Below are 72,089 nucleotides of genomic sequence, written 5' to 3' on the forward strand. Positions count from 1 at the left end.
GCAAAGAACTAATTGAAAATATTGTTACCAGCATCCTCCAAAAGCAAGAACTTATTTATAGCAGAAAACTCCATCACTACTTTTGTAAGAAAAGAGCAGTGAGAAGGATTTGAATTAGCTTTACTTACTTAAGTGACTCTTTAATTATATTGGTCAATTTATTTCAGTTTGGTACATTTACAGATTTCAGAGATGCCAGTATCACTTTTAGTGACTGTGTATATTTATGCACATACTTGTGGACACCACCACCCAAATAGAACAATAACAACAACAACAACAACAACAACAACAAACAACAACAACAACAAAAATGAAATATAAACAACAAAAAACTAGACATACTTCCACACACCAATTGAGCAAGCTTAGAACTGTGTTCGGCATCTACAAACAGCTCAAAATAATTATAATGAAATAAAATTTAAAAAATAATGATTTGTATCAGTCACCTAGGTATTAATTTATGAAAGATAATCCAGACAGATCTCTCTGAATGTTCAATCTATTGGCCATCATGTTGTTCCTGGCCCAAGACCTCTTGTTCATATCAGAGTCTCCTGCAGACACTAAGACCAGCACAGTTACACAGGAGATTGCCTGGATATTGTCTTCAGGTTTTACTGATGTGTCTTTGAATTTGAACACTTGGATATAGTTGAGCTCTTTCATCAACTAGCCTACAATGCTGGGATACCTGTTCTTTGTTATATTATAGATTTTTACATAATGAAAGAGCCTGAAAAGAAACATGGGAAAATTATTTTTTAAAAATTTAATGAAAACTGCCAGGTTCCAGTCCAATCTATGAACTGCTACTGACTGTAGTAATTATTTAATCACTAATGCACACAGCAAATGAGGTTTGGTCACCTTTGTGGTCCTTTTCAGTGCCTTCAGAGTGAATCTAGATGTTCCACAGTTCTGAGAGTGCACTGGGTGGCTAGGGTTAGTTTCCTACATCCACAAGCCTAGACATGGGTGCCTAATAACCATTCAATGCTCACGCCAACCAGATAAGACAGTGGAAAAGAATGCAATGGGCAAGTGATGATTCCTCTCCATCCATCAAGCAGTTCCACAACTCCAGGGTAAAGTTCCTGTTGCCCCTTTGTAAGTTGCAGCACCAGCATAAATCTTGCTTAACTACCAAGAAGCCCAATACCTTTTTCTAGACCAAGGGACACACTGAATCCTACTATCAACAGCCTTTTTGAAAGCCTCTTAGAAAGAATACTATTCTGTATAGTCTTGTACTATTCCCACCCTTAAAGCATGACCTCCATTCTGAGTCTCCAGCTGCCACAATCACAACTTTGCCTCCTCTTCAGCTATAAATAATACCCATAACTCCCTAACCTATCAGTTTATTCTGCCTGACAGCTTAAGTTTAAATCTACCCCTCTTAGTCCTAGAAATATAAGAGTTCATTGTCATAAAAGACATGCAACTCATAATTTCAAGAGAGCTTAGAATTTCCATTAGTCTAAAGATACTATTATACTAAGTCATTTTAATGTTTTTCTAGTTAATGGCTGTATAAGGGAATGTGAGCATCAACCGCTTCAAAAAATCCTATTTCTAATTGTTTTCTTCTGTCCATTATCATGAGAAATTATTAGTGTATGTGTTGTTGTTGTTGCTGTTGTGTTGTATGTGCACCATATGTACCTACATACAATAAGAGAACCTTTGAGTTTTGAGGCAGGGTCTCTCACTGGTTTCTGATTCTTTAAGTAGGACATAAAATTTGGCCATTGAGTTACGGAAACCTGTCTATGTCTGCCTCTTTTTTCCACAATGCCAGCATTGTAAATTTGAGCCACCCTGAATGACATTTATAAATTGGACACTGTTCCTTGATTTCCTGAAAGGAGATACATTACCAAATGAAATATTTTTCTCAGCCTTCATTATAAAATGTTTATTTCATGGTATAGAACAAAAATTTTATCCCTAAAATTTTAAGGTCACTCAAAAAGTAAACGAGCTTAAAACTTATGTCAAAACATAAAAAAATAATAGTGATATAGTTGGATGAATTAAAAATATTAAGTTTAAGTTCATAGTGATGAGATAGATATTGATGTTTGTTCAGAATTTTAGACTCACCAAGATAGGAAAGATATTTTCTTCAAGTTTGTCAAATACAAATAGCCAAATTACTATGAATGTAACATTTATATAATTCCTGATTATTTTGTGATTCTTTTTGCTGTATGTAGTTTATTTTATTTATATGTAATAATAGAAATGTATATGTAAAAAATAAATATAATAAAAAAGAAAAAGTAATATTTGTGATATTTTGACCAACTTTTGAATTTCAGCTTCCAGTGAAATAGTGTTTAAATTCACTTTTTATCTAATTTATTTAACAGGGTCTCTCAGATTGGGGCCAATCTACAATGTAACCATTACTATTCTCCAAGAGATAAAGGCCTGATAGTATTTACGCTACTGTGCATAGTAGCTCAGAAAAGTTATTCAAGTTATTCAACTCAAAATGGGTTTGGAGAATTCAGTTTACTATGAAAAATTTGCTATCCGTAAGTTTTTCCATACTTAACTAGAAAGCTGCTATTCTGCCCCGTGGTGAAATGACTTGAATGCCTTTGCCCAACAGACAGCCCCTTAACTTTTAGAACTGTAAGGAGTAAAATAAAAGACTTCTATGTCTCCAAGTATCAATGTATGGTATCCTAACATCAAATTATCCTCTTGGGTAAGGGATGTAACTTAGTGCTACTAGGCTTTCTAGTGTATATGAGGCTTACTTTTGATTTTTCATTACCCCTAAAACTCCACAAATTCAACCACAACAGATTCTGATATGACTGTCTATGGAGATAATCTTTTGCATATGGTGTGAAGGTGTGTCTTTGTCCTTCCTCACCAGCAGCAGGCACCTCTGATTGCTTGAATAAAGATCCAGTGGCCAATAGCTAGGCAGGAGAGGATAGATGAGAATTCTGGGAGTCAAATGCAGTTTCCTAGCAGGGGTTGGGATGAGGGAAGTGGGAAACCATTGAGATGCCCAGTGTGCAGGCAGGACTACCCTTAGAGCCATTGCTGTGCCTCAAAGTCAGCTACCAGGCTCATGAGTGGAGGCTGTGAGTAAAGAGTGAGGAGTGGACCTGCTGCCTCAAGCACTTCACAGCAGCTGCTGCTGCACTGCCAGCCAAGCCCTGCAAGAGAAAGGATAACTTTCACAGAAGGGTTTTGAACGATCAATTTAAAAGTACACAATAATTCATTGTTTTTGAGTTAAAGGCTAAATAGAAACAACATTGAAACATGTCCAAGATTTTTTATTCATGTCACTAATCAATCAAATGGTAAAAATTAATATATCACACATTGTTACTCTGTATTCCCACCTGACACATAAATATGAGAACAAGAGTTAGAGACATTAAACTTCATCCTGTTTATGAATGAATATAAATGATTTTATTTTATCATGAAAAGGCCAATTATTCAAAATAAATCTACAACGGCAACAATTTCTACCTATAAACAATTATCTAGTTATACATCATTTAAACTTTGGAGAATATCAAGCACATATGTTTCATTCAATTAGTGAATTTTACTAATGTCTTTAAAAAGAGATATGACAATTTTAGCAGGGGGGCTTTTAATATATTTTATTTTTAACATGTATTGTGTTGTCTATAAACTTTACAAACATAAGCTCACGCATTATATTTCTGTAAACTACAAGTATAGAATCAAGATCAAGATGTCAACAATACTGGGTTCTGATAATGTCTTATCTTAGGTAGGACGTGGTTAAATGCTGGTGACATCATGTGGCTCAAAGATGAGAGAGTGGTTTCCTTGTTGTCTTTTACAAATATACTTGTTTATAAATACTACATGTTTTGTTAAAAATAAGGAACAAAAACATCTTCTGCTCACTGGAGCCTACTCCGTTGTCACAGGTCTCCAGCTTGTGTGCGTGATAGCCACACTTTTGGTTTCCCTCCCAACATCCTCTCCTATCCAGTTCTGCCTCTATTTTCTCTTCCACTGTCTATTCTACTTCCCTTTCTGAGAAAGATCCACAGAGGGCCTCCCTTAGGCCCTCCTTATTACTTACCTTCTTTGGGTCTGTGAATTGTAGTATGGCTCTCCAGTAATATTTAGCTAATATCTGCTTCTAAGTGAGTACATACTGTGTGTATCTATCTGGGCCTGGGTTACCTCACTCAGGATGATTGTTTCTAGTTCCATCCATTTGTGTGTGTGTGTGTGTGTGTGTGTGTGTGTGTGTGTGTGTGACAGAGAGAGAGAGAAATAGAGACAGAAAGAGAGAGACAGAGACAGAGACAGAGACAGACAGACAGAGAGAGACAGAGAACGAGACTGAGATTATTGGTATGTGAGTGGAGATGTTCCTAAAGACCAGAGACATCAACCTTCCTGGATGTACAGTTTCAAGTGGTTTTAAACTGCCCATCCTGGGTGATTGGAACTACCTGCTCATTTCTTTTAAAAGCACTGCACTCTCTTAAACACTGAGCTGTCTCTCCAGTCCCTAATGTAGATGGCCTTTGCCTAACAGAAAAGCACAGATAGTTAATTCCAATTTCCTTTTGTTAAAATCCCTAGCTATGCAGTCCCATGACTGTCTTTTCCTGATTGCAAGCATTTTCCTGAGCCAACTTCTTCATCACAACTGTTAAACAGCCTTTTTCATGTTATTGCCTAAGGATCTTAAAAAAAAAGTCACAACTGTTTCTTTGTTATTGTCTAAAAACCAAGAAAGGTATATTTGAGAATTAAGCATAATCCTGCTAAACAACCTTTCATTTTACTTAATCCCACAATCCAGAAAGCTTTTGACTTGGTTGTGTTCTTTGTTCCTATTTCTTTCAAATACAACTTTCCATAACTCTCAGGGTCTGTATTTCTTCAGCTGTGAGGTCATCTCTATTAAAAAACAACAGAGATAAGGAGGTTTAAACTTCTAAGATTTTAAAGATTAATAACATTTTTAATTTTTCAAGGACTTTAAAATTTATGTGTCTGAGTGTAAGATGTGAAGTAGAGTGCACTTCGCAGCTCTTTCATGTAGAGCACCTAAATGTCATAGCAAGATGATGTCCAAATCTTTGAAGTCTTTATTAGGAATTTTGGCTTCCTAGTCTTTGAAAATGGTAAAAATAGACCAAAAGAAATCTATCATTTTTGTTCTTTCTATTTTATGTTTTAAAATACACATTAGACTTTTGAAAATTAGATATTTATAAATTGGGCTTTTTTATATAAGCTGACAGTTTAGTAATATATAAGTGTCTTTCTTTATTTCCTATTATCATATTTAATTCAAATTCTATTTTGTAAAATTTTTGACAGATATTTTAATTTCTAACCTATGTATGTCTTTAAATTTATTTTTGACAGATTATTTTATTCCCAAATTGTATATTTGTTTAAATTTATTTTATCTATTCAATTATTTAAAGATTTGTTATGCTGGGGATTGACTCAAGGCCTTGGTTTTGCTAACTAATCCCCTAATACAGTTTCACATTGTGAGCTTAAGTCTTAAGATTTATTTATTTGTTTATTTGTTTGTATTGATGAAAGGTATTAAAAGTTGGTTTTACTCATCTGAGACTTTGGTTAATTTTTGTTTATATACCATTGATACAATTTGATTCCATGTGGCAATGTGTAGTTACTTTTGTAGTTCCCACTTTTTCTGTTTTGTTTTTTCTCAACTGAGTACTGTAGTTAAAGACTGTCAGTCTCCTCTGTTATTAGAGCTTTTAAAGTTTATTCATATATTTATAGACTTCTATTAATGCTTTTATTACCATTGTGTTATTTGAAAAAGTATTTTAGCATTTCACATGTAGTATATGGTTTTTTGAGCAACACATTCATGACAGTTATTATTACTGTTTACAAGACGAATGCCTTCATCTACTGTTCCCTTCTGTTTTTACAGACATTACCTATTTAAATCTAATAAAATACACTGTGTGCCACTGTATCCATTAGGTTTCTCAAAGAACAGAACTCATCAGCATAAGTTTCTTTTGGTAACTTACATGCTGTGATGTGAAGAGGTGCGATGTGCCTCGCCTTAACATGGCACAGGCTTCCGCCTTCCGCCATCCCGACGGCGAGCGCTCTCTAAGAAAAACAAGTCCTTATATGGCAAAAGGCTGTGCAAGGGTAACTGGTGATCTGATGGCGTGCAGTCCTGCTCTGACGTGGACCTATGAGGAGGTGGCACCTGGCATGAGCTGATTGGCCCTTGAGTTGTACTTAAGCTTGGCCCTTCCCTTCTTTGGGGCCATTCCCACTGAGCTTAATCCTGGGTAAAGATCTCAAGAAGAAGTCTTGTTGTTGGTGTCTTATTTCCGCTGGACGGTGCGGAGCCGACACTGTGATATTGCCTAGTGCCTAGATAACAATGGTTATCTCTTGACAGAAAGGCCAAGAATCTAGTTGCTTAGTCCATAAGACTGGATGGGAAGCTAATAAAGTAGCATTGAATTGCCTCAGCAGCAGGAGAAATGACAGACTTACCAGTGAGAATGAAGAAGGCAGTAGAAAAACAAAAAGCTTCTTCTTCCGTATTACAAATTTAAGATGGCTCTTCCCACCTCCAGTGTGCCAGTCAAGAAAATCCCTCTTGATATGCCTAGCTCCTTGGCCTTTACTTGATATCAGCAATGATTAGGGGGAAAGGTAATGGACTTAGCAACTACAAGTCCTCCCTGTCATCAATACTTTTAAAGAAATGAACTGCAGACTTGCCTATAGGCAAATTTTATGAATACAATTTCTCAGTTGGTGTGAATTTTTAAAAATGACTCTTGGGGCACCAAATGACATAAATCTAGCCAAAATGCATGACTATATTGGCAACACAAGTTAGAATTGAAAGAAAAAAAAAGGAGGAATTGGGTAGGGAACCATTTTCTTTCTATTGACACTAACAAATCTAAAGAGAGCTGTATGGAAGAAGCTGAAGCTGTGAACTCTGTTCCCTGTGAGTCCTAATCTTGTAAGTGAATGTAAAGAGATGAGTCCATCTATATAGGTGAAATTGCAGAGTCTATGGAATAGGACAATGGATGTATATCAGGTTCAGACAGATGAATGGGAAAACAAACAATTTTAATTAAATAGACAGTATAAGTAATGACACTAGGCTAAGCTAAAACTCCAGTGACATTTCTGGGTTTATTGTTTTGTTTTTTCTGTTTTCCTTTGAGAACACATGTGTAGTGAGAATTTACGTCAATTGCAGCCCATCACCATCCCATTACTAAGAATCCACTTTTTGTGGTATACAAGGGAGTCAGTTATGCACTTTTCTTTGTCTGGATTGTCTGCCATACCTTAGGCCATGTAATATACTTGATATGATTTTAATATATCTATATCTCCCACCAGTGTCAATTCATTCAGAAAAATTATAGAATAGCACCCTTCTATGCCTGTAATAAGATATTTTCAGTCTTTGTTTTCAGACAGGTGGTGCTGTCTCCGTACTCACCCAGGTGCACACTCATCTTCAATCCAAACAATATGGTCAAAGTTGATTTTTAACTGGACTCTCTCTGGGCAATGTACAGTTATATTACATAATATTGAGTAACTTATAGTTTAACTTCATCATAGCACTGAAATCACTAATATGAACATTCACTATGAATTGTTAAATCTGGCTTCCTTTTGCAAGAGACTGGAACACAAGCCTTGAACATAAATGTTACTTTTTTTTATTATGATAGTCTTTGAATATACCTTTCTAAAGAAAGTTTGAAAAAATCTGATGTCAAGATTTGAGTGTGAGCAGAAAACATTGTTTTGGTCAATTATAATAAAAAATAATGTTGCTATATTTTAATATTCCTTATAATAGAAGAAAATGAAAATTAAACTGATAAGCCACTTTTCATCACCTCTAGTTTTCCCAGGTTCAAACGTAGTCATTCATTTATTAATTGATTGGCAGATTAGTTTGTCTGCATTGTGTGCTTTAACTCTTCTTAATTTTATTCACTGAAAATATACCTAGCCATGAAAACCTACATAAAAGTATTATACAGACAGAGTAGGTTGTAATCGTTTGTGTATATTTGTTGGTGTTAAGGGAACAACAGAGTTACTGCTCTTCTGAAAGGATAGGTATGAATAGGAGAAAAAGAAAGAGAGCTAGACCTAGAAAGTTTTTTTAAGGTACATCAAAAGAAGGTACTTGATAAAATGTACTATTTTTTTTATAAATTTATTTTAAAGCTTTCATTCTTTAATTCTTTTTTATCCTTTCTGTTATGTGAGTTTGGGGTGAAAGAATGATATCTGAATTGTATCTCTAGCCCTGGGAAGAGACATGACTTTCTGAGCTGCCAGGAAGGTAACACATCACTGTATGACAAGAATCTTCTGTTAAAGAGCAAGTTATGACATTGCCCCATCCCCAAATGTTAATCCAAATAGACCTGTCAATCATCTAGACAGAAATATTCCCTCAGGAAACCTGCCTGTCACAGATAAGTTTAAGAAATAATATAAAATCTGTATATAGGTGTAGGTTAGTTCAATGGTTATTAATGGTCCTTTGCCCATTCTTATCCATTAAAAGCATTTTATTATTAATTATTTATTTATTCATTTTTCATCTCAATCATAGCCTTCTCCTTCCTCTTCTCTGAGTCCCTCTCTGTAAACCCTCTTCTGCTCCTCAGAAAAGGGAAATTCCACCCCCTCCCATTTAACCACCCACAGCACAAAATTGCATCAGGATTAAGCATTTCCTCTTTCACAGTGTCCTGGAAAATCAACCCCACCAGGGGGAAGTGAAGGGAAAGCATGCAACAGATTCCATGTCAAAGACACTTAAAGAAATGCTCAATGTCTTTAATTATCAGGGAAATGCAAATTAATTTGTTTCAGAGAGTCCATCTTACACACTTCAGAATGTCTAAGATCAAAACTCAAGTAACAGCACATGCTGGTGAGCATGTGAAGAATGAGGAACACTCATCAATTGCTGGTGTGAGTGCACACTTTTACAACCACCTTAGAAAACATGTAGCACTTTCTCAGAAAATTGAGAGTAACTCTACTTCAAGACCCAGACTTATATCTCCTGGCCATATACGCAAAAAATGCTCCACCATAAAATTATTATGTAAACCCTAGTATTTAAGTATTCTCAACTCCCATATTCTGAGAATGTTTCATTTTGTAATGGTCACTTTGGTCATTGTGTAACAGTGCCTCATGCTGTTCTATAATAAACTCTATCTCTCATACTTCTCTGGTCTTCTAAATTTATTTACTAGAAATCACAAGGGCATGTAAGCCAATGGGAGCTCAAAACAAAATCTTGATGAAAACTATTTAAAAACAGTTGGATCATAAAGTGTATCTGTAATTTAGCATGTTTCACTTGCTAAAGAAAATTGTACAATTAAAAATGTATTAATAAATTCTATTTATCTCCCATAAATATTGAATAATAATAGGCCAGAGGTATCTATGTGAGCTAGTATTCTATCTGGCATAATTCTATTGTCATAATATTATCATCAATTTTTGAAGTATATCTATTTTTCTGGATATGACATGGTCATTGCATCTTAGAACAATAATAATCTTTGTCATTACCATGAAAGTGAAATGAGCAAAATACGGCGTTGATGGCTAGAACTCTGTTAATACCTATGGTTTGTCAATACTCCCTAGCAGAAGGAGAAGGTGGAAGGAAAAACATCTCACATATGAATCTTTCAACTAGTTCTTCCTGCTTCCCACGTGCATATGGTCTTGTGTAGTTCAAGAACACATACCTGCTAGAAAGGTAACAATAATGAGGGTCTTTCAGAAACAGATGCTTTCAATCAACCACAGTTCTGTTCATTTCCCAGCACTTCTACACATACGAGCATTCTCAATACACTTCTGGCGTGTAGTTTCTGTACGTGCTTGAACAAATAGACACATGCTCATGTCTGAACAGAAACACTGTCACTATGTTGTACAATACATTAAAAACAATTATTTATTTTTAATAAATAAGTCAATAACACTGAATAGGTTCAGTGACAAGAATTGAAATCCATTGAGCCCTAAGAAAGACTGAATAATATAGAAATATATAGGGAAGATAGAACAAAAAGCAGATTAGTGAATCCACTCCTCAACTTAATGCCTTAATTGTCACTCACAAGGTTATTTTATTTTTTTTTTTGGTTTTATTTATTTTTTTTTTTTTTTGGTTTTTTGAGACAAGGTTTCTCTGTGTAGCCTTGGCGTCCTAGACTCGCTTTGTAGACCAGGCTGGCCTCGAACTCACAGCGATCCGCCTGCCTCTGCCTCCCGAGTGCTGGGATTAAAGGCATGCACCACCACGCCCGGCCTCACAAGGTTATTTTAATTCACTGATATTGAATTCTGTATATAGATGCAAAATAAGTTTAATTTTAGATACAATGGTATAGAATTCAAATGTAAGATTATTTGTCACACACATTATATATATTTCTACTCTGATATGAGGTACTATACCAATATAACTCAATTATAATACAAGGTTTACTTTCAATGCCTTGAAAGTGCTATATTAGGCTGTTTAGGATAAACAAGTTACACAATTTAATTGTTAGTTGATCAAATAATGGTCACATCAATTACTAGTCTGTTTTTATCACAAGAATATACATCTTAGATGCAACAAATAAATATGATTATATAGAAAGATAAGGTAAAATAGTTATGAAAGTTCTTCAAGAACCTCAGACACCCACAGAATATGGCGTTAAAGATATTTTTATTATTTTAAAGATTCATTGACAATAAGACAAGTTTACTCCTACCAACACCCAGCCTACCTCAAAGAAGATCATGAACATCAAAGAACCTCCTTATGGAGATGGCTTCAAATGTGTTAAACAAGCCATAGGGCAAAATGTCCTCATTTCTACCACAGCCAGAATTTTGTCTAAAAAAGGGCAAACTTGGATGGAGGCAGAGTTGTTGGACAAACTCTTGTCAAAACAGGATAAGCAAGTCCTCAGTAGTTCCTGCCTCATAAATATTTCTGTCAGATGTATTGGGCCAAAAGGCTGAAGATGATGCTCAAACATTATAGAGAGTTTTGTGTGACTGCTCAGGTAGCAAACTGTCTCTGTCATCCTCTCTTTTGAGAAGCTTCTATACTCAGCCAAACAAAATTATTCCTTCTCAAGTTTCTGATGAGGTTGAAAACCAGATAGGTTAGTTTTATAATTAAGCTTAGTTGTTTAGGAGTTAAGATATGTTTAGGTCTAGATAGACGTTTTAATTTCAAATGAAAAAGATATGATGAAAATGAAAAAGATTTTTTTCTCAATAAAAATAAATAAATAAAATAATGCAAAAGTTTTTTAAAGTTAGAGAGAATCTCACTAGGTTCAAAAGTTTATGCTTTATTTTAGATCGTCCTGAAAGTAACATTAAGTCATAATTATAAGAAATATAGTTAAAGTGAAAATGTGTCAGATACTATGTTAATATTTAAATAGATCATAATCTAGGGCTGAAATTATTCAGAAAGGGTCAGTAAAGTGGCTTAGCACCTATGGGTACTTGTTTGAAGGCCTGGTATTCTGACTACAATCCCTGTATACCACAATACAGTGGGAGAAGTCCAAATTAAGAACATTGAACTCTGACCACCACATGCGTGCTGTAGTATACACAAATGTGCACACACAAATACAGTATTTTAAAGTGAACAACAAAAACCAGTTATTAATTATTCACTGGCTAATTGATTCAGCTAATTTTTTAAAAGGAAGCATGGTACATAGAAGGAAATGATAATATAATGAGTAAATAGAGCAATTAGCAAGTAGAATAAGACAAATCTAAACAATTGTAGCTTTGGAGGAATATGAGGGGGAAATGTAAATGAATGAGGCTTGTGGACATATTTAGCAATTTTTATTAACTTTTACATATACATTTATATTATTGCATATATATACAATAAACTGCCTACATCAAGAATAATATCAAAACAATCAGGAATTATATAAATGTTACATTCATGGTGTTTCAGCTTTTTGTATTTGCTAGCCTTGAAGAAAACATCTTTCCTATCATGGTGAATCTAGAATTCTGAATGAAAATAAATATCTATTATATCTTATCATTATCAACTTAAAACATCTATCTAGATCAAAAAAAATCTTAACTCTGGTCCAATATATCTGACAGACATATTTGTGATGCAGGAACTATTGAAAGCTTGCTAACTCTATCTTGGCAGACGTTGGCAGTCGACTCTTTTGCGAGGGAGGTTCTAGATTGTATAAAATAGGCAGAAAGTCCAAACATGAGCATATATTGTCATTTTATAGGGTAGGACTTTGAATGAGTAAAAAGAATTGAATTAGAGGTAGAATTCCTCTAGCTGCAGTGTGCTCTATTGCTTTTCTTCCCATTCCCCATGCCTTACCTGCCATGATTGACTGAAACCTCAGAATGCAAATCCAAATATACATCTTCTTCCTTAAATTACTCTTGTCAAAGTAATGAGAAATGAAAATACTTCATAAATATTGTAGCAAGGAGTGGAAAAACTCTAGCGATAAAGGTGACCCATTGATCAGCAAGTGTTTGGAAAAGCTTTACTGAAAAAGTGCAGCAATGTTTAGAAATTTGGGTTAGAAAAACAATAGGAATCTGTAAGACAAAGTGTAACAAGACATTCTCATGGGACTTTGAAGGACCAAGATGTGAAGAGAAACATGGACAGTGGAGCCCTGGTTTATGAGGAGTATGTAGGGAGCAAGGAAATGAGCTAGAAGTCATGCATTCACAGATTCCTGTCATACTCTGAACACTCAAGTGTTCAGAGTGTGTTCTAAACACTCAAGTAATGGTGAACTTAAAAATAATGATCTGACAATTTCAAAGCAGTATTTCATCCATATTGTGCCATAGTTACTTCTCAGGCTCATTAAAAGATGAAAAGTGAGCCACACACCTCCAGGCACACACACACCTGCAAGAAGACACCAACTACGAAGGGCTACACTTTAGCATTTTTATGACACTTTTCTGGACCCTCTTCAATAGCTTACTATCTGAATGACTGAACTCTCTTTCTTTCTTTGTTTCTTCCTTTCTCTTTATTTCTTTCTTTGCTTCTTTCTTTCTTTTTTATAGGGTACAAGAATGCGTGAGTGAACATGGGAGGAACAGGAAACAAGTATGATTGGGGTACATTGTTCAAAATTCATAAATAATCAATAAAAATATTATTTTGAGATGCATTATTCATGAAAGAATTTTTAAATTTAAAAATGTTGCCTCTAGAGTCAATGCTCATATTCCTAACAACAAATAAAACTTGATAATTAAAAAAATAAACAGAGAAGGTTCATTAAGGACTAACAAGTGTGTGACCTCTGCATTGAGTTTCATTAGTTCTCTTGACTCTTAATCCTGAACAATGCTATTTCATAAAACAATAGATAACTTTATCTACAATGGAGATTCTTTAAGTCAAGAAAAGTAAAGTTGATGATACATACACACTTTTAAAATTTTATTCAATTTCTAAAGCTTATTATAAATTATATCCTTTGAATAATATAATGTCCCAACTATAGAATCATATAGCTTGTCAAAATATTAATGCATAAAAGTCCATCTCCTTCTCTACAATCAAGCATGATTTGATCTAAAATACTAATCCCATCTTATGTATATAATATACTTCATAGCTGCTCATTCTGACATGCTTTGAAATTCTGATCTGCAGTAGAATTTTTTTTTTTTTCTGAGAGGAAATCACTGAAGTGGGTGGGAGTTTGTCCGAGAACTATTCAGTAATTGTCTGGCACCTTTAACTGTCTCTCCTTGATAATGACAATTTTAATTCTCATTATAATTTTATATTATAAACCATGTCTTAACTTCCCAATTTATTATATTTATAAACTGTTGAATGGAGATTATATATTGAATAAATAATATGGCAGTGTGATTAATCTTGAATAAAACTGCAAAAAATCATAGTAGTTTTATTTATTTATCAAGAAGATAGACAGAAAATAAATATCCTGCTACTAAAGCTACTACATTGGGAATTGTGGCACCAAAATCAATTGAAACTCCTTTTTGTAAATATTACTGAATTTCCTAAGAAGTCTATGAATAAACTTTCAGGAAACAGGGATGAAGCACATTAGAATAAAATAAATAAGCAATAAGATATTAGATACTGTCAGTGCATATTGGAAAGCAGTATTCACATCCTTAATTTGTGTAAGAAACTTCTCCAAATTAATAAGGAAAGATCAAATTAAAAATAAGTGAATAGGAATTTTACAAAATTCACAAACAAGCTGGTATTTTAATTGAGGAATAAAAAGTTGCCTAGCATGCATAGATAAGAGAAAAAATTCAGAACAAAAATGGTGAAACTGTCCTTGCCCACCACGTTCTACATGACTTCAGCATTTATAAGACTTGAGAATAAAGGCAGGACAAAGACACATGCACACAAAGAAAATCTGGGATAGAGTTGACTGGGATCACTGATGGAAATGCCATATCACCCCAGAAGCGCTCTGAGTTTATTATATAGAATTGAACTGGGAGTTGTGGCTATAGATATGGCTAAACAAAGAGGCAGGTTTATTACATGTTGCTACATAAAGTTTAAATCATGACAATAGGATAATTTTTTCCTGGGGGAAGTTTTCAATCTATAAACAAGGTGGGGGAAGAAAAAGCTACCATGGATATTTTCTTCACATAACTTTCAATATTCTGACTGAGACTAGAGAAAGGCTTTGCCATCCCTATGAGACTGACCTAGGGGAAGGCTTTGTCACTTTCATGGCACCAAGTTATTGGTACTTGATATGAAATTACTTGAGACAAACTAATACATTTTAACTCAGGGCTACACTGATGCCCTACAATATTTCCAAATTGTCATTTGACTATTAGTAAAGTGTACAATAAGATCACTGTACAGGTGAAAATAGGGTACCATTACATATCTTTCAGTGAGAAAAGCTAGAGCAAAAATTATGTCATACTGATTGTAATTACATAATTTATGGACTGAATACCAAAGTATACACAGTACTTAAGAAAATAAGCAAAAGGTTGATATTTCCAAAATATTAACCACTGCTTCCTGAGACTCAGAGATTAATTTACTACACATATATTCAAGAGAAAATCACACATGAAAATTTCAGATTAGAAAAAAACAACTTCTGTGGCGCCAAATCTGTGATTGTCATAGAAAGTAGTATACAGTACTTGATTCTTGGGTGAAATAAGTAAATGATTAAAAAATAGTGATAAAGCTTACTTGGCCATGGTGAATAATATTTCTGATGTGTTCTTGGATTTGATTTGCGAGTAGTTTATTGAATAATTTTGCATCAAGGTTGATGAGGGATATTGGTCTGAAAGTCTCTTTCTTTGTTGGGTCTTTGTGTGGTTTAGGTATCAAGGTGCCTATGGTCTTATAGAATGAGTTTGGTAATGTTCCTTCTATTTATATTTTGTGGAATGGTTTGAATAGAATTGGTATTACCTCTTCTTTGAAGGTCTGGTAGAATTCTGCACTAAATCCATCTGTTCTTGGCAACACATCAGGTTCTCATGGATTTGGAAGACTTTAGTAAAGATTGACACAGTGAGAATTCCAGGAGAAAAGACACAGAGAACTTTGAATTATCTTTGTTAATAGACTGACACCAGTCAACACTGGAAAGTCTCTTTCGCCTCAGAAGTATAAGATGTTCAGAATGCCTTTGCTGTTAAGCCCCCTCAAATGTAAGGCTGTATCACAGAACTGACTGGAGTGAAAAGGGCTGTATGTCTAACCTGGGACAGGATATATCAGGTATCTAGAATTTAGACAGCAAGTCATTAAAAAATGTGATGAAATATTTATTTTCACGGTATCCATAAATGATTAGAGAGTCTGAAAAAGTAAAAACAAACAAATTTAAAAATGAAAACAAAAACAAAACCCCCAAAACCAAATTATCAACTATTCTACTGAGTACAAAACATAAACATAAGACACTTACCATATAATTTATTTTATGTAATGTTTAAATAAACAATAGATCCACACTTTTAGGATAGAGTCATTGAATTAAGGTTTAAAAAATAGAAACAATAGAATGAATAAGTATTACAAATGATTTTTTATCAGATTGGGTTATATTTTATCATCTATATAGTCTAACCATGGCTGTATGCATACTCAAGAGGCTAAAAACTTAGTGACTGCTCTGTCCACAAGGTTGGATGTCCCAAAATCCCAATGTCACACTGAAGGCCTAGAGGTCTCCTGGAGTGGAGCTGGTATTTAATCCATATTGGAAGGCTAAAGAAGCTGATGTCTGATGGCCAAATCAATAAAATAAATAAAAAATAAATAGATGGCTTACCAGCAATATGAAAAGAAGCAGCTCTGCTTTTCTCTTAGGTTTATTTATATATGAATTGTGGCTGTGAGTTATGGACCACTCTTGGGGAAGTATTTATCCTTAGTTAATCCTTTCTGGAAACACCTTTACATATACCTATGGAAGCATTCATGTTGTTTCTAGACCAATCAAGAAGATAATCAAAATTAATCATCACAGTGTCTATTGGCAAATTATAGGAAAAAGCAGAGGTGTAAGGAAAAGCTTTTACTTCATTTTGTACACACACATATTATATGTGTGTAGGGATACCAGAAGACAGGAACACGTTCACCAATTCCTCTTACTAAATCAATGAACTCCAGAAACAGCAAGAGAACCTTTATGAGAAAGTCAAGTGAAGAACGATACAGGACATCTGACGTATACATTGGGCCTTCCCAAAAGAAACACATATGTGCATACACTTACATGACTATATATCTGTATCACACACATAAAAAGAAAAATCAGTATAGTTTTAAATCTGAGGTCTAAGTAGCAAGCACTTTTGTTCAGACTATATAAATAAATTGATCTATGAATGTATTTCTAATATGTGTGTGCACACACAAACATGAATTTACATATACAATAAAAGGCAAAAAAAAAAAAGAAATACATGAAGAATTTTAGATCTCAGTTGTGGTCAGTTGAATTCATATCATAATTATATCATCATGCCATTTTATGTCAATTCAGGTGGCAATATTAGAATACTAATTGTTGTAGAGTATGAGAGAAACTGAGACCATATTAATATTTCTGTAGGTTGTAGAAGTTTCCCAACCATGTTGAAAAATTAAGCTATATTATACTATACTATATTATATTATATTATATTAATGTGATCCCCATTTCTGTATTTAAAGAATTTAAACTATGTTCACTTATAAGGTAATACACACAAACATTAGTTTTCTCCTTCTACCTTGCAGGTACCAGGGATGCAACTCATGTCCTCAGGCTTCTACATTTTGTGTTGATGAGTGAGTTCATATTTGTATTTTTGTATTTTAGAATGATGGCTTATGTGGCAGACATGCAAAAAGATATACAGATACTGATAAGCAGAGGGGAGACTAATACATTGAAAGAAGTTAAAGAAATAGGAATAATACAATATTCTTCCAGGAAAAAAAAGTAACTAATAAGCATTTGTTTTCTGGAATAATAAGAGTTTTTGTATGCAGCCCTATACCTAAATTATGCATTTAACTCCTGCTTTTGTAAAATGAGAAACACCTGTTTTGATTATTATAACTAAATTATACTGAAAATTTTTGACAAGAAATAACAACTAGCTACACGGTTCTTTAAGGAGCCTCATTAATTATGCTCTAATAAATTCATATATTCAAAACAATTAATCAGAAAACTCCTAGTTACATTAAAATTTTAATTATTCAGTTTTAATAAAAGTGAATTTTTTTGTTTGACAATAAACTTGGAGAGATGTAAACAGACTATATGACAGAAACCACACAATTTGATCCCCAGCCGTGTATCAGATCATCTTCAGGGGCCTATCCTTCATTTCTTATTTCATTCTCTATAATCATGAATCTTCTAGCTGAACTCAGCCTTCCTTGCTCATCTCATACATTTGCAACAGCTGCCAATATCTGGATGCACTCTCTACCAGAAACCTGCTGATTATCCAAACCTGGGAATCAGGGTAGGCAACGTTTAGTCTCGTTTTTTTTTTTTTTTTTTTTTTTTTGCCCTTTATTTCCAATTCTCCAATCTCATTCCCAGCTTACAGGAAGACCAGAGGAACTTGTCCTTCCTCTCAGATTCTACTACTTATTGAATTGGCAAAGTTCCTAGATGTGCACCACCCATCATTCATGAGGTCCCTTTTAGCTACCACCCCTTCTAGCTCAAACCCAATCCTTTGAGTCAGCACTCAATACATGGAGAAACATTTTACCTTTGGCTTCTTTAGATGACACATTGCAGGTTTTAAAAGTTGTCTCTACCATCTAACCCATAACTACCATGCATTTCTAAGATCCAGAGATAGCAACAGAAACCACAGACTGGAAGCTCACTGAACAAAGACAAGACAAGATATCACCACACATAGCCAAAACAAGATGCCTATATGCCTGTAGTGAAAACAAAATAAAACAAAGCAAATAAACTTCTACCAGAACCCAGAAAGCTCCTATACTATGCCCAGGAAAGTGCAATACAGTTGAAGTCCATGACAAGGATTTCAAGCTAGCTGCTATAAATGTGGTCAAGGACCTTGAAGAGACTCAGGAATAAATTCATTAATGAAGTCCATGAAAAAACAAAGAAAAAGTGGAAATGAATGGTTAAAAAAAGTTTGAGACATGAAAATAAAAACAGAATGACTAAAGAAAATAAAACATTATGTGTACATGGAAATACAAAACTTAGGAAGTCAAACAAAAGCTTTAGAGTTAAGCCTCAGCAAGTGTACAGGAGATGGAAGAGAGAATATCAGGCACTGAAGGCAGAAAAAAGAAATGGATGCCTCAGTCAAAGAAAATGCTTAATCGAAAAGAGAAGGATAGCAATAAGAAAGAAAAAGAAAGGGAAGAAGAAGAAGAAGAGGATGAAGAAGAAGAGGAAGAGGAGGAGGAGGAGGAAGAGGAGGAACAATACCTGAGATGCTATTGAAAAAGACAAAATATACTAATAATAAACAAATAAAGCAAAGAGAAAATACCAGGTCAAAGGTACAGAAACTACTGTCAAAAAAATTATAGAAGAAAACTTAACTAAGTTTTAAAAGAAGAACCTATCAAGACACAAGTTGCATACAGAAACCCAAATAGGCTGGACTAAAAAACAAAATCATCCCCCACCATGTAATAATCAAGTACTCAATATACAGAACAAAGGACAAGGAAAGAATATTAAAAGTTTCATTTGAAAAAGACCAAATAACATAGAGTCAGACCTATTAGAATAACACATGAATTCTTAATAGAGACTCAGGAATGACATGAGTGGATGCCCTACAGAATCTAGGAGGCCACAGATGGCCTTTCTATCACAGTACATGCAAAAAGGATAACTCCAAAATGTTAAACATAGTTTAAGCATACCGATCTACAAGTTTAACCCTGCATAAGGTACTAGAAGGGAAACACCAACCCGAGAAGTTTAGCCATACTGGTAAAGCACAAGGAATAAACAGTCACTGACTATCAAATCAAGGTGGGAGGGGAAGAAGCACAGCTAAACTACAATTTGGCAGGAGTCAACAAATACTGCTCACTCACAGCCCTCAACATCAACTGTTTTATTCTCACCAGAAAAAGATAAGGACAAACAGATTGGATTAAAAAATAAGATTCACAGTTCTGCTGCATGCAAGAAACATGAGAAAAACAACCTTACTATCAAGGATAGACATCACCAAAGGATTAAAAATTGGAAAAAAAATATCTCAAGCAACTGAACACAAGCAGCAAAACAAACTTCAGACCAAAACGAGTCAAATAAGATAAAGAAGGACAATACATACGCATCAAAAGAAAAATCTGTCAAGTGGATCTTGCAAATGCAAGTATTTTCCCGCCAAACACAAAGATACATGAGCTCATAAGTAAGATGCTATTATAGTACAAACCACATAGGTCCTCACACAGTAAGAGTGGGTAACTTAAATACCCGAGCCTCACTAATAGATAATTTATCCAGAAAAAAATAAACAAAGAAATGCTGAGGCTAAAAGACAAATGTCCCTAACAGATGTCTATAGAACATTTCACCCAAACACACAAAACAACATACCGTTTTTCCTTACTTCTTCAAAGTTAGGTAGGCATTCGGACACTATAGTCTCAATGGTACAAGAAAATGTATATAACACCATGTGTCCTCTCTGACCACCATGGAATAATGCTGAATATTAACAATTACAGAAATAGCAGAAAGCTTGCAAACTCATGGATATTTGACAACTCTCATCTGAGAGAAAAACAGATCAAGAAAGAAATGAAGATAGAAATTAGAACCTTTTTGGAGTGGATTGAAAATCAAAACATATTATACCCCTCTTATGGGGAACAATTGAAAGCTATATTAGTAGACCAGTTCATAGCACTGTGTGCCTATATAAAAATGTTGGAGACATGTCCAGTGCTTTTCTCACCCATCATTAAAAAAAATTCATCCGGCAGCAGATGGGAAAAAATGTCAGACATTGTGGAAGGACTAACAGACATTGGGACACTCAGACCTAAATGATATGTCTTTAACCCTAGGGCTCAGGAAGGAGACAGAAAGACTGTAAGAGGTAGAGGGGAAAGAGGCCACCAAAAAACAAACAAACAAACAAACAAACAACAAACAAAAAAAAACAAAAAAACCCAAAAAAACCCAAGACTCTTTAAACGAATAGAAATAAAGTTCATATGAACGCATAGAAACTGAAGCAACAAGCACTAGTCTGTACCAGGTGGGCCCCTAGAGCTGAAAGGTGAAACATTCTCCTATCCCCAAGCCAGATTCAATTGCCAATTGCTAAACACTTGCAAATGAAAATTGCTTTTTTTCAAGGTAGTTTCAATAGGTGAAAAAACTACTATTAATAGTAGACAGCATGCCCAACAGTAGATGGCCCTCAATGAATGAACTCCATGACACATTTGAGGTTCCTTGTCTCACAATGTCATGTCAAGGGCTCTGTGTTTCATTTCTTTTCTTTTTTCCTTTTTCTTTATTTTATGTTTCATTTGTTTCTTTTAATGTTTCTTTTTCTTTTCTTTATATAATCCATTCTTCTCTTTTTACCATATATGCTTTAGCATATGTATTATGTCTTCTATCTTAATGTTTTTTAACGGGATTCCTGAGCATGTGAACAAGTGGGTTTCTATTTCTATTTTGTTATTGGAATATTTTCTTTCTGTTTATTTGTCCATTACTGAATTATCATTTTTATTTTACTTTATTCTATTATTTTATTTTTAATTTTCTTTTAATATCCTATGGAGGCTTGTTTTGTTTTTCTAATGAGAAACAAAACACAGTAGATGCTGATGTGAGATGAGGTGAGAACTGAGGTGAGCAGACAGAGGTAAAACTTTCAATGGGATTTATTACATGAAATCTGTTTTTAATAAAAAGAAAATTGTTGAGACCTTATATTAATAACAGCATATCTGAAAGCTCTAGAACAAAAGAAATAAGTCTCAATATGAGTATAAAGCTAATAATAATTAAACTCAAAATTGAAAACAATAAAATAGAAACAAAAACAAATCAACAAATCAATGATACAGAGTTGGTTCTTTGAGAAAATTGGTAAGATTATTATACCCTTAACAAAACTAACTAAAATACAGGGGAAAAATAATCCAATTAACAAATTTAAAGATAAATAAGGGAGCATAGCCACAGACACTGAAGACATTCACAGAATCATAAGAACATATGTTAAAAAAATCTGTATTCCACCAAATTGGAAAACCTGAAATAAATCTATAATTTGCCTGACATATATCACCTACTAAAGTTAAATAAAGATGATATTTTCAAATGGAACAAACTTTTAATTTATGGTGAAATAGAAGCAATAATTAAATCTGCCTAAGAGAAAAAGAAAAAGAAAAGAATAGGCTCAGGGACAGATGTGTTTTGTGTAATCTTGACAGATCTTCAAAGAATTACTGTCAATACACATCAAATTATTCCATAAAATAGAAATAAAAGAAATATTGTCCAATACTTTTCATGAGGCCACAGTTATCCTCGTAACATAAGCCATATAAAGACCCAACAAATAGAATTACAGATCAACTTTCCTTAGCATCACAGATGCAGGTCTTCTCAATTAAATACTTACAAATAGAATACAAGAACATGCAAAAAAGATAAACCACTATGATCACTTAGGCTTCATCCCAGAGATGCAGGGATTGTGCAGTATGCATAAATCAATAAATAGCCACAATAAATCAGTAAATGCCCGAGAAGTAGGCTGGAATATTAAAGCCATGTGATGATCTAATTAGATGTAGAAAAAATGTTTGACAAGTTTAACACCCTTCCTAATAAAAATTCTGGAGGATAATGATACAAGGGAGATACTGCAACAAAATAAAAGCAGTTCAGAGCAAGCACATAAGGACACACACAGCCAACATCAACCCAAGCAGAAAAAAATCGAAAGCATTTTCATTAAAATCAGGAATGTGTCAAGGTTATTCCTTCACCCCATTCCTTTCAAAATAGTACTTTAATTCTTAGCTAGAACTCTAAGACAAACAATAGAGATCAAGAGAATGCAAACAGAAAACAGGAATAAAATTTCTTTATTTGTGGATGATAGACTTGTATACATCAGTAATCCAAAAAGCTCCAGAAGAAAATCCAACTGCTGACAAACCTTTAACAAAGTAACAGCACACAATTTAACACACACACACACACACACACACACACACACACACACACAAATACACACAAACCCACATACTAGCATTTTGCATAACACAAATATCAAACAGATTGAGGAACAAATCATGCTAAGGAAAAGTTTTACAATACATTCAAAAATTATCTTGGGGTAATTCAGCAGAGCAAGGAAGTGAAGGATGTGTGTAACACAAACTTTAAGAAACTTAAGAAAGAAATTGAAGAGGTCAGAAGACAGAAAAATCTCCAATGCTTATGGATTGCCAGATAAATATAGTGAAAATCACTATTCTCCCAAAATAATATATAGATTCAATGAATTTTTCATTAATCGTCCAACACAATTCTTCACAGAACTTTAAAGGACTATGTCATAGCTTCATATGGAAACACAAGAAACTCAGGATAGCTTAAAAATATCCTGACTAATAATGAAACTGCTGGATGTATAACTATTCCTAAGCCCTAATTTTTTCATGGAGCTGTAGTAATAAAACCAAAAATATCTACTTTGCTATTCTCCCATGCTCAGGACGCTAGATGAGAGAAGCACGGGAGAATAGCAAAGTAGAAGGATCCAGAGGGTCCTAGAAACCTACAAGTATAACATTATGATAGGCAGATTTGGGCACAGGGGTCCTGCTCAAACTAAGGCACCAGCCAAGGACAATACCGGCGGTAAATTTTAAACCCCTACCCAGATCTAGCCAATGGACAGAACATTCTCCACAGTTGAGTGGAGAGTGGGGTATGACTTTCTTACATACTCTGGTGCCTCACATTTGACCATGTCCCCTGGAGGAGGAGACCTGGTGGCACTCAGAGGAAGGACAGCAGGTTACCAAGAAGAGACCTGATACCCTATGAGCATATACAAGGGGAGGAGGTCCCCCTCAGGCACAGTAATAGGGGAGGGGATAAGGGGAAAATGGGAGGGAGGGAAGAATGGGAGGATACAAGGGATGGGATAACCATTGAGATGTAACAAGAATAAATTAATAAAAAATTTTTAAAAACCAAAAATATCACAGTTGGGGTAGGGGAAACTGTAATCACAATATATTGTATAAAAATATATTTTTTCAGTAAAAAGGAAACCCCACTGTTGTGATAGTCAAATAGTCATTTCCAATAATATGGAAATATGTAAGATAAACACAATGAGATGCAGAAAATATAAAATACATATTCTGATATTTACCAAGTATTTTTAAACAAGTCACATAATTTTCTCAAGTTTTTCATTTGTTTGTTAATGCTCAAATTTTTTTCATGTACATATTAATCAACTTTACTTCACTTTCTTCATCCTATGATAAAGGTCAGTTAATAAGACAACCAAAGATGACAGTACTAGTTCATTACATTGCAAGCCATAGAGGATGTTACCACTGTTGTAAATGACTTTTCAAATAGAGGAATGCTCTACAAAAAGAAGAGTAGGTTCATTTAAACTGGCTAAAGAAGTTAAAATTTAAAAATAAAAGTAATCAATGAAATGATGTCTAATGATATTCTGCTATACTCATAGATTGGCACCTAGTCCAATTGTCATCCTCCAGCAATTGATGAAAAAAGATACAGAGACCCACAGCCAAGATGTTAGCAGAAGTGGCCAGGGAAGGATTTTAGGAGACAGAGTAGTCAAGGACACCACAAGAAAATACACAGAATCAACTAACCTTGGCTCATAGGGGGTCACAGAGAATGAACTCCCAACCAGGACCCTGCATGGGACTGACCTAGGCCCACTGCATATGTGTTACAGTGATAGAGCTTGGTCTGTTTGTCAGATTCCCAGCACTGGGAGCAAGATCTGTCTCTGACTCTTTTGACTGAGTACCAGTTTTTCTTTCTGGTTCTCGGGGACCTCACTAAGAATGATTTTGTTTTTTGTTCTTTGTTTTTTAATTTGTTTGTTTTCTTTTTCCTAATTTCATCCCTTTGACTGCAAATTTCATGATCTTATTTTATTAACAGTCAAGTAGTATTCCATTATGTAAATGTACCACATTTCTTTATCCAGTTTCCAGTTGAGGGACATCTAGGTGGTGTGCAGATTCTAGATATTATAAATAAAGATGCTATAAGCATAGTTGTTCAATAGTCCTTGTGGTATGATGAAGCTTCCGTTGTGCTTATCCTCAGGAGTGGTATAGCTGGGTCTTGAGGTAGGTCAGTTCCCACTTTTCTAAGAAACCGCCATGGACTTCCAAGGTAGCTGTACAAATCTTTACTCCTACCATCAATGGAGGAATATTCCCTTTACTCTTTATCCTTGCAGCATGAGCTGTCATCTTCTGTTATTGATCTTAGCCATTTTGAGAATTGTAAGAAAGAATCTCAGAGTCATTTTGATTTGCATTTCCATAGTGACTAAAAATGTTGTACAATTCTTTAAGTGTTTCTCAATAATTTGAAATTCCTCTGTGTAGAATTCTTGGTTTTGAGCTGTACCACAAAATTTAATTGAATTATTTGATTTTGTTTTGTTTGAGGTCTATATATATCGTAAAACTTAGCCCTCTGTCAGATGGGGGGTTGGTGAAGATCTTTTTCCAGTCTGGTGGCTGTCATTTTTGTCCTACTGATGGTGTCCTTTGCCTTACAGAAGCTTTTCAGTTTCATGAGTGCTCATTGTTGATCTTGGAGCCTGAGCTGTTAATGTACTGTTCAGGAAATGCCAGGTTCTTCCCCACTCTCTCCTCTATTAGATCCAGTGTATCAGGATTTATATTGAGATTTTGATGCACTTGGGCTTAATTTTATGCAGAGTAATAGATATGGATCTATTTACATTTCCCTCTATAAGCCAGCATTTAGTCAGCTCCATTTGTTAAATATGCTTTCTCTTGTCCACTGTATAATTTTGGCCTCTTTGACAAAAATCATGTACTCAGAAGAATCTGAATTTATGTTTGGGTCTTTGATTATATTCCATTGATCACCCTGTAATATTTTATCTCAATGCCATATGGTTTTCATTATTATAGCTCTGTAGTAGAGACTGAAATCAGGAATGGTAATAACTCTGGAAGTTCTTTTATTGTAAAGAATTGTTTTAATTATCCTGTTTTTTTCCCACAAGAGTTGAATATTGTTTTGGAACTTCTCTAAGAAATAGTGTTGGAATTATGAAGGGCATTGTGCTGATTCCATAGATTGCTTTTGGTAAGATAGCCATTTTTGCTATGTTAATCCTTCTGATCCATAGCATGTGAGACCTTTCTATCTTCTGATACATTATGCAGTTTACTTAAAAAAAAAAAAAGACTTATTATTCTTGTCATTCAGGTTTTTCACTTGCTTTTTTAGACTTTAACAAAGATATTTTAAATTATGTGCTTTTATTGTAAAGAATGTTGTTTTCCCAATTTTTTCTCAGACTGCTTATCATTTATAAATAAGAGAGGTAGTAATTTTAGCTAATCTTGTATCCAGCCATTTCTCTAAAGCTGTTTATTAGCTTTGAGAGTACCCTAATAGATTTTCTTTTTTGGTTTCTTCCGTATACTATCATATCATTTGAAAACATTGATACTTTGACATCTTCCTTTTCAATTTGCATCCCCTTGCTCTCCTTCAATTGTCTTATTGCTCTAGCTAGAACTTTTAAGTACTATGTTGAATAGATATGGAGTGAATGATCAGCCATGTTTCGTTCCTGATTTTCATAGAAATGATTTCAATTTCTCTCACTTTAATTCTATGTCGGCTTTTGCTTGCTGATCATTCTTTATTATGCATATTTATGTCCCTTGTACCCCTGATCTCTCCAAGACTTTTATGAGGAAGAAATATCAAATTATGTCTATGGTTTTTTCAGCATTCAATCAGATGATAATATTATTTCTTTGTCTACTACGTTGTTTACTTAATGGGTTGCACTGGCAAACTTTCCTGTGTTGAACCATCCCTGCATCACTGGGATGAAGCATACTTGAACATGGTAAATGATCTTTTGATGTGTTACTGTACTCAGTTTTAGAGTATTTTACTGAGTAATGTGTGTTAGCGTTCATGAGGGAAATTGGTCTGTAATTCTCTTTCTTTGTTTAATCTTCATGCTTTCGCATATAAGGTGACTGTGGCCACATAAAATAAATTTTTTCTATTCCTTCTATTTGCATTTTGTGAAATAATTCTGGTGAGTATTGGTATTAACTCTTTTTTCAAAAAGTCTGGTATATTTCTGCACTAAAACTATCTGGCCAGGGAGTATTTATTTGTTTGGTTTGGTTTTGTTTTTATTTATTATTTTTTCTTTTTTTCTCCTTTATTAATTTATTTTTGTTACATCTCAATGGTTATCCCATCCCTTGTATCCTCCCATTCTTCCCTCCCTCCCATTTTCCCCTTATTCCCCTCCCCTATGACTGTTCCTGAGGGGGATTACCTCCCCTTGTATATGTTCATAGGGTATCAAGTCTCTTCTTGGTAACCTACTGTCCTTCCTCTGAGTGCCACCAGGTCTCCCACTCCAGGGGACATGGTCAAAGGTGAGGCACCAGAGTATGTGAGAAAGTCATATCCCACTCTCCACTCTACTGTGGAGAATGTTCTGACCATTGGCTAGATCTGGGTGGGGGTTTAAGGTTTAACCCCTGTATTATCCTTGGCTGTGCCTTAGTTTGAGCAGGACCCCTGTGCCCAAATCTGCCTATCATAATGTTCTACTTGAAGGCTTCTAGGACCCTGTGGATTCTTCTACTTTGCCATTCTCCCATGATTCTCTCATCTAGAGTCCCACTAGAATGTCCTTCATTCTGTCACAGTTTCCTGGTAAATGAAGGCTTTCGTGGGACATGCCCCTTGGGCTAATATGCAGATATAAGTGACTAAATACCATTTGAGTCTTTCTGCTTCTGGGTTAACTCACTCATTATGATCATGTCTAGCTGAATCCATTTATCCACAAATTTCGGGAATTCCTTGTTTTTAATAGCTGAATAGTATTCCATAGTGTATATGTACCATAGTTTCTTTATCTATTCTTCTTTTGAGGGACACTTAGGCTGTTTCCATGTTCTGGCTATTATGAATAAGGCTGCTATGAACATGGTTGAGCAAATTTTCTTGCTGTGTGCTGGAGAATCTTCTGGGTATATTCCAAGGAGTGGAAGAGCTGGATCTTGAGGAAGCCCTATTCCCATTTTTCTGAGATAACACCAGATAGATTTCCAAAGTGGTTGTACTAGTTTGCAATCCCACCAGCAATGAAGGAGTGTTCCTCTCTCCCCACATCCTCGCCAGCATGTGGTGTCACTTGAATTTTTGATCTTAGCCATTATGATGGGTGTAAGATGGAATCTCAGCATTGTTTTGATTTGCATTTCCCTGATGATTAAGCAGGTTGAGTATTTCTTTAAGTGTTTCTCAGCCATTTGATATTCCTCTGTTGAGAATTCTTTGTTTAGTTCAAAGCCTCATTTCTCAATTGGGTTATTTGGTTTGATGGTGTTTAATTTCTTGAGTTCTTTATATATTTTGGATATTAGACTTTGTCAGATGTAGGGTTGGTGAAGATCTTTTCCCAGTTTGTAGACTGTCGCTTTGTTCTCTTGACAGTGTCTCCCGCCTTACAGAAGCTTCTCAGCCTCATGAGGTCCCATTTATTCATTGTTGACATTAATGTCTGGGCTGTTGGTGTTCTGTTCAGGAAGTTGTCTCCTGTGCCAATATGTTCCAGGCTCTTCCCCACTTTTTCTTCTAACTGACTTACTGTTTCTCATTTTATGTTGAGGTCTTTAATCCACTTGGATTTGAGTTTTGTACAAGGTGACAAATATGGGTCCAGTTGCATTTTTTTACACATTGACATCCAGTTAGACCAGAACCATTTGTTGAAGATGCTATCCCTTTTCCATCGAATGGATTTGGCTTCTTTTTCAAAAATCAAGTGACCATATGTGTGTGGATTCATATCTGGGTCTTCGATTCGATTCCACTGATCAACCAGCCTGTTGCTGTGCCAGTACTATGCTGTTTTAATTACTATTGCTTTATAGTACAGTTTGAGAACAGGTATGAGACTCCTCTGGAGCACCTTTTATTGTTTTAGCTATTCTGGGTTTTTTGTTTTTCCATATGAAGTTCAAAATTGAACTTTCAATGTCTTTAAAAAATTGTGTAGGTATTTTGATAGGGATTGCATTGAATCTGTAGATTGCTTTTGGTAGGATGGTCATTTTTATTATGTTAATTCTCCCCATCCATGAGCAAGGAAGATCATTCCATCTTCTCATTTCATCTTCAATCTCTTTCTTTAGAGTTTTGAAATTTTTTTCAAAAAAGTCCTTCACTTGCTTAGTTAGAGTAAGTCGAAGTACTTTATATTGCTTGTGGCTATTGTGATGGGTGTGGTTTTCCTAATTTCTTCCTCTGCAAGCTTGTCATTTGTGTATAGGAAGGCTACAGACTTTTTTGAGTTAATTTTGTATCCAGCCAATTTGCTGAAAGTGTTTATCAGCTGTAGGAGTTCTCTGGTGGAATTTTGAGGGTCACTTATGTAGACTATCATATCATCTGCAAATAGGGATAATTTGACTTTCTCCTTTCCCATTTGAATAACCTTGATCTCCTTTGTTGTCTTATTGCTCTGTCTAGAACTTCGAGTACTATATTGAAGAGATATGGAGAGAGTGGGCAGCCTTGCCTTGTTCCTGATTTTAGAGAAATTTCCTTGAGTATCTCACCATTTACTTTGATTTTGGCTATTGGCTTCCTATATATAGCCTTTATTATATTGAGGAAAGTGCCTTGTATTCTCGATCTCTCTAAAACTTTAAACATGAATGGGTGTTGGATTTTATCAAATGCTTTATCTGCATCTAAAGAGATGATCATGTGGTTTTTTATTTTCAGTTTGTTTATGTGGTGGATTACATTGATAGATTTCTCTATATTAAAAAATCCATGTATGCCTAGAATGAAGCCAACTTGGTCATGATGAATGATATCTTTGATGTTCTCTTGTATTCGTTTTGCAAGTATTTTATTTAGTATTTTTGCATCGATGTTCATAAGAGAAATTGGTCTGAAATTCTCTTTCTTTGTTGAGTCTTTGTGAGGTTTAGGTATCAATGACACTATGGCCACAAAGAATGAATTTGGTAATGTTCCATCCCTTTCTATCTTTTGGAGTAGCTTGAAGAGTATCGCTATTAGCTCGTCCTTGAAGGTCTGGTAGAATTCTGTACTGAAACCATCTGGCCCTGGGCTTTTTTTGGTTGGGAGACTATCAATGATTACTTCAATTTCTGTAGGGGAAATGGGACTATTTAGCTTGTTTATCTGTTCTTCACTCAACTTTGGCAAGTGAAATTGATCAAGAAAATCGTCCATTTCCCTTAGATTTTCAAATTTTGTGGCATATATGCCTTCAAAGTAGGATCTTATGATTCTTTGTATTTCTTCAGTGTCTGCTGTTATGTCTCCCTTTTCATTTCTGATTTTGTTGATTTCAATACTGTCTCTCTGCCTTTTAGTTAGTTAGTTGGCTAATGGTCTGTCTATCTTGTTGACTTTCTCAAAAAACCAGCTCTTGGTTTTGTTGATTCTTTGGGCATCACGTGGCCCAAATCCTGTCCAGACTTCCCTCTCCTGCAGCAACTCCCACCGTCCACCACACCAATCGCCTCCACTGGAATGCTCTGAGCTGCAAACCTCAGCCACCGCCGCTGGTGCCGTTGGAGCCGCTGGTGCCTCTGGTGCTGCTGGTGCTGCTGGTGATACTGCTGTCTCTGCCGCTGTTGCTCTGATCCAAGAAAGTCCACGCTCCTCCCGTGTGCAGGGGCAAGCAGGTCCTCCGAACCTTGGTCCTTCCGAACCGTGGAGCACTTCTGCTGCCGTGGTGTGGGGACCTTGGTGTTCCTGGCTCAGAAATCTGTGCAATTCACTGGAGCTTTCAAACATGGTCCACACTGCTCGCTGCCATCTTGAATCTCTTGGTTTTGTTTTTAATTGGGAGATTTTAAATAAGTGCTTCTGTTTCCCTAGAATTTATTTGTTTACATAAATTATGTATCTGAATTGGGTTTAACTTTGGTCAGTGCTATGTATCAAGAAATTTGTTAAGCAGAGGGAGATGGATCATTGTGACTTCTAGCCAGCCTGGTCTGAAAGACAAGTCCAGAACAGCCATGGCTAACACAGAGAAAACCTGTCTGGAAAAACAAAAACAAAAAATAAATTTGTTCATTTCTTTAAGTTTTATTTTGATTATGAGGAGTGTAAGTTTTTGAAATATGACTAATGAATTTTTTGGATTCCTCCGTGTTGTTAAATTTCCTCTCTTTCTCTCCCTCCCTCTCTCTCTCTCTTTCTCTCTCTCTCTCTCTCTGCCCCCTCCCACATCTATCTTGTTGATTTTCTGAAAGAGCCAACTTTTTTGTTTTCTTGATACTTTGTGTTATTATATTGTTAATGTTTTATTTATTTTAGCCCATAGTTTGATTATTTTCTGCCATCTACTTCTCTTCAGTGTATTTTCTTCTTTTGTTCTCCTGCTTTTAGGTGTTCTCTTAAGTAGCTTGTATGTTAATTCTCTAATGTCTTTGTGAAGGCACCTAGTGCAATGAAATTTCATCTTAGAACTTCTTTCACCTTGAGCATATCTTGAGTATGTTTTGCATCCATTATCATTGAATTGAGGAAGTCTGATTTCTCTCTTCATTTCTGCTTTGACCCAGTGGCCATTCAGTAGCAAGTTTTTAAGTTTCCATGAGTGTGTAGGCTTTCTTTCTAATGCTTTGTTGTTGTCGAAATCCAGATTATTTGGTGGTGTTATCATACTACCCACTGACTGACTAGCATCCTATGATGTCACCACCTGCCCACTGCCAGGTATGCCAGCTGTCCTGGTTATAAAAAGGGTAAACCCTGCTCAACTTCCTCTTTTACCTCTCTCACTCTCTTCCTCTTCCTCTCTCTTGCTGTCTCTCTCTTTGTCTCTTTCTCTTTGGCATGTCCCTCACTGTTCCCTGCTCTCCAACACTCCTACTGTAAACTTCTCTATATCTGTTGCCTGGCATCTTAGTTTTAAGCACTACATTGGTGCCTAACCTGAGAAGGGGAATTTTAGAACTGTCTGGCACACTGAAATACCTTCAATGGAACCCTCTCCACCTGCATGCACTAGATCTGCTTTCTCTAAACTCTGCTTGCAATCCCTGTTGCTATCCTATGAGGAATGGCTGACATTAGTTCCTGTGCTCACGATTCCATCCAAGGATACCTTGCCTGGCTACAAGCTGCACACCCCAACCACATCATCCTCTAGACCAGCTCTATTGTTACTTCTTTTCAACAGCTAGCTTTTGAAGACTGCCACTGAGGTAAACAGATGACCTCTTTGTCTCAGTTTGCTCCCAACCCTCAGCAGCCCTGCAGCCTAGACTTGCCTCTGGAGCACCCAGAAGCTGGGATCACAGCCCCTACTGCTTGTGTGCCTGCATGTTGTGGGAGCTGAGGCAGAGGAGGGAGGAAGACACTGACGCACTGCATTACATGGCTGATTAGAAGCCGTGGTAACAGAGATTGCACTCCTCGGGGCATGTTGGGGTCTGCCGAGGCACACTGCTCCCTGATCCCTCTCTGCCTGGTTGCCCTGTGCAGGCCATATGATTTGAAAGCTGTGCCTACTACTGGATGGGTAGTAACGCCTCTTTCATGGCCCAGTGTTGGGCGCAGCTTGTGTATCAGAGCTGCTCCAAGGCAGCTTGTCTAAAGGCAATCACATGACTAGCCACCATCATTTATTGTGAAAATATGGCTGCTCCTGCCATCTTTACTATGGGTTGCCAGCCTTGTTCAAATCCTTGCTAAACTCCAAATAGATCTGACTTTTAAGCTTTTTGTTGCTTGATCTGCAATGGTTCAATTAATTACAGGATAAAGCTTTACCTAATTTCTGATTTTACATTTTTAAAGTTATATCTTTATAATATGGTGCATATATAATTCAATCCTGGTTCACACAATAATGTTTTATTTCAATGTTATAAAAGTCTATTCAAATTAATAAGCTGTCTAAGTAACTATGTCTATTTATCCTTAGATGAATGCTGTTCCTCCTGTCACCAGCTAACCTGGATTCAATTACAAATTTCCTGGCTAATGGGTTTGATACAATGTTAAAATTGTTCCACAATGTTCTACTATATTGCCAGCTCTGAAATCTGAAATATATTAATTCTTGGAACATTCATTTGTTTACAGTGTTAGAAGTTGATTATTCTTCCTTACATTCATTCTCAAAGGCTTAAAAATCATTGCTTTAGAAATATATTTAGCCGTCTTTTGCTAATCTATAATATAGCTTTAGACTTTTATAAGCTATGGACTTTTCATAAACTAAATCATACAAGAAACTGTTATGTTCTCTGTTTATGAACTATGTTTATGAATGTTAAGATTCCAACCTAACAGGAATAAAACCTAAAATCTTGGTCTTTAATGATTAAACTATACTTCTTTTAAACTTTAATATCCTATCCTTATCTTCAGAATTAAACAAAATGTGTCTATCCAAATACTCATAAGATAGACAGCAGTTTCACAGCCATATAAACTAAATGGCTGAGGACCATACCTAAATCCCTATATAGTAGAAGCTGGCAAAACTAATCTTTAAAAATCTTTAAAGCAGGAGAGGAGCCTCCCAGACAGGCTCAGCTACAGCAGAAAATTAGGCTCTAGGTCTTATTCACTGTCCTGATTCAAGGAAACCGAGGTCTGTAATGCCCCCTCCAAGGTCGAGCCTAAGTCAGCTCTGCCAGGGACCTGTTTTAGATGCAACCAGAAGCAGAAACGGGTCTCACAGATACCTAAAAGCCATGCCCTGCCTGCCAGCAGACTGGCCTCTAGAAGTCAAAATATTGCCATGCAGATACGGCCTTTGTGCCCAGCCCCTGGAACTTCAACTCGCACAAGCTATATAGACACTTGTAGCCTTCATGATCCTTGATCTGGTGGAGTATGGATGGCTCCTAGATTCAGCAACCTAGCTAAACACAAGATAATATGACATGTCCATTTAAACCTCATTCTCAGGTTTTACAGTCACATTGCCAACTTCTACCATGGGAGCATTCAGATACCATCTCAGTCCTCTTCTATTCAGGAGACCAGGCTTTCAGCTTTACTCCTAGAGCTACAGTCAGTTCTTGATACAGTCTCCCTTGTTACCAGACTTTAAGGATAGATCTCAGATACAGCCTTTCAACCATGCTCTTAGCTGAAGGAGAGTGACTGCTCACAACAACTTCACTTATGTCTGAAAGCTTCTAAGAAGGTGTTTTGTGATGTCACAGATCTAGGAAGGTGTTTTAAGATTTTTACATACATGTTATAAATGTTAAATATCTAAGAAATTGTTTTAAGATTGATACATGCAAGTTATAAATGTTAAACATCTAAGAAGGTATTTTAAGATTGGTAAATGCAAGTTATGAGGGTCAGAATGTTTAAAAGGGTGTTTTATTTCCTCTTATTGTTATGTTACTGTTGCATTAAGACTATTCAGAACGTTGACACTAATCAATGGAGCTCTAATTTATTAATCTATATGATTAAAAATCTCAATAAGGACCTTCTATCATAGTTTTAAACTCAAAATTTGATTTGGCTTTTACTTAAAATGGTTTTCATTGTACTTAAATTTACATGTACAGAGGAAAGAAGACCATGCTTAATGATGTGTACTGATGCTGAAAAATAAGATCAAGTGAGTTTTTGTCTTTCTGTTTTACAGGAGATTTCTGTCCTCCTCACACTACTGTTCCACAGGTTTCAGAAAGATCCATAAGACTTCTGCCTTTCTTAAGCACACCTCAAAGAGTATTTATGCTTTTAACACAAAGTTTTTCTCCAATCCTCTCCTTTGCTATATGTCTATTGCCTTTTTCTATAATGTGTATTTTGCTGCAGATTGCAAACAACAATAATGCTAATTTTATGTATATAATATAGATGCTTTTGCAAACTTAAAAGGATTCTTGTAAGCTATGGGAAATCTACCTCTAAGGCCAAGTGGATCCCAGATAAATACTGCCAATCAACAGTCTAAGTTTCCCACCTATTAACTATTTTGGAGGGTGGGATTCCTCCCTTTTACTGGTTTTGGGACTTTCCTTCTTAACTACCCATTTGCCACCTTTTTGGCCCCAACATCATTTAGATGGATGAGTTTCCACTCAGCATAAATGCTTCCCTTTGTTCCACACACTATCCACACCTCAATGGTTCACTGGGGAGTGTAGGTACCCATATTTGATCTGCATGACTACAGCTGATTCTCCTGGCTGACCTGCAGCATGTACCTTTCCCTTTGGGCAAGATCATCACTGACACAGTTTTTCCCCTCCTTCTGTTAAAATCCTAGTGCACCAGGTGACTGTCTCTGGGCTTAGCTTGTTCCTCTTTGTTCTGTGCTCTTCCCTCGTTGCTGGCCAGCATCAACAAATGACTGAAACAGATTACTCCAGGCAATTTTTTTCCTTTGGAGTCACAATCTATTTCTGGGGACACTGTAATATGGATTACTGACTTCACCTCCCCATAGGAAATATTCGTTCAACCACTCCTCCTGGCACTTCTTTGTGATGTCTTCTGGATAATTTCAAATCCCTACACCCAGATTAAGGGCTACTTAGCTTACACACCTCTGCACCCAAACTTGTACAGATCCAATGATCAAAAATGAAATTTTTAATTACCTCCAGCAATTGTGTAAATGGAAGGAGGCTCCTTATATTAAAGTGTTTTCCTTTTCCACTCTCCCAAAAGTATCAAATATACACCTAATGTAAAATGGAAGGAAGTTCACAACGTTCAAACATTTTCTCGTCTTTGCTCTCTCAAGTTTCAAATGCACATCAAAACCTTTTTCTTCTTCCTAATCTACTAACTTTGTAATGTGTCCATATATATGTTCCAAGTATCCTGCCACATTTTCTACATCCAGGGCAGCACTAAAGCAGCAGATACCCACAGGTGCTCCAGTATAACCTCACAAACTGTGCCATCTGCATATGCATTGTCCCTCGAACTTGAAGATGTCTTCAGACCTGCTCTTCTGGGACCTGACCAAAAGTTCAGCCTTTTAACCTCCTGTTGCTGCACCCACAGTCAGCACGAAGCAGTGAAAAAATGAATGATTTCTTCATCTCTTATCCAATATCAGAAAAAGGCTGAAATGATGTGCTTCAGACTTGGGATAAAGAGCTCCAGGTTCTCCCAGCACTCCTTGGTCCCTATCTGATACAGGACATGGCTGACATACCATGCCCTCTATTCTGACCTCTCCAGGGCAGAGCTTTTCCTTTCCCTTCACTATATAATCTTGACATTTTGTTGCTTTCTCTCTCTCTCTCTCTCTCTCTCTCTCTCTCTCTCTCTCTCTCTCTCTCCTCCCCCCTCTCTCTTCCACCTTACATGGCAGCCAAGAGCTGCTTCTCATGAACCTATATTTGATACTTTAACTTACCTTACATGAAAAGCAATCCAAAGTCCTCATTTTTAACTATAGGAAAAAGGAGGAACGTTAGCACACTGCTGCCAGTTTGCCTAGCAAAAACCTACCACTAGGTGTGCCAGCACCCAAAGTTATAAAAAGTGTAAACCCAACTCTTTTTCCTGTTTTTCTCTTTGTTTCTCTTCTCTTGCTTCTCTCTTTCTCTCCCTCTCCATAACTGTCCTTGCCTCTCTTTTTGTCACTGTCTGTCTCTGTCTCTGTCTGTCTCAGTCTCTATCTTTATCTCTGGGTGCCTCTCCCCTTTCCCTGATCTCCCACACTCCTATAGTAAACTTCTCCATATGATATCTGTTGCCTGGAATCTCATTTTTAACTGAACAGTTAGTTTGAGAAAAACACAAGGGGATTACTTCAATTTTCTTGTATTTGTTGAGAAGTTATGGTGACTGAGTATGTGGTCAAATTAGAGATGGTTCCATGAAATATTGAGAGTTAGGTATATTCTTTTTTGTTGGGTGAAATGTTTTTCAGATATCAAATAGATTCATTTGAGTAATAACAGTTGTTATTTCCTTTATTTATCTGTTAGCATATGTCTGGATGACCTGAGCACTGGTGAGTGTGGGGCATTGAAGTCTCTTGTTATTAATGTGAAGGGTTCAACATATAATTTAAGCTTTAGTATTGCTTCTTTTAAGATTGTTGTTGCCCATGCATTTGGGATATAAATACTTAGAATTGAGATGCCATCTTGATGTATTTTTTTTTCTGGGATGAGTATGAAGAGTGTTTCCTCACCTCTTGATTAATTTTGGTGGGAAGTCTATTTTATAAGACATCAGGATGGTTACTCCAGCTTACTTCTTGGGTCCATTTACTTGAAATATATTTCTGTAATCCTTTATTCTGAGATAATGTCTATATTTAATATTGAGATGTTTTTCTTGTATGCAGCAGAAAGCAGATTGTGTTTTCATATGTATTCTGTTGGCCTGCATCTTCTTATCATGGGAGATGAGTCTATTGATATTGAGAGATTGTAACAACCAATAATTGTAAATTCCTATTGTTTTCATTGGTGGTGGTGGTGGTGGTGTGTGTGCATGTCTTTACATGTGTTGTGTGCCTGTATATGCTTCTTTTGATATTGCTGGTGTGAAATTATTTCATATGAACTCTGGTGCCCCATATTTGACAATGTCCTCTGGATGGGGAAGCCTAGTGGCACTCAGAGGAAAGATAGTAGGCTACCAAGAAGAGACTTGAAACCCTATGAGCATATACAGGGGGAAGAAGTCCCCCTCATACACAGTCATAGGGGAGGGGAATAAGGGGAAAGCGGGAGGGAGGGAAGAATGGGAGGACACAAGGGATGGGATAACAATTGAGATGTAATATGAATAAATTAATAAAATATAATAAAATATATTTCAAAAGAAAGAAATCAAGTGTAATTCTAGGAGGTCTACCTTTATACACTACTTAGTCTTTTACCTTTGAAGATCTTAATATTTTTCTTTGCTCTGTAATTTTGGTGTTTTGATTATTATGTACGGTAAGACTTTCTCTGCTACTCCAACCTACTTGGTGTTCTATAAGTTTTATGTACCTTTATAGGTATCTCCACTTTTATGTTAAACTTGTTTTTTCTATGATTTTGTTGAAATATTTTCTGTCCTTTTGATCTGGAAATCTTCTTCTATACCTGCTATTATTATATTAATTTTTTCATAGTGTCACAGATTTCCTGGGTGTTTTGTATCCAGAATTTTTTAAATTGAACATTTTTTTCCTACTGATGTATTAATTTCTTCTACTCTTTCCTCTAAGCCTGACATTCTTTCTTCCATCTTTATTATTCTGTTGGTGATTATTGTGTCTGTAGCTCCCTTTTGCTTACATATATTTTATTCGTCTCCAGGATTTTCTTAATTTTTGTTTTCTTTATTGTGTATTTTTGCAGGTCTTGAACTCTCTTATTCATTACCCTCACTTTTTTATTGTGTTTTCCTGGGTTCCATTTAAGATCCTCTATCATATTCAATCAGTTGTATTTAAGGTTACCCTTTTGTATGTCTGCTGTGTTGGAACATCCAGAGCTTCCTATAGTATGTTTAGCTGGACACTGGTGGTGCCATGTTGCCATGGATATTGTTGATTATGTTAGATGCTGGCCTCTAGTCATCTGCATTTGTGGTTATTATGGGTTTAGGTGTCAGTGTCTGAGTTTACCTATGTTGGATGGAATTAAATTTTTTTCTCCTTGTTTTATCTTTCTTCTATAGTCTTCATCCCAGAGTGGCCTGTGGCACTGGTGACCAGTGAGGCTTCAGGTAGAATACTCTGTCTCCACTGGGGTTTTGTTGGCCTGTCTGACCTCTGGAGATTTGAGTGTTCACAATGCCTTTGAGTTTCTGAGGATTTTGGGTACAGGATTCTGGTCTCCGGGCTTCCTAGTATCTGCTTTGCTTCTGGTGGAGCAAAGCTCTTCTGCAAAAGCCATGGGCCAGTGTATGAATCTCAGGAGAAGGGACGATCATGAAGACATTTGGGCTGGGTTTTATGGGTGTTGACAGGTTGTGGATGTGTATTACCTGGTGTTCCTTTTACTAGAATGTCTTCCAGGAGTCTTCTGTAGAAGTTGGTTTTGTTTTGGGATTTTGTGTCTTTGTTTGTTTATTTTTGAGACAGAGTTTCTCTGTGCAGCCTTACTTGTCCTGGACTGGCATTGTAGACCATGTTGGCCTAGAAGTCACAGAAATTCACGTGCTTCTCCTACTATGAGGGCTGGTATTAAAGGCATGTGCCACCATGCCTAGCTTTCTGCAGAAAGTGGGGTCTTGGACTAAACAGATTTCAAAAAGTGAATTATTAAGAAAGAAAACTTCTATCAAAATATTCTTATACGTTAAAATTTATTCCAATATCATGTGACAAATCATCATTCCTTAAAAGACACTAAATCCAACACCATGTGGTAAAGCATCGTATCATAATAGGAACAGTAGACAATAGGAATAGCAGTCACCAAGGATACTTTCACAACAGAAAGTCTTCTCTCTGCTCCTACCTGTTAAACTCTCAGTGCATGTGAAGGAAGTGCACTCAGACTATGAGGCCAAGAGGATGGTAGAATGGCTTTTCCACTGCTGCCGTCTTGTTATGCTCAACAAAATGCCAACGTGTTCTGTGTGAAGAGTCAATAGGGAGAGTAACACACTAGTCACAGGGTTATAAACGGTCTACAAAGTTTTTAACATTACATGTATGTGTATGGTTCGAGGTACATCCAGACAAATGTATTTATCTGAATAACATCTGTTGATATTCAGTGTTTTAAAGCTTAAAAATACTATATTTTGGTTTCATCATGGGGGTACGTATAAAACAATTATAAAAGATGCATAATTTTGAGCTATTTAGCACATTCACAGTGAGGTGATGTTAACAACTGCTGAATTTTCCTACATTGTAGTATTTGAAGGAGGAAAAAGGAAGGTGTAAGTACTGTAATCATATTGTAATCTCAAAAATGAAATCAACTATAGAGACCCAAATCTCCAAATGCATAACAGTTTCTCTTGTTATCTACTTTGGACATCTACAGAAAATGAAAATATGTTTTTAACACTATTTTGAATATTTAACTTCAACTAACCTAAATTTTATTGAGATGTTATTATGTTTATATATAGTATTTATTATAGTTTATTTACACATTACATCCTGATTATTATCCACTTACTCTTATCTTCCCATTACCACCTTCCCCCCTCTTCTACCTTATTTCCCTCACCTAGAACTCTAACAGGGGAGCCCTTCTACAGCACTGTCTGGCCACAGCCTATCAGGTCTCATCAGGATAGCCTGCATCCCCTTTCTGTCTGAGCCTGAAAGGCTGTCCTGCCAAGGGGCAGTGATCAAATCTATCTCCCTCAACCGGAGATGGATAAAGAAACTGTGGTACAGTCACACAATGGAATACTACTCAGCTATTAAAAACAGGAAAGTCTTGAAATTTGCAGGCAAATAGATGGAACTCAAAACAATCATCTTGAGTGAGGTAACCCAGACCCAAAAAGATACACATAGTATATACTCACTTATAAGTGGATATTAGCCACATAATACATAATAACAGCAGACCTAAAGAAACTAAATAACAAGATGGACTCTAAAAAGAATGCTTCATTTTCATTCAGAAGGATAAATAGAATAGACATCCAAAACAGTTGAAGAGAAGGAACAGGAAAGGAACCTACAATGATGTCCTCTGAAAGAATCCACCTACTTATAAGTGGATATTAGCCCAACTTATATGTCTTCTGAGAGACTCCACCCAGAGGGGGACCCAGACAGGTACTGGGACTTGAAACTCGTCTCTGGGCAAAGCACCGAGAGTTGAAGAGAAGACTGCATGGATAGAAGGACCTGGAGGGATCAGGAGCTCCACAGGGAGACCATCAAGGCAGGGATCTGGACACAGAGTGGCCTGCACAAACTGATGCACCAACCAAGGACAATGTATGCAGAGAAACTGGATTCCCCTGTTCAGATATAGCCAAAGGATGCTGAGTCATTATGTTTTTTATACTTTGTGTACTTTTTTTTGTCTCCAAGACAAGGTTTCTTTGTTTAGGTTTGACTGTCCTGGACTTACTTTTATACCAGGCTGGCATCAAACTTACATATTGGCATGCTTCAGCCTCCATCTCAAGTTCTGGAGTGATAGGTGTGTACCCTCATGCCCAGTTACTTTGTACACTCTTGAAACTTACATATCCATTATTCGTCTAGGCATCCATCCTCTTTTGTTAATAATGCCAATGAAGCAAATGTAAGTATAACTTATCTTGGCCTCATCCATACACCTTATCTTTAATTGTTGCCATATTTGAGTTTCTCTTCCTTGCTTAAATTCACAATGAAGATGAATTTAATCTGAGAGTAATCTAAGCTAACTGGTAAGCAAGCTTGTAATACAGAAGTAGAAGCATTTTATATCAGTCTTTGCAGAAACTCTCTCTCAAATGAATTATTTTTCTAATATATTATTAAGCAGATGTGTACATTTTTGCATGTAATTTGTCTAGGTGTTGAAATGATACTATTTTCAAAGCTATGAAGCAAGGAGTTCTGCAAAATGTGAAAGAAGATATTGATTTTCTATTTGAAAAACATCGAAAGCTTACTCTCATGGCCTGAAGAATTTCCTAGGAAAATTTAATATCATCTGGATTCCTACTATGTCCCCTAAGACTTTTATAGGTAATCCTATTTTTTCCCCTTTAGAGTCAGATAATAATTGGATTTATTAATGTCCACCTTACATCTATTTTCATGAGTCTAGCAATGACTTTGTGATTTTTTTTTCCTGTGTACAAAAATGCAAAAGAAATGAAAAGCTTGAGGGTTGGGCTTAAATGTTTTTTAAAAATATAGGTTAATCTTTAATCTCTTGTACCATGCTATGTGTCCCATTCTTGGGGCATGAAATAGGCACACAAATAACTATTCACAAGGACCAGTTATTAATAGTTGTTCCTGCCTTACAATAAAATACTTTGTACATAAATCTATGTGTGTGTGTACACATACACAGCCATATGTTTATGTACATGTATGTATGAATATTAGTGCATTCTTGTGTGTATACATGTGCACATGCATGTAGAAAACACTTGTCAATGGTGTATATTCTATCTTTTTACATTTTAACTTTTGAATCAGAGTCTCTTTGAGCCAGGAGCTCACCCATTGAAAAGAGTATCTTATGTAATGAAAAACATCTCTGCCTAATGCCCTAAGAATGCAGAAAGGCTCCACCACGATGAGGTGTTTTGTGGACTCTGATGATTCTTCATGCTTTCACAGTAGGACAGTTACCCACTGAGATACCTACCCAGCCCTGTGGGTAATTCTTTAAAGATAAAGAGTGGTGGTGGGTACTTACCCATTAATTTGATATCTGTCTTATCAAAACAGTAAGAGAAATAGTTCAAGGGTTAAGAGGGCACTGGTTGAATTTCCACAGAATTCAGAATCAATATCGATCCAACAGGATCAATATTCCATCCATCTGTAATTGCTCATACCTGCAACTCATCTACCTTCATTATGCTTCAAGCTCACCATATAACAATTATAGAGAAATCACCCAGACACATAAACAAACAAACAAATATTCACGAATTTCTAACATCTCATGAAAAGCAAAATCAGGAGTCTCTTTAGAAATAATAGGGTTATAATATTGAAAAACAGTGCAATTCAATTGTTCAATTTTCTTTAGATCAACAAGACAAATTAAATATATATATATACCTATTATCTATCAAATATCTTAACAAATTAATTTGCAACCAACTCCTCATTGTACAATATGTGACCAGACAGCAATGATGTCTATAAGAGTCATGGATTTAATAATTTTCATGGTTTGTCTTAGAGTGGACACATTTTCAACGACTTAACAAAATTCATCAGAATCACTGTATGAGAATTCTGCAATGTTTATATTATCCACATGATTTTTAAGATGAATAGAGAATTTAATCTAAGGTGGTTTTACAGTATTTTGACTTATTTTTGCACAGATTCTTATCTATAGGTTGCAGACTTTTAAAAATTTTACATATATATTTATGTTGTAACACACACATATATATAATAAACCACCTACAGCAAAAAGAACCACAAAACAATCAAGAATTAAGTGTTACATTCCTAGTGTTTTGGTGCTTTGTATTTGGCAGCCTTGAAAAAAAAAATCTTTCCTATCTTGCTGAGTCTAAAACTATGAATGTAAACCACTATCTATCATAGCTCATCATTATCAACTTAATACATCTATCTAGACCTAAAAACATCTTAACCCCTAAACAACTAAGCTTAGTGGTAAAACTAAACCATCTAGTCTTTAACCCCATCAGAAATTTTAGAAGGAATAAGATTAATTACCTAAGGTTATTTTTAACTCACTGGTATAGAATTTTGTATATAGATGTAAAATAAGTTTAATTTTAGATACATTGGTATAGAATTGAAATTTAAGATTATTCTTTACACACAGTGCAGAGGTTTTGATACAACAATGTTTTAAGCTTGAGCATCTCCTGTGCTAGAAACAGAGGAGAGATCTTTCTCAAGACACTTTGTTTGCTTTCTGAACATTCCCTAAAAGCTTAACTGAGGAAACCTTCTTAAGGTTATCCACCCCAGTAGTCTCTAGGGATAGTAAAGTTAGTACAAAGGAAACATTCTTTAAACACACAGAAAACAAAGTGAAAAAGGTGCCATCAAACACTTGGAGCAAAAAATCAGACACACTAGTAGACAGGGAACAATCAATAAGGAGAAACAAACTTTTGAGGAAAGAGTGTTGAAATTTCCCAGTGGACAAAATAGTGATTCTCAAAAACTCATGCATTGGAAAGTACACATACACACTCTAGATTCTGTACGTTCAATATATGCATTAAGGAAAGGCAAAAGGAGAGAAAAAAAAGGTGCAATTTGGAGAGTGATACTATAAATCAAAGAAAATTGAGAGATATACCCTGTAAATAATATCAAATTATTAACTAAAATTAAATAAAGATATTTGCATTTGTGAATTTAGAAAGTTACTACTTTTGTAGTAATACTAGTGAAATTGATTTATAAATTAACAATTACTATGTAATTCCAATGAATTTTCTTTGAATACATATAAAATGCCAATTATAAAGAAAACCATTTATATTTGAAGACACACAACAAATATTTAATCTTTGAGAAGAATTTGCAGTCCAAACATATTCATGGATATTATCTTTTTTTAAATAAATGTAGCAGAGGACAGAAGAGTCTTTAGAGTTTAAGAATATATTTTGTTGATAGAGAAGTTGTTTAGCATCTTGGTAAAAGGATTATATTTCTTTTAATGTGTGTGTGGAGGGTCTGTTCATTTACACTGAATGTTTAAATTAAATGTTTGTGTGTGAGAGTGGTCATCCATGTGGAGACCAAAGAAAAACCTCTGATGTCATCCTCAAGAATATCATCCATATTCTTTAAAATCCATATCCTTTAGTCAGTTGCATGACACTCACTAATCAAACTGTAATAGATGGTCACAAAACCCTAAGGATTCTGCTGTTTCTACCTCCCAAGAATTGGAATTAAAAACAAGCTATACCACAACCACATTCTTATGTGGATTTTGGAAATAGAGTTACGATCTTCAGGCTTGTGAAGAAAACACTTTGCCAACAAAGCCGCCTCCCAGCCCCAGTCTTTTAAAGCATGAATGATTACAGGTCAGCTGGTCACACAAACAAACATGTAAATAATTTGACTCTTTTGTATCATGCATACAAAATAGCTGAAGATAAATCAAAGACATAAATGCCCAAACCAAATAATTTAGAAGGAAAGACAAAAGTTAATCTTCATGGTCTAATGGATTTTTATAACAAATATTTAAACTGCAAAATGTCATATATTGTATTTCATTATATTTTTTAAAAAGTGTATCACCTCTCAGACTTTGGAAAAAGAACATCAAATCAAACTTCAAAGCCATAAATATGGAGAAATAAAAAATCAAAGAAGATAGATTGTAAGAACCAGGCATAGTAGACAACTACAATGAAGGAGTGTATTTCAGATATGGCAGAGCAGATATAAACTCTCCATGGATATGACTACATGCACAAGATTTTACAAGATAATCAGGCAAAGTCCCAGCAGGTGTGGTTGAGGGGTGAGAAAACCCAACCCCAAGCTGAAAAGTGATAGTTAATGCGTGGCTGCTGGGATATGGGGAATCACTCTTCTCCAGAGATAGAGGGCTCTGAGAGGTCACTCATGTTCAAATAGATAGCCTTACACTTACGCCACATACTGGAAGCACTAAATGGACTTAGTGGGGTTTTTAAATATCACATAAAATGATGAGAAAATAGTGATGTGGGTGCCAATGTGATTTGAGCAGAGGAAACTGCACTGTATTTGATTTTAAAACACTATATGCATGTATAAAGAATCTCCAGTTTTGAAAGGAACTTCAAAATCACACTGGGGGAATGAAGTTAAATGCACCTTCACTGAAAGAACAAAGAAGAAATGAATTAAAAAATTAAAAATTAAACTCAAATAACCAGCTAACACCGTATGTGCAAGTTACAGTGGAGAAAAGGTAACATACCCCAAAATCAAGGCATTTATTAACTCAAATTATCATCGTTTTATATTAAGGAGTGCCAATAAGCAGATCTTAAGATCTTCTTAATCAGAAGAAATGAAAACTTCCTTAGAACAATTATAATTTTGTGTACACAACTCAAATAAGACATGAATATTTTCCAAGATAACAGAAATCAACTAGCTGACTGAAATATTGACTGTCAGAAATCAATTGATAATATGAACTATGATAAAGGCAGGGAAATAATAAACCAAAATAAAAATAAAATAATATGGATATGAAACTCACAAAGAATCAGTTTGAAAAAAGTTTCAATGTATAAATATCTAGAAAGAGCTTATACAACATTAAGCTATTACAAAATATACTTTTGTATATATATGTTTCAATAATACAGTAAAATTAACAAGGCTTGCAGTCAGTACAACTCACTCAACTTCTATTCTATACTGTTGCAATAAGCATTCAAAAAATAAAGCTGTGAATATTTTAACATAAAGGTTTACATTTTCAGTATAAAAATTTATTCACTTATTCACCAGCAATATAGAAGCTCCCTGTCAAAATTACAAGTACAAAGTTTGCTTTATATCTTCCTTTATAACTCATGCCTGTTACTTGTATTCAATCCTTCCTCCTGCAGTTCTACTCAGCCTTATGTGGTTCTGTTCTTTACTCCTGTGATATAGGATTAACATGCACATTTGTTCTCTGTCTCTGTCTCTGTCTGTCTGTCTGTCTCTGTCTCTGTCTGTCTCTGTCTCTGTCTCTGTCTGTCTCTGTCTCTGTCTCTGTCTCTCTGTCTCTGTCTCTCTCTCCTCTGTCTCTGTCTCTCTCTCTCTGTCTCTCTGTCTCTGTCTCTCTCTCTGTCTCTCTGTCTCTCTGTCTCTCTCTCTCTCTCTCTCTCTCTCTCTCTCTCTCTCTCTCTCTTGCTTTTGTATGATTAGATTTTGTGATCTGGCTGTTCATCTGATTTACTGAAAGGCTTCTATTTTACTTTTCATTAGAGCATAGTAGTAGTACATTTTATTTATATTCTGAATTTTCAATATTGGCCCATGTGCTAATAGCCATTTAAGTTGATTCCATTTACTTACTATCATACATAGAACAGGAATAAAATGGATACTTAGATATCTTTGTTGTAGGATTTGTAACACATTTGGGTGTATGCTGACGAGTGACCTAGTTGATTCACAATTAGGTTCCAGTTTTAATTTATTGAGAAAGTTCCAAATGACTTATATGTGTGATGTATTAATTTGTGCCTCCCCACCCCAGCAGTATAGAAGCATCTTTTTGTCAACATCTCTTGTCAGATCTGTTGATATTACCTATTGTGACTGGAATTTGGTGGTATCTCAAAGTAATTTTAATTACATTTCCTTGATAAATACAGATTTTGAAGATGGTTAAAATGGTTAATGGCAATTTGTGTTTCTTCTTTTGAAAAGTGTTCATTTCAGGAGCCCATTTGTTGACTGGCTGTTGTGCTTCATGCTGTTTACTTTCTATAGTTGTTTATAAATTCAGAAGATTATCTCCCTAATTGAAGTATACATATAAATAAGTGTGAGACATGAAAAGCTACCTGATATATTTGTTATATTAACACAATTTTTGAAAAGTAATTAAATTTTTTTATCTTCTGCTCAGACTATATTAAATTGTTTTATTACAGTGTTACCTAACATGCATACTATTTGACTGAACAGAAAATAAAGTGGGGTTTAATATAAATTTATTAAACCAAATATTAAAAATATTAATCTATAATAGATATGGAAAATGAGTCAATAGTCAAAACTGTAATCAGAGTCTGGCTTTCTTTAAAAACTCAATTAAGTTATGTAAACAGGTTTTTGTTTTAATCTCAAGTGCAGGATATGAAGCTGCTTTTAGGTTGTCCAAAGTTGATAATTGTCTTTGCCACCTGCACTTAGTGGAATTCTGAGAAATTAATAGAGAGCATAAACATCAGAGCCCAGAGAGACAAAAGAGGACTTGTCAAGGAACCCTCTGAGGAAGATGCTCTGAGAGAAAGAGAGAGAGAGAGAGGCTTCAAGGAGGCTTGGAGGAAAGAGATGATTCCTGGTTCATTCGGGTTTTGCTAGACTGTTGGATATCCTGAAGACTGAGATTGGTATCGACCCAAAGAAGACGACGACTCTAACTAGCCAAAAGTAGCTAAAGATAACTCTGTCTCTTCTCCCTACTAACCTTCTTTCTTTCCTACATAGTACTGGGAGGTTGGTAGAAGGGAGGTAGAAGTATAAGAAACCCCATTAAAACAGAATTAAGTACAGCCTAGAGAAGCTATGCACAGAACAGCATAGCTTCACCAGTGTATGTTCCCTATAGCTGAAGAATTAATGTCAACATTCCCTGAATGATTCTCCACCAACTGGAAATGATGAGCACTTCTAAAATTCATTATTAAGCCAATGTTACCTGACTCAAAAGCATTATCAATATACTGAAAGAAAAGAAAAATATAAAAAATATAAAAAACCTTAATCTCTGATGAATATATTCATGAAAATTTCAATAATATATTAATAAATAATAACTAAAATTCATGCCCCATTACCAACTGAGACTTTTTATGTGATCAAGGAGCATACCTGGATATTGCTTTGGTTCATATATTATATTAACAGAACATAGGGTACAAACATATGGTTATTTTTATAGACACAACAAAGTTTGACAAATTATGTGCAATTTCATGATAAAAAATTTAAATAAACTGGAAATAGGAGAAGATTACTGTCTCAACAAAATTAAGTCCATCTATGCAAAGGTCACATTTAACATCATATTCTTTACTTAATAACAAGCCTATCTTCTCTAAGACTTGGAGCCAAGTAGGACACCCAAACTTGCAACTTCTATCTACAATATTGTAAGTCCTGGACACAATAACCAGGAAAGAAAAACAAACAAGCCCTCCAAATTAGAAGAGGAAATTAAAATGCTTCTATTTGTATATGAGATAATTTTCAATATAGATAACTTTCAAGGCCTGATAAAAATTCAAACCCTATTAAAATTAACAAACGTCCTCTACATATTTGAAACACGAAATCAACTTAACAAAACATTTGCATTTTTGTAAACTAAAAACTAACAACAAACAGAAACAAAAAAGACCTACCTTATGACAAAATAAATAAAAATAAGCCAACTAAAAGTATAAAAATATTTTGTATAAACAACAGAGAATGAAAACAAACTTATAACTATTAAAACTGGAGAGCCTGTTTTCATACTTTGTGCTTTATACAATGATTTTAGCACATTCCATAATTCTATTCAGTATAATATTGCTTCTTTCCTAAAACATGATTACTAACTTGAGAGCTGATGTCCTTAAAGATAAAGGCATAATTTATGGTTCAAAAAAAGTTTCTCTGGGAGCAAAGCATAGCTACTTGTGTGGAAAGATGTTTTTTATGTTTATTGATAAAGGAAAAACTACTTCTCTAGTTTAAATATAAATAAATATGAGATCTGGCTATCAAGAAATCACACTCAACTATAAATTCATTAAATAAAAGGAAAATTTTATAATCAAAACAATTAATTGAATTTCTACAATCCATTATTGTCTCCTCATATTCTATTCAAAATTTTTCCTTTTGATATTTCTTTCTGTTTATATATATACACATATAAATCTGTGTGTTCTTTTCAAAAAGCCTACTTGTTGACTGGCAGTTTGTTTCTTGCTGTTTAATATCTGTAGTTGCATGTAAATTCAGGATATTACATCCCTGATTGAAGTATGGCCATTAATATTGATGAAGCATTAGTATACACTAAATATACTTGCTGTATTAACCCAGGTAGAAAAAGTGATTATTTTTTTTCTATGTACAAAATTTATAAAATTATATTCATGTATTACATTTTTATTAATTTATTCGTATTACATCTAAATTATTAGCCCATCCCTTGTATCCTCCCATTTCTCCCTCCCTCCCGCTTTCCCACTACTCCCCACCCCTATGTCTGTGACTGAAGGAGACCTCCTCCCCCTGTATATGTTCATAGGGTATCAAGTCTCTTCTTGGTAGCCTGCTATCCTTCCTCTGAGTGCCACCAGGCCTCTCCATCAAGAGGATGTGGTCAAAAATGGGGCACCAGGGTTCACATGAAAGTCAGACCCCACTCTCCACTCAACAGTGGAGAATGTCCTGTCCATTGGCTAGATCTGGCTAGGGGTTCAAAGTTTACTGTATATATTGTCCTTGGCTGGAGCCATAGTTTGGGCAGGACCCCTGGACCCAGATCTGCACATCATAATGTTGTTCTTGTAGGTTTCTAGGACCCTCTGGATCCTTCTATTTCCCCATTCTCCCATGCTTCTTTCACCTAAAGTCCCTAAGGATGTCCTCTCCTCTGACCTACTTTCGTGGTAGGTGAAGACTTTCATGGGACATATCCCTTGGGCTAGTGTCTTGATGTAAGTGAGTATATACCATTTGACTCTTTTTGATTCTGGGTGAACTCACTCATTATTATAATTTCTAGTTCAATCTATTTGTCCACAAATTTTGGGAATTCCTTGTTTTTAATAGTTGAGTAGTATTCCATAGTGTAAATGTACCACAGTTTCTTTACCCATTCTTCTACATATATTAATTTTGTTGAAACCCTATTGTTATATAAACTTCAGTTTCTATAAGCTAAGCATAAAGCTTCTTTGATTTCAGAAAAACATATTCAAAAATAACAAGATAACCTAATATTTTATCATAAACTGAAAAATAAAGCAAAATTCTGTATTGGATACTGCTTTTTCTAAACCTACTTTGGATTCTTTATATTAGTCAAAACTGTTTATTTATTCTCTCACACTGAATTTAATATGTATTGGTGTTAAAATAATATCTATGAAAATGTTTAGGGCTTTAAAACATGCAATATAATCTCTTCTCACACACTCACACAAATAATATCTTTAGTGAATTAGTATTCTGTGAAAAGCTTTATATTCAAGAGATGTTGTATATATTAGAATGCATTGTGAGGAACTGAGCATACAGATGGAGCACACAGTTCCTCTACACAGCGTCTAGACTCTGGTATCTTAGTCACATTTTCTTACAAAATGCAACCTCAGAAAATTATCATATTCCAAATAGAGAAAAATCTCTTCAACCATGAAGTCTTTCTTACCACAAGCACTTTGCTTTACATCTGAAGATGAAGTCTAACCTCTCCCATTAAACTAGCCTCTCTAACAAAATACTGTGTCCTTCATCTTATTCCACACATAGATGGTGCTCAGGGAATCAGGGAAAACCTGTGAGCCAGGTAGTGCATGATCAACTCTTACTGGCCTTTTCTTGGAAGTCATTTTTTTAAATTTATTATCATTGTGTAGTAATTTATTTCTTAACCTTACACATATTGAGATCAGCATCACTGGGTTTTGGTGGGTCTTTATTTTCCAAGTGTTTTCTATATGAACATGTTTGATACCATTTTAAGGCTTAGGTTTTGAAAAGAGGATATGTATTTATTTTTGTGCTTAATGCCACCTGGAAACATTATTTTACTTCTGCCTTAAGAATCTTTCTGATTCTAGTCTTAATATACCCTTTGTGTATTCTTTCTTAAAAATCTAAAATGTGTTTATCATCCAGTTCTTTCAATACACATGATTTTGACATTTTAATATGTATTTAACTTAGTCTTCAATTCACACAGATCCACAAAATTGATATATTTTCATGTTTTCCTTTTTTAACTTTTTTTTGTCTCACATTCTCTGGAGAGTAATTCACACTCAAGTGGCATAATTTGCATTGTATAAATATTAAGCAAGCAAGAAGTATCAAAAGTTATTCAAAGGGGAAAAAGCCACTCAATCTCTGGGCAGTATATAGATCTTCACATTGCAGAGCGATATTAAATTCTCTCATAGTCACTTTAAATTCTTTTATATAGCCAAGAATAACATGTGGGAAAAAGGAAGTAAAATTACAAAAACCAACAGGAAAGAAAACACAAAAAGTAATTAAGAAGTTGAAATAGGTTCATTCTTGCCAGTATAAAATATATTATCTTTATGAATTAAAATGTAAGTGGTTAGTATGAGGTAAAATCCTAAGTGAGGAGTTAGTATGAAGAAAAATCATACATGAGGAGGTAGTATAAAGTGAAATTATAAGTGAGGTGTTAGCATGCACTGTACTCAGTAGTGTGGCTATCATAACAGCTATAACTTCATGGTAATTTGACCATAGGATAATAAGAAAAACACAAATAACATCAAAACAAAGAAATACAAACTAAGAAACAAACAAAAACAACAACAACATCAACAACAAAAATAAAAACCAAACAAAACAAAAGACGTAAGTAAATCATAAGCAGAATCAAGGACAGTTATAGTGCTATTTAGGTAAAATCTTCACATGACATTCAAAAGATAAAATATTCAAATAAACAAGGCATCAATAATAATGATGATGATAATAATAATAAATAACCTTTGTTTGAAAACTTTGCCTTGAATCTTGGACCTCACAATTTATGTTTGCACAAAAGAAATAATATGTTTCTCTTCTGAGTTTCATCAATATAATTAACAATATTTGGCTGCATATTCTTGTCTAACCATCTGCTAATCATCTTTTTTAGTGTGAATAGAGAATAACTAGATGTGTCTATCACTTATGTTGAAATTTGAGTAGCTGCCTCAGTTGTCCCCTTACCTGGATTTTCTTGCTGCTTATTCCACACTCTGATTCCAATATGAGAACTCAGGTCATGATTTGTTTTTCTATTATTTCATTGCCTGGGGTCTCTCATTGTCCCTTAAAATCAATGTAAGTTCTTCAAATATTGCATTAGAGGTATATTGGATTGTCTTTATTCTAGTGTTCTTGTGTTCTGCTTGTCTTGTATATTTAGTATTACTTTCAGAATCTGGCCTCCTTATTGTTACTGTTTCCTCTATTCAAGCACATTTATATTACTGATCATAATGAATGATCACATTTTGCTTATGCCCACATTTTCCTCTTTGCTGGAAGAGGCTTTTAACAACTCCACTTCAATCTTTGAAACCAGGCTTTCTCTAATTTTACAATCATTTTGTTTTCCTTAAATGTTCTGCTGATTTTAAAAACACAGTTTCTTTTTCATTTTTTCAAAAATAAATCATGCTTATTCATCAACACTGATGCAATTTAGAATTATAATGTATAGTGATAAAAACAAACATTTTTTTCTGTGTTTTCAAATCTCTGGTATACTACAGTTTGAGATGCATGGGAAATAAATCTCTACTACCAGGTATTCTCAGTTTCCAACATTCTTGTTTAAAAAATGGCATACATCTATAGGCTCAATTTTCTTAACCAATATATTTTATTAAAACTTATTAACAGAGCGTACATCATTTATAACCTGAATAACCAACACAATAGCAAATGAGGATTAAGGAACACAACAACAAAACCATAAGGATATCAGTTCCAAGAAGTGATTCTCCAGGCATAATCTGCAGGTTTTCTTCTGCTGGAACCTGGAGTAACCAGAACCTGGAACCTCAGCAGGAGCCAGAGTCCCAAAGCCTTCCCTTGAGCAGTTCTCTCTAGGAGTGTCTTGAAGTGCAGTGATAACAGCCAAAACAATCCAAAGTCTCCAAAAAGCCTCACCTCAAGGTCTGGGCTCATTTATACATCCCCTCCCAGAGTCTGTTCACAGGATCCTTTCACCTGTTAACAATCAAATTCCCACAGGAGGTGATTGGTCTTCTAGGGGATAACCTCACCTGTTCTCTCACTAAACCATTCTGATCCCACACTTGGGATCATAAAAAACAAGTTTATCTCTCCTTCATAAACTATATACAACAAAACAAGAATTATCCATTAAGTCAACATATAAAAGGACCAGTCCATTTTTAGTTAACTATTTTAAAGAAATTATTACACTATCCTATGCTACTGATTCCTTTTTTGTTTTGTTTTGTTTTCTTGTCTTGTAATAGCAAAACTCTTAAAATATTTTATAGATATAAGTTATGTGTATGTGTATGTGTGTGCCTCTGGGTAAGTGAGTGCAAGTGCTTTTGAAGTCCAGATGAATCTGTTCTCTTTGCAGTGATAGTTACAGGAAATTACAAGCCAACTGATGTGGATTCTAAGAGGTAAACTTCTGCCTCTGGAAGAGTAGCTAGTGCCTTTTACCTCTGAGCACTCTCTACACTTCCTGTAGAACTAATTTTAAATAGAATCTTTCTAGCCATTGATGTTTCTTATTTGCTGCCAGTTAGTTCAAGAGCTTTTTTATGCTTTAGACTATTTGTAATGCAGAATGTATATGTGTGTTTATCTATATGTATGCACATAAATAATGCACAACATTACAATATCTTTAGCAAAAAAAATGCTACCTAGCTAATGATTCCTTTAACTAAACTTATCTTAATACTGTGGTTATCTAGTCTTCAACTCCTTCAGAGACTCCAGAAGGAAAAACTATCTAATATGAAAGAAGTGCTGGCAAGCAACTTCCAAAAGTATTGCCAGGATAGACAGCTGACTGTCTGGACAGTCACAAGTTCCTCTCCATTGTTGGGGCATCCAGTCTTCAGCCAACCAGCCCAATCCATCTGAGAGACAGCTTCTGCACTGTCACAAGTTTCTCTCCATCATAGGTGCATCCCACCTTCAGCCAGCCAGCTCAAAGCATCACACAGACTGCTCTGAATCATGAATCCTGAAGTACTATCCCACCTGGTCTCTGCAAGGCTGGACAGCCAATTTCTCAATATCAAGCTGGATCATATCTGACAGTCATTCTCTCATCAGCAGTAAAGGAAAGGAAAGTTCCTCAGTCCAGTGGCTATGTGCCACTATCGTTTCTTGATGCCTGCATAATTAGACTGGAGGTATTGCCAGGAATGGATGTCTCTCTGTCATAAAAGCCCTTCATTATTAAATGTCATTTTGTGTAGATTTCTGAAGTGTTTGAAGACCATCTATCTGCTCTATGTATCATCCATCTATCCCTTTGAAAACATATATAAAAACTAAATAAAGCTTATTCCATAATTAAGTATTTTAGTATCTAGTAAGATTTATAAGTGACTAACTACCAATGTCTATTTCTGACCATCCTGAACAAGTTATTTTTCACCTTTTCGATTAAGTTGTACATGTATAATACATTAAATAAATGTCAAATAAAAATAATTTTAGGTTTCTACCAACATACAATATACAATTTAAGTTTCCATTTAAATAGCATATACAATATATAAAGCAAAAATTGAAAAAGGAAAAAATCTTAAATTTCCATCAATCTACAATATCAATGTGAAATATTTGAATACCAACGTAAATTATTTGAGGCTAGTAGATTCAATAATCTACTTGTTATTCTCTAAATCTATCTCTACTCCTATCCTCCCTCTTCTTCCCCACTTTTTCCCTAATGTTAGGTAGGATAGAAAAATAAGAGAGAAAGAAGGATAAAAGAAACACATCCTTAAATGAAAGTTTTATTAACTTATAACTAACACACTAGGCAAAAACACACATTAATAACCCTCTAGAAACCACCGTCCCATTTATTGGGAATGGGGGCGTCGTTCTCTCAAAATTACTTTTTGTTGTTTTGGAGAAAAAACATCTTTTGGGTACTGTTAGAAAAATAAGATATTAGCCAAGCCTTGCAAAAACTAGCTGCATCTGTTTTTTTCCAGTTTATTTTTTATTTTTATTTTTGGTCAATCATTGGGTCTAGTCCTTTTTAAAGTTAATATGCATGCAATTTCTTGAGGTAGCTGAGGCAGTCTTTGATGTTGACTCGCTCAGGCTATCTGCTTTGTCTTCATAATTATCTGTTTTTGCTCTGAAAATAAGCAAACTCTCACAAGTATTAGTCTAAGTACTTATCTCTCTCTACTATAAGGAATATTCAAGGTGTACAAATTATTTAAATATAAACATCTGCCCTATATTTGAGCAGGTGCAAGCCATCAGTGTTATACATCTGTTTGAGCTGTAATATCCAAGCTGTAAGAAAGACTGTCATGTTATCAAGACCAGTTTTCCTTTATTATTCCCTTGCTATACAAAAACATACAACAAGATTATCATTTCCTGCAAAGAAATATAGTCTTTAGAAATATTCAATAAAAATAATTTAAAACCCAAGTATTTCAGTAACAGTCCATCACAGAATCCCATTTTTTAATTTGAGTTTATTGTCTAGTCTTCATCAATAAAGTTTATACTTATAAAGAACTTATCTAAACTATTTTACCTTTTATATCAATATAATCATATCTATATTTTAAACCTAGGATGATCATTCATGTGATAAAAATAGACTAGTAATTGGCATAACCATGATTTGATCAACTAACAATTAGCTTGTATTATTTAATTACCCTAAACAGACTGCTATAAAACTTTCGAGGTATTTGAGGTAAACCCTGTATTATTGGTACAATGCTTCATATTAGAGGAGAAATACATATAATGTGCGTGAAGAGTAACCTTTCATTTGAATATATATCAGTGTATATCTAAAATCAAACTTATTTTTATTGCCAAAATTGTGGCAGTTTGTAATTCTGACACAAACTATGAAACCCAAAAGCCTCAACTCTTTGTAACTTATTGAGAAAAAAATCTTATAGTTGATCTTGTCAACTGAAGTCAAAAGTAGTATTTCAAACAAAAAGTAATTTTGCCCTTTTTTATAAAAATGTTCTATATTTTGATTGAATGTCAATTCACTAGTCAGTATATCTTAGCATAGTTTTGAAAGGAGTTACTATGAGGAAAGAGAATAAAAGGTGTCACAGCTCTGTATACTTTTTATAGGTGCATATTCTATGATTAAAAATATCAATTAACAATAATTTGTAATAAGTATAGTTTCTGTTTGTTTTTATTATATTTCTTTTTTACATATACATTTAATATTATTACACATCAATAAAATAAACTACATACCTTATCTATTTATAGATAAGGTAAAATTGTTAGATAATGTCTTCAAAAATCTGAGAGACATACAGAATATGATGTTTAAGAATGTTTTTATTATTTTAAAGATTAATTGACAATGAGACAGATTAAGTCCTGGCAACATGCAGCCTATCTCAAAGAGGATGATGAACATCAGAGAACCTCCTTATGGAGATGGATTTAATATGGCAAGCAAGCCACTGGAAAAATTAATGTTCTCATTAATACCACAGACAGAATTCTGCCTAAAAAAGGGCAAGCTTGGAAGCAGGCAGAGTCGACTGTCAAACTCTGCCAAGACAGGGTAAGCAAGTCCTCAATAGTTCCTGCCTCACAAATATGTCTGTCATATATATTGGGCCAGAAGGCTGAACATGATGCTCCAACATTATAGCCACTTTTGGGTGACTATTCAAGAAGCAAACTGCCTCTGTCATCTTCTCATTTGGGAAGCTGTTAAGCTTCACTCTCTGTATACTCAGGTAATTAATTTTATTCCTTTCATGTCTCTGATGGGGTTGAAGAGCAGATAGTTTAGTTTTATAATTAGGCTCAGTTGATTAGGGGTTAAGATATTTTTTAGGTCTAGATATATCTTTTAAGTTGGTAATAACAAAATATGATAAATATGATTTACATTCAGAATTTTAGACTCATCAAGATAGGAAAGATGTTTTCTTCAAGGCTACCAAATACAACTTGCCAAAACACTAACAATGTAACATATATATAATTCCTGATTGTTTTATGGTTCTTCTTGCTGTAGGTAGTTTATTGTATATATGTGTTATAATATAAATGTATAAGTAAAAAGTAAAAAAAAATATTTAATAATCAAATGCATCAAAAACATTTAAAAACCAAGATTTATTATAAGTAATTATTATTTATTTAAAATATTACTTAAATTTTTTTTATTAATTTATTCTTGTTACATCTCAATGGTTATCCCATCCCTTGTATCCTCCCCTTTTTCCCTCCCCCCAATTTTCCTCTTATTCCCCTCCCCTATTACTGTTCCTGAGGGGGATTACCTTCCCCTGTATATGCTCATAGGATATCAAGTCTCTTCTTGGTAACCTGCTGTCCTTCCTCTGAGTGCCACCAGATCTCCCCCTCCAGGGGACATGGTCAAATGTGAGGCACCAGAGTACCTGAGAAAGTCATATCCCACTCTCCACTCTACTGTGGAGAGTGTTCTGTCCATTGTCTAGATCTGGGTAGGGGTTTAAAGTTTACGGCCTGTATTGTCCTTGGCTGGTGCCTTAGTTTGAGCAGGACCCCTGAGCCCAAATCTGCCAACCATAATGTTCTACTTGTAGGTTCCTAGGACCCTCTGGATCCTTCTACTTTGCTATTCTCCCATGCTTCTCTCATCCATAGTTCCAATGGGATGTCCTCCCCTCTGTCCCAGTTTCCTGGTAAGTGAAGGCTTTTATGGTATATGCCCCTTGGGCTAGTATGCAGATATAAGTGAGTATATACCATTTGAGTCTTTCTGCTTCTGGCTTAACTCAGTTATTTTCTAAATATATTATTTAATTAAAATTTGTGTAAGAGAAGGCTTTTTATTTTTAAGGGGCTTGTCACCTTTCTCATAAGATTTCACATAAATATGTTACTTGAACTATGGGAATGCATATATCAAAGAATTGTCTATGAGTTTAAGCAATTAAAAAAATCTTAAATCTACTTGACTATATAAATTAAGAGTCTATCAGATCCTAAATAGACTATAGCATTTTACAGCTTACCAATAGTACATTAGGATGTACTGATATTATTATCCTTGTTAGAAAGCAGAAAACATCTACTATGACCCCAGACAAGAAAAAAGCACAACTAGCTGCAAAGGATTGAAACTACATGTGTGTGAAAATAGCATACTGTTTGTTTAATACAGAGATCAGAGTAGGGACCTACATCTCATAAGTTACATCAACTATTGGAAAATATATAGAGTATTTAGTACTTTGGAATCAGGCTCAGCCATGCAATTCTGCAGCCAAATTTTCTAAATCCTGAAGCTATTTAGGAAATGGTAGTTCAGTAACATAGCAAGTGTTTTTGTCTCCGTAAAAGCCTAACAGATGAAACACAAATTGATTGACTGTTCAAGTTTATTTATAATTACAGACTTCCAATTAAAAGAGAAAAATATATCATAAGATAATAGCGAAAAATTTTAGCTACTAGATACTAATCTTTTTTATTTTAATTATAGTCATTTTTACAAACATTTTTTAACTTATTTGGCTACAGCCTATTTTCTTCCTGTGAAAATGCCTGTGCCTATGGATGTAAAAGTTAGCCCCTGACACATCTTACTACAGTGAAAAACACATCTTACAGAAATACTAAGTAAGAACAATATAACTCGGCTTTAGTAAATCACTCTGCTTTCTTCATGAATAAAAATAGGAAATATATATATATATATATATATATATATATATATATATTCCCATATTACTCTAATATAAATGTACCTCATTGAGAGTTATAGAAAAGAATGCATATTGCAAAATAGACTGTGGCTCTGAACCATTATTCCATGCTCTAAGATTAGCCATGTCTTCTCAACTAACCACAGTGTGCTAGATAGAATACATTACTCTATAAATAATAAAACATGCTATTATATATCATGTATAATATATAAGAAGTAAATTTTATTTCCAATGCAAACATAATTGGAATAAATACATGTTATTATGCTGTGATTATAAAATTTCCACAATAGGGCCATGTGTTGAATTCTTGATTCTCCTTATATGGCACTATTTTTGGAGATTCTTGGAACCTTAGAAATTTGGGCCTTATTCGAGACAGCAGGGCACTGTGAACTTGTCTTTAAATTTACACATAGTAGTTTCCTTAGAGTTTAATTCACTCAATGGTATCACGAATTAATGACTGAGATCCTGGACATTATGAACCAAACCAAATCTCTCTTGTAACACAGTCTGAAAATGAATTTTTGTTGGAGAAATTATGTGTGCTTGTGAAAACATTTAAAAACAAAACAAAACAATGGAAATGTGTTGTGGCCCAATTGCCTCAAAAACACAACCGTTATTAAAATATATTTTCTTGTCCCTCTCAGAAGGTGGAGAGAGGAAGGTATTTACTTCATCTGTTGTTATTCATACTACTTTATGAAAAAATATATCCTTACCTTGTATGGATTGTTTTTGTAATTATATAGTTTACTCATAAGACTCTTTTTAACCCACAGTGGATAAATTCTTTAATACTCCAAATAAGATGGCTGTTGCACTAGATTTTAGTCTTCCTCATTCATCAGCCCCAGTCTCCTAGGTCTCTACAGATTTAGACCTGTAAAACTCCACTGTTAGGTTGTTAATTTAAGATACTTTGTCAGAGGAACAAGAAAATCAAACTGAAAATTTAATCCAGAAAATTATAATAGTTGTGACTACACAATAATTGTCTGGTTCCTAGGTCTTAGAAACTGCTGTGTGAAAGGAACTAGAAGACAGTTTAATGTAGAAGCCAGAAAATCAACCAGGCATGAGCAGTAATTAACAACCAATTCTTGTAAGGAGATAGAACATCATTCTTATAAAAAGGAATATAATAAAATACAAAGTTATGAGATTTCAGAAAGCAACAGACATTTATTGAGGCAAAATTAGAATCTTACAAAGTAGTCTGTGTAATGGAATTGAGAGTGTTGAAGTTTTAACATGAATAGTTAATCAATGTGGTATTGGAAAGCTTTAGGCTAGTTTACAATAAAAAAGTCCAAAATTAGAAAAAAAATACATAAAGAACCACAATCCTTATGATAATATCTTTTATAAAGCTGGAACTAGAAAGGCACAGTTTTTGAAAAAGTAATTATGCTTAATGTCCACCATTCAATAAGGACATTTGCTCAACTGTGTTCAAAGAAACTTTTTTCATAATAGCCAGAATCTGGGGAACGACCTAGATGTCCCTCAACAGAAGAATGGATAAAGAAACTGGCACATTTACACAATGGAATATTATTTAGCTATAAAAAACAAGTAAGTCTTGAAATTTCCAAGCAAATGGGTGAAACTAGAAAAGATCATCCTGAGTGAGGTAACCTGGACCCAGAAAAGCAAGCATGGTATATACTCACTTATAAATGAACATTAGCCAAAATACATGTCTCCTAAGAGATTACACTCAGTGGAGGATTGGGACAGATACTGGAACTTTCAGCCAGAATCTGAGAGAAGTCCTGGCTGAGAGTTGGATGGAAGAGTTGAGAAATAGAAGGAACCAGGTGGATCAGGAGCTCCACAAGGAGACCATCATGCCTGGTTGATCTGGACCCAGAGTTGCCTGAACAAACTGATGTGCCAACCAGAGACATTACAAAGAGAGAACCTAGACCCCCTGTTCAGATGTAGCCTATGGACAACTCAGTCTCCACAGGAAGTCAGGAATGGGGACTGCCTCTGACAGAAACAGGTGTCTGTGATTTGATCACTGCCCATTGGTAGGGTGGCCTGTGGGCACTTAGAGAAAGAAGACACAAGCTATACTGATGAGACTGGAGAGGCTGAGGTCAGTCAGTGGGAGAAGAGCCTCAAAAATACACCCCTCAAGTCAGAGGTCTAGGGGAAGGGAATGGGGAAGAAGAAGTAGGAAAACTGGAAGATAAGAGCAAGGGGATGACAATCCAGATATGTTGTGAATTAATTATAATAAATAAAAAAATTAAAAAGAAAAGACATTAACTACTGTTCATGTGAAAATAAGGAAGATAGTCACAGGAATTGGCCAAAATCCATTGTATTGATGCATAAGTCACCTGAAATACTAACATTATAGAAAAATAATTATGCTTTGTTAAAAAGCACTTGCATATTTTCTTTTGTATCCAGTTAAAACAGGCCAACTAGATATTTGTATGTTCAAAACTTGTTTCCTCATCACTATAAATGGCAGAGGCAAGTATGAACACATGTCAAGGAGACAGATCTATTTTTTGAGGTGGTGGTAAAATTTGGGTCATCTGCATTGATGCCCATTCTTCAAGGAGCAGAAGTCAAGAGTTATAATGTCATAAAGTTTTCTTCTGTATCAAGCAAAATGTCATATTCTGGCAATGTGTAACTGACTTTTCAGAATTCTCTCGAGTGCTTAGTGCATGCACATTTGTAGGAGTTATTGCAATGTGTAGCATAATAAATTCTCTGAACAGCTCCCATTTGTGTGCATTATGTGTAACATTGTAAGTGAAGCAGAACTGCATTGCTGACTATATAAGGACTTCTTTCACCGTAATAAACATGGTGAAAAGCAACTTGGGGGAAAAGGGGTTTACTTTATTTATATTCCACATCACACTCCATGATGAAGGAAGTCATGACAGGAACCCAGAAGCATGGATGAGTGAACAGACCATGTATGAATGCTGCTGATTGCCTTTTCCCTCTTAGATTAATAGTTGGCTTTCTTCTACCATGGATGCCTATCTGCCCAGTAGAGGCACCACGGATAATGATCTTGTCTACAGGCAAATTATATAGATGTATTTTCTCAATTAAGTGTTTATGTTCCAAGATGTGTCTAGGTTAGTGTCACATTAACAAAAACCAACTAGCATAGCAAAAACAAGTTATTGAAGATAATGAGGAAAATTGTCAATAGGTAGGGGTAACTCAAGATAAAGGCCGAATAGCCTGTATCTCTATAAATCAAAGGGTCAGGGCTTTTACAGCCTTGTGAGATTATAGCATAAGAGAATCATCCCAGTGCTCTCAGTGAAGGTACAGAATGTAACAGTTATAGTACCTTGCTGTCCTATTTGGTCTAAGTTATCCTTGTCACTCCATTATATTTCCATTTTGCAAAGAGAAAATGACTCCTATTATATATTGTACTTAGTGTATATATAGGGTTTTACTTTTAGGAGCTCATCATTAATAGTTTACCAAGAGGAGAGTTTGAGCTTAAGTTTTTTAAAACAATGTTATATTTGTTGATATTTCAAGGACAGTTGGAGATGTATTCATTGCTTTTCAATTCATGAGATAGTCATGAGTCTTTTCCTTTGGTTTTGAGAATCTTATATTTTGAGATAAAAATGGCCTAAGAGAATTAGATGTTAAAACATTGCTTGAAAATTGGTTATGGGTAGATAGAGGACCTAGTTAAACAAAGGAGGCCATTATATCAAACTTTGAATGTGATATTTCCCCAAATCTTTTCCTCACTCAGTTTCCTGGAATGTTCTAGAGTGATATCCATAATCAAATGCCTAGCCAATGATTATGAACTCTTAAATTATGAGATAAAATAGGGCTAAGGCTTTCATCTTTTAAAATCTTTATAACTAATATTATTGTTAGGGTGGGAGGATGTGTAGCTAGCATTGATGGTATCTTTCACTGAGATAAGAAAATTAAAATATAGATGAAAATCAGTGAAATATTTCAAAATTAAGCAACAGGTAAATGAGGAAGCCAGGATTCACCTCTCTCCCTCCCTCCCTCCCTCCCTCCCTCCCTCTCTCCCTCTCTCTCTCCCTCTCCCTCCCTCCCTCTCTCTCTCTCTCTCTCTCTCTCTCTCTCTCTCTCTCTCTCTCTCTCTCTCTCTCTCCCCCTCTCTCTTTTTGTGTGTGTGTATGTGTGTGTGTGTGTGTGTGTGTGTGTGTGTGTGTGTGTGTAGATATTAGTGGCAGTCACAGCATGTCTTGGGGTGCTTCTTCTGTTTGTGTCTGACTTATAACCTTGAGACAGAATTTATCATCATTTGGACTAGTCTTGGCATCTTCAACACCACTGTTGAGCTTATAGGCACTTACACTCTGCTGTATCTATGTTCAGGTATTTGAACACAGGTCCAGAGAAAGGTTCCTCTTCCACTAAGCCATCTCTCCAGTTCATCATTTAACTTTTAAATTGAGTAATAATAAAATGTACCAACTAATAAGGATGTTAGGATCCACTATAACAACTTAAAATCTGTTTATCAATCAAAAGCTATAAAAATAAGGAAAGTCTGATAGTTATTTTTTGTAGAATTGATATGTGATTAAATCATAGACTCAATCATCTGCTGATGTTATATTTGTTGGTGTTAAATTGGTTTGTAAACTATGTAAACCAGTGAATCTTTTAAGAAATTTTAGATCATATATATATATATATATATATATATATATATATGATAAAGAAGTAGGTAAGCAGGAATTCCATATATACTCAGAGACTTAGGATAATATATTTGTCTAAAAAAGGTTTAACATAAATTCATACTTCTTTATATATTATAGTTATACTTAATAATATAAATGTGTGAATTTTACTAATATAAATATATGTATATGTAAATATATGCTTAATATAAATATAATGTAATCATATAAATTATATAGACATTTATGTAATGGTGTCCACATAAATGTATATTCGTTATTACATGGGTATGCATTTATGTTATTTTATATATTATTAAATATTATCTATTGTTAATGGGCATTTATTGTAAAGAGTTAGATGCAATGTAAACAGGATATTTAAGAATCCTGAAAGCATTGCTCTTTCCTCAGTGGGAGAAGGACTTTTCTTTTTATCATTTCTATCATCACCCACAGACATTTAGAGTATTGCTTTAAATAGTTTCAAATATATTTTAACTGAAATACTCTTTTTTTTCTGCCTCACTAATACAACCTGTTAAAGCCAATAAAGCATTTAAGAGCTATTTAGGACTAAGTGATCCCAGGGGAACAGTGCTTTCCAGGGAAATTGTAATGGGATACAGAGCCTTTTTTTTCTGGGTCACTACTTTGAAAGTAGCTCAGGTTGTAAGTGATGGAAAGTCATTACTGCTCAATGGCCTATGTGTAATAAAGGGGTGGTTTCAGTACAGTTCTTGGTGAATAGACATTCTCGTCCCAGTTGGCTTTAATTGGCATGCATGCTGACAGTTTTATGTGTGGGCTAAGGGCTATAGCCATTGTCAATCTAATTGTAAGTCACATGACTAAAAGGAATACACAGGTTAGAAGAAATCAAGTTCCAGGGAAGTAATATTGGGAAAATATGAAAATTAATTCTTGTCAAGAGTCCAAAGATGAAGTAAATAAATGTATTTACTGTATTGATTTAGTGTATTTTTAAAATATGAGATTCTAACATATGCTGTTAAATTCCTGGTAATAAGAAACATATTAAAAACTGATAATTGCCATTTAGAGCATATATAAACAATAATATCAGTTTTCACACTAATAATCTATGGCTCGTTCTATTGGTGACAACTGTTTTCTTTGATTGTAACAATAGTGAACAAACTTACAAAAGGAAATGGGATATTCCTTATGCAACTTCAGTTCCTTCACTCAAATATTAGGATAGTTATCTATTACTGATTCTTCCTAATTAAATATTGACAAGAACTAGAAAGGCAATTTAATGAGATAATTAAACAAACAAATGTATATTGAGAAAAGGTGATGATTGCTAATAATTTTGTAAAGTGGTAACTAGATATTTTCTAACCTCCTCATGTCAATTGAAAATTAACGTAGTGATGACTATCTTGTTGTTTTTTTTTTATGGCAGCTTCTTACTACTGACAATCTTCATAAGGGTGCCATTTTTATTTTCATTTCATACTGGAGAAATAGAAGATATTATTCAAATTTTATTGCATGTAAGAACAAATCAAATTTTACAGTCAGTCTATGGTTTATTGAACCAAAGTCTATGCCTTTTGAAAACTACATTAACATAGAGCTTTAGTTATCAATTATAAAATATTGAACATTAGTCTTCTTTACATATTTAACAAATTGAGATATTTAAAGGAGGTATACATTCATATCTATGCTAGGTAAGCATGGATGAGATGTTGATGAGACTTGGAGATATAGCTTGATGATAGAGAACTTACCTGACACATCCAAGGCCTGACTTTCAATCTCCAGTACTGCAAAGGATAACAACAAAATAATAAGATAATATTTCATTAGAGATTTTTAGTTAAATAATAGTTTAGTTAAATAAAAAAAGTTTGTTTTGTTAAATATGTAAAAATGATTGTTAATATTTTATAATTGAAAATTCAAATTCCCTATTAATGTAGTTTAGTAGGCATAGAATTTTGTGAAATATACAAGTGTGGATATATGGGGAGTACAAAGTGAAAAAGGAACGAACTTCTCTAGAGGATAAGAGATGGAGTTAAGGGAGTTCCAAGATGGTGGTGCCTATCACACACTGTATCTGATCTACTGCATGGAGATCAGAGAGCAGATTGGGAGCCACAGACTGCAAGAACTGGAGAACGCTAGGTGAGTGGTGTCCTGCACAATGCAGATCACAGGAAGGCTTGGGCCTGGGCCAAACGACAGCCCACAGAGGACCTGAACACACTCTCCAAACTTTGGAAAGGAACCCACGTGTGGACTGTAGCTGGCCTCTATAGCCCAGGTGCAGTGTGTGCGATGGAACACCAGAGCCACTGACCTGGAAAAGTCTCAGGAAAACAAGTGAATCTGTCCTCAGACACCCACACCCGCCCACCTCGGTCGACAGGGAGATCAGGAGGCTGAGATGAAGCCCATGGTACCCAGAAACAGTGTGCACCATCTGGGCAGGTCTGGCCAGATCCAGGCAGCTGGCCTCAGAAGACTGAGCCTGCAAAATTGGGCTGATAGAACTCAGTAAGGACAGTCTCCATGGCCCACCTGGGACTCCCATGCTCATGGGAGAAGCTGGACTGCCCTGAGGGTGTGGAAGGGGGTCTGAATTGTGGCCACCACTCAGTGGGACTGAGTCACCAAAAATGCACAATCTAGGCTGGTCTGTTGTCTAGACTGATACAGACAGGAACCTATAGTGGGCAATAGCAGTCAGGGCCTGGACAATTAGGCAGATAAAGCCATAGTCCCCACAGCCTGGCAGGAACTTCCATGCTTGTCGAAGAAACTGGACTGCCTTGGGTGACTGGAAGGGTGTCTGATCTGCAGCTGTGTCTCCTTGGGACTGAACCTGCAAGGGTGCACAATCTACACTGGTCTGCTCCCTGGATACTGGCAGGAACCTGTCTGTGGATCACAGAGGAACCAGCCTGGATAATTGGACACATAAAGCCACAGTACCCATAGTCTGGCAGGGACTCCTCATGCTTGTGGGAGAAGCTGGACTGCCCTGGGTATGTGGAGGGGAATCTGAGTAGCAACTTCATCTTGGTGGGACTGAGCCACCATGGGTACGCAATCTAGACTGGTCCACTTTCTAGACTGCTCCAGGCAGGAACCTGTCTGAGGATCAGGGCCATGTGGGCTTAAACAATTAGACAGATAAGGCCATAGTCCCCACAGCCCAGCACAGACTACCCATGCTTGTGGAAGAAGTTGGACTGCCCTGAGTATCTGTAGGGGAATCTGAGTTGCAACTGCATCTTGGTGGGACTGAGCCACCAAAGGTGTGCAATATAGACTGGTCCAATTTCTAGACTGCTCCAGGCAGGAACCTGTCTGTGGACCAGGGCAATCTGGGCCTGGACATTAGGGCAGATAAAGCCACAGTCTCCTAAAAAATTGGGAGAGGCTGGACTGCCCCGAGGGTTCGGGAAATAAAATTAAACAGTGACACCCAACACAGCTAATCTGAATCCCCTCAGTAGTGTGAATGGAATCAGGCAGAAGCCTAATTCTGCTGACCCAGTCAGGAGCTTAAGGTGTAGAACAAAGTCTCCTGGAGTAGAAAACAGGTCACCTGCCTCTTCCAGAGAAGAACTCCCTGATCCACAAAGGGATGACTCACCAACTACGCCCTCCCAATAACCAATGAATAACAGCAGAAGCTACCACACAACATCAGAGATAGCAAGATAACTAAAGGAATGTGAAAGAATGCAAACAACAAAAACAAAAACAACTCATCATCCCCAGATCCCAGGTATCCCAAAAAAGTAACACTGAAAACTCAAACACAATCAAAATACAAGAAAATGACCACAAATACTTAGTAATGAAGATGATAATGGAGGAAAAGAATAAAATCTGTAATCAAATGCTGGAAGACGCAGCCAAAGAGGTGGCAGACATAAAAGAAGCCTGTGGAGAGGCACTGGAAAAAAAATTCAGGAAAATGCCAAAAAACAGATGAAGGAAATAAATAAAACAGTTCAAGATCTGAAGATAAAAATGGAAACAGTGATAAAAGCACAGACAGAAGAAAAACGAGAACGAGAGACCTTAGAGAAGAAAGTAAGCAACACAGAAGTAAGCTTCTCTAATATAATCCAAGAAAGGGAGTAACAAATCTCAGGACTAGAAGAATACAATTATAGAACTCAAATAAACCATCAAAAACAATGCCAAGCCTGAAAAATCCTGACACAAAATATCCAAGAAACCAAGGACACCATGAAAAGAAGAAACCTGAGGATAACTGGCATCAAGGAAAGGGAAGAGACCCAACTCCAAGGCCCAGAAAATGTCTTCAACAAAATCATAGAAGAAAATTTCCCCAACTTAAAGAAGGAGACCCATATAAACATACAAGAAGCCTACAGAACACCAAACAGAATAGACCAGAAAATAAAATCTTCCAGACACATAATATACAGAACAAAAAAAAAATATATTAAAAGCAGGAAGAGAAAATGGCAAAGTAACATACAATGGCAAACCTATCGGAATCACACCAGACTTCTCAGCAGAGACCATAAAAGCCAGAAAGGCCTGGACATAGGTTCTGCAAACCCTAAGAGACCACAGATGCCAGGCTAGACTACTGGTCTCAGAGAAACTATCAATAACCATTGACAGAGAAAACAAAATATTCCATGACAAAAAAAACATTCAAACAGTACCTATTCACAAATCTGGCTTTACAGAAGATACTAGATGGAAAACTCCAAACCAAAGGGACAAGTCACAATGAAAACTACACAGGAAATAGATAAGTACACTGTCACAAAAACACAACCACACAAACTCTCTACTGTAACAAACATCAAAAATTAAGACCCCTAAAAATCACTTTGCAACATCAATGATCTCAACTTTCTGATAAAAAGACACAAACTAACTGAATGGATACAAAAACAAAATCCAACGTTCTTCTGCATTCAAAAATCACATCTCACCCACAATGACAGACATTATCTGAAAGTAAAAGGATGGAAAAATTATACCAAGCAAATGGTCTCAAGAAGCAAGCTGGTGTAGCCATTTTAATATCTAATAAAATAGACTTTCAACCAAAATTAATCCAAAGGGATGAGGAAGGATACTTTGTACTCATTAAAGTGTAAACAACCAAGAGGACATCACAGTTCTGACCATCTATGCTCCAAACACTGTAAAAGATCTATTTAAAAAACTTAAACCACACATTGATCCCCACAAACTAATAGTGGGAGACTTCAACACCCCATTTTTACTGAAGGATAGGTCAATGAAACAGAAACTATGCAGAGAAAAAACATCATTAACCAACACCATAAATCACAAGGATCTAACAGATATTTATAGAACTTTTCACTCAAACAAAAGGAATTATACTTTCTTCTCAGCACACATGGAACCTTCTCCAAAACTGATCACATAGTAGGTCACAAAGCAAGTCTCAACAGATACAAGAAGACTGAAATAGTACCTTGAATCCTAGCAGATCACCAAGGTCTAAGGCTGTACTTCAAAAACAACAGAAATAACAAAAAGCCTAAACACATACATGGAAGCTAAACAACTCTCTACTTAATGACACCTGGGTCAAGGAAGAAATAAAGAAAGAAATTAAGGACTTCCTAAAATTCAATGATAATGAAGGAACAACATACCAAAATATGTGGGACACATTGAAAGAGATGCTAAGAGAAATATTCACAGCACTAAGTGCATTTAGAAAGAAAGTAGAAAAACCCCATATAAGCAACTTAGAAACACATCTGGAAGCCCTAGGGAATAAAAAGAAGAAGCATAAACACCCAATAGGAGTAGACATCTGAAAATAATAAAACTCAGAGCTGAAATCAATAAATTAGAAACAGAGAACCAGGAGTTGGTCCTTTGAGAAAATCAACAAGACAGACAAACTGTTAGCCAAACTAACTAAAAGGCAGAGAGACACTATTGAAATCAACAAAATCAGAAAAGAAAAGGGAGACATAACTTCAGACTCTGAAGAAATACAAAGAATCATAAGATCCTACTTTAAAGGCATATATGCCACAAAAATTGATAATCTAAGGGAAATGGATAATTTAATTCATCAATTCCACTTGCCAAAATTGAATCAATATCAAATAAACAAATTAAATAGTCCCATTTCTCCTATAGAAATAGAAGCAATCACTGATTGTCTCCCAACCAATAACCGCCCAGGGCCAGATGGGTTTAGCACAGAATTCTACCAGCCCTTCAGAGAAGAGCTAATACTGACAGTCTTCAAGCTACTCCAAAAGATAGAAATGGATGGAACACTACCAAATTCATTCTATGAGGCCACAGTCATGTTGATACCTAAACCTCACAAAGACCCAACAAAAAAAGAGAATTTCTGACTAATTTCTCTTATCAGCATTGATGTAAAAATAATCAATAAAATACTTTCAAAAGAAATACAAGAGCATATCAAAGATATCATTCACTATGACCAGGTAGGCTTCATTCCAGGCATGCAGAGTTGCTTTAATATATGGAAATCCATCAATGTAATCCACCATATTATCAAACAGGATGTAATCCACCATATAATCAAACAGAAAGAAAAAATGACATGATCATATCCTTAGATGCAGGTACACATTTGGCAAAATCCAACAACTATTCATGTTTAAAGTTTTGGAGAGATCGGGAATACAAGGCACATACCTACACATAAATAAGCCTATATACAGCAAGCAAATAGCCGAAATCAAATTAAATACTCAAGGAAATTCCTCTAATATCCAGAAACAGACAAGGCTGCCCTCTTTCTCCATATTTATTCAATATAGTTCCTGAAGTTCTAGCCAGAGCAATAAGACATCAAAATTAGGTCAAGGGTACCCAAAAGGGAAATGATGAAGTCAATTTATCCCTACTTGCAGATGATAAGATAGTGTACATAAGTGACACCTCAAATTCCACTGGAGAACTCCTATAGCTGATAAACACCTTCAGCAAATTGGCTGTATACAAAATTAACAAAAAATCCTTAGCTTACCTAGATACAAATTACAAGCAAGCAGAGGAAGATATTAGGAAAACTACACCCTTCATGATAGGCACGAACAATATAAAATATCTAGGAGTAACTCTAACCAAGCAAGTGAAGGGCTTGCTTGAATAAAACTTCAAATCTCTGAAGAAAAAGATTGAACATGACGTCAGAAGATTCAGAGTTCTCCCTTGTTTGTGGATCGGGAGAATTAACATAGTGAAAATGTAAAAATGGCCATCTTATCAAAAGCAATTTACTGATTCAATGCAATCCCTATCAAAATACCTACACAATATTTTAAAGATATTGAAGGATCAATTCTCAACTTCATATGGATAAACAAAATTCCCAGAGTAGCAAAAACAATCCTATACAATAAAAGATCCCCCAGAAGAATTTCCATACACAATCTCAAGCTGTACTATAGAGCAACAGTCATAAAACAGCATGGTACTGGTACAGCAATAAGCTGGTTCATCAATGGAATCAAATCGAAGACCCAGAAATGAATCCATATACATATGATCACTTGATTTTTGACAAAGAAGCCAAATCTGTTCAATGGAAAAAGAATAACATATTCAAAAATGGCACTGGTCTAACTTGATTTCTATATGTAGACAAATGCAATTAGACCCATATATGTCACCATGCATAAAACTCAAGTCCAAGTTTAAAGACCTCAACATAAAACCAGAGACACTAAATCACTTAGAAGAAAAAGTGAGGGAGAGCCTGGAACACATTGGCATAGGAGACAACTTCCTGAGCAGAACACCAACAGCCCAGGCCTTAAGGTCAACTATTAATAAATGGAAACTTATGAGGTTGACAAGCTTCTATAAGGCAGGAGACACTGTCAACAGAACAAAGTGACATCCTACAGACTGAGAAAAGATCTTCACCAATCCTACATCTGACAATGGTCTAATATCCAAAATATATAAAGAACTCAAGAAATTAAACTCCACCAAACCAAATTACCTAATTGAAAATTGGGGCTCAGAACTAAACAGAGAATTCTCAAGAGAGGACAATCAAATGGCTGAGAAATACATAAAGAAATGCCCAACATCTTTAGTCATCAGAGAAATCCAAATCAAAATCATTCTGAGATTCCATCTTACACCCATTAGAACGGCTAAGATAAAAAATTCAAGTGACATCACATGCTGGAGAGAATGTGGAGAAAGAGGAACACTCCTTCATTGCTGGTGGGAATGCAAATTTTAAAACTGCTTTGGAAATCTATCTGTTGATTTCTCAGAAAACTGAGAATAGGACTTCCTCTAGGCCCAGCAATTCCACTCCTTGAAATATACCCAGAAAATGTTTCACCACACAAAGACATATGCTCAACCATGTTCATAGCAG

This window comes from Acomys minous (assembly GCF_964271855.1).
Source record: "Acomys minous genome assembly, chromosome: 1".
Taxonomy (NCBI): Eukaryota; Metazoa; Chordata; class Mammalia; order Rodentia; family Muridae; genus Acomys; species Acomys minous.